The sequence below is a fragment of the Corvus kubaryi genome, unplaced genomic scaffold (assembly GCF_017639235.1).
Source record: "Corvus kubaryi isolate FWS band 111438036 unplaced genomic scaffold, C.kubaryi_AGA036_p1.0 split1-65, whole genome shotgun sequence".
In the NCBI taxonomy this organism is placed as follows: domain Eukaryota; kingdom Metazoa; phylum Chordata; class Aves; order Passeriformes; family Corvidae; genus Corvus; species Corvus kubaryi.
Genome location: NW_024582080.1, coordinates 20,664 through 87,949, shown reverse-complemented (window position 1 = coordinate 87,949; position 67,286 = coordinate 20,664). Strand labels below are relative to the sequence as shown.

Genomic DNA, 67,286 nt, shown 5'->3' with positions numbered 1-67,286 from the left:
TGTGGGAAACAACAGGAAGCACCAAGCAAGCCTTTACTGAGCAGTATGGTGGTCAAGGGGCAGCAAATCAGAAGCTGGAGCTCTGATCCCAGTTCTGTTGCAGGCTAACTTCTTCATCAAGGCACTTAGGCAATATGTTTTTATTTGTTTAGGATCTTAGTATTTAGAAAAACATCAGACATTTCAGATTTTCAACTCATTAAAAAATACAGGTGTTCTTCCTATAGTAAACAAAATGTATTTACAAGAAATACCAAGATTAATTTGCAAGACCTTCTATAGCTTGCAAAAATGTTGCAGTTTTGACAAATAGGTCCTATATGCAATTTGTGGTCCAGGAATAGTCTTTTTTTTTTTTTTTTAAAGCAATGAAAAGCCTTATGATGTAAAATGACAGTCCTAGCAGAGAGAAAAAATCTGATCCCATCACTGGAGGAAACACAGGGTCAGCATATAACTTCACTGATTTTACATAGGGCTGAGTTTGCCTTTCATTTTGATTCAACTATATATCCATTGATATGAAACAGACCTTTCAGAGCTGAAAGCACTTATGCCATCACTGCTCCAGCTGAAGCCCAAGTTGTCCAGCAGAATAACATAACATGAGATCTCATATTTCTTAACTATTTTAACCCCTTCATAGTTTCTCTGCTGCAATCCAGATCACTTTTCACAAGGTACAAGAGACAAGACTCAGTCTGAGACATGAGGTTTCTGTAGTATGATGATGAGCAAGCATGGAAACAAAAGGGAAGTCTTCCAAATTTAAGTGTGTTCCTGTAATGTCAGATGAGCCAAAGTCCTGTTCCACACCAAGGTCCATTGCAACAATCACAGACAGTAAAAGAAGAAACTGGGGAAGAAACTGGGTCAAAAACTTTGCTTCATCCTTCTAGGATTATGTACACACACACACAGAGCAGCTCTACCTTGTCACTCACAAATGCAGATTAAAGAAATTATATGGCCTCAAAATGGCTGTGGTTCATCACTAGAGAAGGTGCTTAAACTGAAGCTCTGCTTCAGTGTAGGCCCACACCACTGCAGAGAAGTAATTACTCTGGCCTTAATGCACAGTCTGCATGGCTCCCATGGGGAAGGAGGCAGGCATGTCAAAAATAGAAAAATGTGCTGTACAGTGGAGTGAGGTGGAGAGAGAGAGGAAAAAATGATTCTGCAATTCCCAGAAATGGAGCTGACATAATTTTTTTCTCAGCTGTGAGCTTCAGGTCCATCTCCCTTCTGAACAGACTGGCTTGACACACAGCCACAACATGAAGCTGCAACACACATTTGTCTGGGGGACAGGTGGCAGTGTAAAATCCTAGGAACCTTAGACACAAGGAAATATTTGCATGCCTGATAAATCTCCCTTAAAAGTTGTTTCACTTTCATCCAGCTACACTCAAAATCTGGATTTGAGCAAGCCATGACATACCCCATATTATGTAATAGCTGCCTCAGATCAACATTAATTTCATGTGAAAGAATGGGCCATTTACGAACTTCCACTCTCCTAATACTTGTACAGTTACTGATTGGGGGTCATCTCTGCATATTTCTTGCTCACAATACTCCTTGGGGGAGGCAAGGAAATGGGACATATTTCTGTATTACTCATCCAATAAATTTTTTAATGTTTTCTGTCTTTAGTGTCTAGGTATTTTTCCTTTAGATTCTTTCTGGAGAAGCAAATGGCAGACACATGAGTGAGCTTCTGAGGCTAATTCTGAATATTATCATTCCAGAACAAGAGGTGTATGAAGTTATTTTTTGTTCAGAGGAATTTTAGTGGAAGATTCAAAATCCCAGGTGGCAAAGCAGAGAGCTGGTTCTCTTCAGTGTTGAAACATTCAATTTTAAAGTAACTTGAGGCATCACTAGGCATTTATAGGCTCTTCACACCATATCCAACCTTGTCCGCATTAATGTTGTCCTGATTCCCATTTGGTGAATTAATAAACCGGGCTGGTTACGTACATAAAAAATGTTATGTGTTTCTCATAGTGCACTTTACGTTCTAGACACAATTGTATGTACGGTACTTTTCTAGTGGTAATTAAATACCGGGGTTATCTGGAAAAACAGGAATGTGAGCATCTGAATGTATTAGACGTATGTACAGATTACATCAACATTAAGGTCAGCAAAGAACAACTCAGTCTCATGTATGAATACTTTTTTTTCTACAGGTTCTATTGGGTGGGTCTCCATTTTAATTTTTATCTCACCAACACTTCACACTGCTTAAAAACAACCACACATGGTTTAGAAATACATTTTCTCTATCATACAAATCAAGAGTATGTGAACATGGATGGTTAATTGAGGGAATAATCCTATTTTGCATGGGGATATTTGACTTACAGCTATCATCAAGATTCTTGTAAATAGTGGCTGGCTCTACACTATCCACAGCTGTTTCTGGTGTGCAATTATCGTCTTCTGTTTTTGTTTAAATGAGATTTTCATATAGGACAGGATTTGGGGTGGGGGGGGGAGGGCAGTGAGTCTTTCCAGTGTATTCAGTGGCACAATTAATATCCAAGTATGGTCCAGAGCATTATGATATACAAATCTGTTTTCATTTTCTGTTGTTTACATACCTGAGGTTCTCGATGTCATTAGGAATAAAGTTAATATCATTATAAGCAACATCCAAATACTAGAGGTCTTCTAATAAAAACAACCTACAAAGAAATAAAATAGAATGATGAATTAGAAATTAAAATTAGAAATGACAGAGAATCACAGAGTCAGAAAATATAGGTTGAAGAGGACCTCTGGAAGTCATCTAGTCCTGCTTTGCAGCTCACAAAAGGGGTAGTGAAGGTTTTCAAAAGAGAGGTCTGACTGCTGGAAGCACCTTAATTTAAGTCACTTATCTGACATTTTATGGTCTTATATAATTGGCTGCATAGAGATGATGAGTCAGAAAAGCAGGGAGGATGAGGAAAACATTTTAAAAAGTTTGAAAAAATACTGGATTATTTCCTTAGGTCAAGAGTCCTGTGCTCCTGAGGGAGACATCTAGAGTCTAAACTGGTGCTGCTCTGAGTAGGGTGTGGCCAGAACTCCCTTCCAGCCTGCACCTACAACTCTGTTGTCCACAGACAGCCTTTGCCCAGGCAAAAGCTTTGTATCTAAGTCTACGACTAAACTGTAAAATTTCAGCTTTACATCATTTCAGTGAAGTCATGGAAAATAAGCAGCACGTACCTGTACAGGAAAGAAGAGGAAATTATTGAATGACAGATTAAGGCAAAGATATCCATTAAAGGGGTTAAATCTGGAAGGTGGAACAAAAAGTTAGCCCAAAGAGACATAAAAATTGAATCAGCTTTATAGAGAAATACTCTCTCATGTTGTTCAACTGTGTTAGACTTCCCTCTGTAACTTTCCTAAGGCATACTGGATATATTTACTCAAGAAGCCTAGTCAAGTTCTGGACTATGCTCATCCTCTAGAGAGGATCCAAACCATTCAAACATGCAATCCAAAACATCTCCAGAACCCAGGCAGAGAAACTCTTCTGCAGCTTGTTGCTCTTTTATCAAATTCTTTCTTTAATTTCTAACCTAGGAAGTTTTATACAAACTCTGATAGGAGAGCACTGCTTCTGCATTCTTCTTCTTATCGTTGCATACGCTGTCTCAAACAACATAGATCCTGAGATAATATTTAACTATTGCCTCATATAATTTCAAATACACTTTAATATATATAATCTGGCATCTAGTTCCATGTAAACCAGAACTTAATGTTTCACAACAGATACACAATAAAGTGTATCTATGCAACATACACTACCTATTAATCCCTGTAGTATTATATAATATAAATGTGAGGGTTCCAATAAATATGACAGAATCTAAGGGTTATAGTAAATACATAGATGAATGTAAATAATGACGATTACTATAATGGAAGAGAATTTATATACTGCATTGGAGTTCAGAATTGTCTTAGATCCCTGGCATCTGCTTTGCAAGGAAAACAATGCTTCAGTGCTGAAGATTTCCCAGGGTAGTAACAGATGACTATAGTCACAGTAAGAAAGCATTGCCTATATTTCATTAAAATTAAAAACCTTCTTTAAAATTAAAATCCTTCTTTGTATAAACAAAAAATCTACAACGTAATTGTAAAGATGAAAAACATTTCCAGCAAAAGTGAAAATCCAATGCAGACATTCTCACTGGTAGCTGTGAAACATTCAAGAGATGTAGTATGAACAAGACAGTCTGAGGAAAAACTGATGTCTAGGTCCCAAGTGGAAGTGTTGTGTTGCTTCCTGCAGCAGAAAATTGCTTTTAGCCTTCAGGATATATTCTTTAAAGATGCATTGCTCATGTTGCTGTGTTCAAGAGTCAATAGCAGCTTTCATTTAAAGTGTCTCTTGGAATTGTAACCTCATTGAAAGAAAAGTGATCTTGTATTTCTTACCCTACCACTGCAAGAAAATGAAGTGCTTAGAATGATTTAAAACTAAATATTAGTGATTTAAAACTTATTATTAGAGTAGCTGTGGGGATAACTGATTTACATGGGTTTTTTCTGTAGTACCCTTGCCTTAAATTTTCTATTGTTTATTTCTAATTTCTTTTGTCTCACCCTCTTTTGCCATTTTCTCTGTATCTTTACTGTGTCTCATCTTCTTTCTGATGCATCCTGCATGATTTTCATGGCACTTGCCCAGCACTGCATCTATTGTGAAATTGTAATTCAACCCAAGTTATGTCAGCACCATTCAAAGTGGTTGATTTGGCATTTTGCTGCCTTAGTAGACAGTAATGCTTGAGGCTATGCCTGGCAAAGACCAGCAGGCAGGATTGTTATTCTTATGAACTAGACCTGGGAAGTATCTATCATCATTCTGCTCTGTTGGGAAGCTTGCTTTGGAGGGAATCAAACTTCTCCTTAATTCATGCAAACCTGTAGTTTTGGGCTGCAAGTGTATTTGCCCATGGATATTATCTTGACTAAGGAGATAGGCACATCTTTATTGGAAGCATATTAGACAAGAACAAATGAGGTCAAACAGGCTGTGCATTGCCAGGCTCCAGCTGTGTCTGAAGAAGTGGTCCTTTGAGTTGGATTTGCACTTGACCATGGTAAATCTGATGAACAGACTGACGTGTGTCCTTACGTTGGATTTTGAAGAGATTGTGGAATACATGCTCATTGCTGAGGGAAGCATCTGTTTGCCTGACTAGCCCTTGAGCACTGCCAGACCCTTCTTTTCCATTTTCATTATTTGTGCTCTTTGATGCTCTAGCTAGGTATTTGTCCAAAAAGCCTTCCTGCTGAAGACAAGAGAAAAAAAGACATTTTTAATGAGGAATTGTGCTGGTTTGGACAAATTTGGAGGAAAAATATCCTCTGATAGAAAGCAGGTTACAACCAGCCCTACCCCACCAGGTTTGGAAAAAAAATTTTCCTCAGAGGAAAGTGAAAGAGATAAAAACTATTTATTTAACAAACACACAGGAAAAGGATAGTAATGCTAAATAATAAAACCTCTTGCTGTGGAGAGAAACCTGGGAAAAATTCAGAGTCCTTCCGTAGATCTCTCTCCCCCTCCTTGGAGCTGGGTCGTGGGCCCACCTCCGGGCCTCGGTGGAGAACTCTCTCGAGGTGTTCTGATGTTGAAACAGTCCAGAAAAAAGAAGAAGGGAAAAAACCAAAGTCCCAGGAAAACAAAGTTCAACTCTCTGTCTACCTCCGGAGAAAAGGAGCTGAAAGCTGGCTGAAAAGCAAGCAGGGCACTTCCCTCCGCTCTCGCTGCCGCAGGACCCAGAGAGGAGTCTGTGTATCTCTGTGTCCTTGAACAACTGCTTTGAAAAGTTTTGCTCAGTTTTTTTTTCTCCCCCCTCTCAGGCTCAGTTTAAAGACACAGAAAGGCACAAAATTAATTTCTGGGCATAGGGCAGTGATAGGAGATACACATCATAAAGTCACCCCAAGACAGGGATCCTCTGACATCCTTCGTGACGAAAGGTCACGTGACAAATTCTCCATGCCCTATGTGGATTTTTCTTGTTCAGAGAAAATGCACCAACAATTAAGACCAAGCATCTCAGTGCTGCCGATCACTATATATGTTAGTCTTTTTTTTTTCCAAAACAAATGCAGTTCTCCCACACACTGTGCTGAATGATGTGTTGTATCCAGTAAAAGAGTTGGCTCAGAAGCAGGAAAGAAAGGACAGGTTATCAGATGTACCTTGTGAGTTTAATGAAGAATGAATGAGCAGCGTTTGTTCTCCTGTGTGTGAAATATGGCCATTTGTATCACTGACAAGTCCCTATTTAGGGATCCTGGATCCATTTGCAAATTGCCATGTGCCAATGCAATGAGATCTTTCACCTGAGAAGTAGATGGGGCTCCTTTGGTGAGTGTGCCCCTCCCTGTATGCTCCACAGTGTTCCGTGGATCACCTAAACCTCATGCTAATCCTACTGAATGGGAAAGGCAAATCAGGCAAATACCATATGAAAAAAGCACCATGGAAGGGACGTGTTTAAAGTGTGCTGGCAAAAGTGAGGTCAGTCGTGGTCAAGGAACAGGGAATTGTGAAAGGAACAAGAGAACCAGCTTCTAGAAATTATCTCAACAGTGACTGTAGGATCGGGCACTTCACAGAATTTCAGTCACATTCACTTAATGGAATTTCTTATGCTTTTTATAGGTATTGTTTGTGTGACTATGGTCATGAGGTGAATAATGTGTTACTTTGTCAGACATGCTTTAAGTCTATGAAGATCTGATGAGGCTGGTTCAAGGCTGCCCCTTGCTTATCTAGAGCCTGGGAAAAAGCAAGGGCTGACAATGGAACAATGCCTGGAGTGAGCCAGAGGCTTCACCTTTGACAGAGGTCAGACAGCCTTTACAGCTGCCTCAGCAGGTGGAGTGTTCATTCTACCTCTGGTGGCAACTGAAATTTCTGACTGAAAGTAACCAACACCCTCATTAAGCCCTATTTGCATATAATCTTTTGCTCCCCTAAGAATGAAAATGAAGAGAAAAGTGAACATGCCTTGTATTTATGACCACAGTCACCAAAACCCCACCTACAACATGTGATTCTTCTACCTCACTGGGAAGGGCCAAAAGTTATAGTACAAGCAAGGGGAGTTCCAGGACCAGAAAAGAAAAAAAAAAGAGATGGGGGGGTAAAGACCTCTGCCTGCTTCAGATTGGTGGAGACTGTGTCTTTGCCTCTGAAAGGATGCTTAGGTGAGCTTTGCACCTTCAACTACATTGGAGCAGATATATAGATATAATATATATATATGTCACTGACAGATCTCTGTTACTGTACCTTTGGTAGTGACACACTAACACTGTGGTCAGTGGATTTATCACTGACAATTCTGAACCTGCTTTCCTGTTGCTTCAATAAACTGCACTGTTTTTGAACCTGGATTGAACAAGTTCTTACTTAACTTGACCAGGATGATAGTGCCAAATTTGCTATAATCAGAAATTAAGCCCAGGCACATCCAGCCCCTCTGATCTCTGAGGATCAGCTGGAGTGCAAGGGGCTTTATTTTCTGCCAAATTTCTATATCCTTAATGCAACAGTTGGCACTGAGCCCTAGTGTCCCACACTACTGTGGTGGGTTGACTCTGGCTGGATGCCAGGTACCCACCAAAGCCACTCTGTCATTCCCCTCAGCTGGCCAGGGGGTAGAAAATATAAGAAAACGTTCGTGGGTCGAGGTAAGGACAGGGGGACATGGCTCACCAGTTACCATCAAGGGCAAAACTTGACTTGGAGAAATGAACTGAATTTATTACCAATTGAACCAGGGCAGGATAATGAGAAAAAACTCAAAAATTTAAAGCACCTTGTCCCCATCCTTCCCCTCTTCCTGGGCTTAACTTCATTCCTGATTTTTCTACCTTCTTCCCCTCAGTGGTGCAGGAGGACAGGGAATGGGGGCTGTGGTCAAGTGCTACCACCATCCTGCTGAGCTCAGCCTTGGCCAGCAGTGGGTCCATCCTGGAGCTGGCTGGCGTTGGATCTGTCAGACATGGGGGAAGCTTCTGGCAGCTTCTCATGGAAGACACACCTTTAGCCCCCTCACTACCAAAACTGTGCCACGGAAACCAGATACAAACTCTGTGTCAAAGGTTCATTTCATACACCTTTGTGCTGGAACTGGGCTCAGGACTTTGCCACCAGGGCTATCTCCAAAGACCTCATTCTGGAGGACCATTGGGCCCTGAACTACTCCCTGGTTTCTGAACAACACTGCAGACAGCAGTCATTTAGTTGTGAACATTTTTATCATCAAAGAAATACTTAGTAATTTATCCTTCACTCAGTCTCTTTAGCTCCACAGTGGTGAGGCTCTGTTCCCTTAGCAAGGGAGACTCATTTCTAGGGACCTGCTGAGGGAGAAGTTACTCTTTATATCTCTCTGCTACAGCTTAGCTCTCAAAGAAATCTGGGACCATTGGCTTATCTCCCTGGCTTTCCTGCCCTCGGCCACTGTGTCTGACAGCTTCCAGCCCTCAGGTGGGCACAGTCCACCCCCCATGACATTTCTGCTGTCTTTTCAATCAACGACTTCATTTTGTTATAGTCCCACTTTCTAGATTCCCCTGCGAGGCAAAAGACAGTGACACCACACAACACTGTCTTTTTTCCCAGCCCAGGGCTTCTGCTCTTCAGTCTCAGTCTCACACTTCATGAAGCACAAAACAATTCCATACACCAAGATGATAGAAGTACCTTTGCTGAGGAGTTGCTTGCTGATCAATGGGCAGGCTGCTGTATAAATACCTTCCAGGTGTGATAGTTACATTTGGAGAAATGATCCTTGAACAAACTTTACTGCAAGCTCTTACATTCCTGTCATGTTTACTATATAAATACACAATCTATAAATAGCATTCATCAGTAATATGTACTACTAGAATGAGAGCCAGCACAACAGAACTTTGTTTCCAGGTAAAAGGTTTTTCTATCATTTTTAAAATACCTTAAATCATTGAATCACAGCTCTGATAGTGAGCCAGAAATATTTACATCTGTTTGGGCAGTGCCAGGCTGGAACTGTATCATACCTAAACAGATTTTACCAGACTTTCAAAATAATATTCAGCAGGGCTTAATAATATCAAGGGACCAAGAATTATATTATCTGACTTTTCAACCTTACTTCTTTAGATGAATTTTCTTTACTATTTTTCATACTGTTAGAAAGGTATTGCTTTTAATATATTATTGTTACTCAATTTAATATTACATAATGAGGATAAGTACAGTATGACAGTATTCTAACAAAATGAAAATTCAAATTACTTACCATTTCTCTCAAGCATCATAAAAACTATTTTGATTTATTTTCTTTCTCTTTGACTGCTTCTATGTGAAGATTGAGGAGTTTTAGCTATTTAGGTACTCCTACAGAATTACAGAAGCTAGACGGAAAAACCCCCAAACTTTATTTTGTCTCTTTATCTCAGTCACAGAGACAGCGCTTTTTTTCATGCTACAACTTTATTCTGCTGTGCTGATCTGTGAAGAAAACATTGTAAAATTTCTGTATTCTAATTTTTTACAGCAGATCCTGGGGCTTGATGTTTTTGACAGAAGTCAGTAAACCTGCACAGATGCCAGGGTTCTTCTACACAGATCTGTTTTCAGGAGTTGTGCCTAGTTTCCATCTTATTTATATATTACTTAGGTTAAAAATGTTATAATTATAGATCATGTTATTCTTTTTCACATTTATTTTTAGAGGTTAGTCCTTAAATATTTAATCAATAGCTACTTTATATAAACTGGGAAGAGCTTTCCATTCACATATATAAGAAGCATACAAAATGCCTGGTTATTTCTGGAGCACACTGCACGGCCAGTCCTTTGTTTTAATTAGAATTCCCTGATGCCTGTAAAATAATGTAAGCCAAGATATTTATTTTCACAGGATCGTACATTCTGAGAAGAGCATGACCATCCCCCAAAATGTCATTTTTTATATTTTATCTGAATCCAAGTTGTATCTCACTTCCCCTATGGTCTGACACCATGTGATCTAATTTTATTTTTCTTGACACCAGCAGTTTTTTATGTTATATCTCATATTTTCTGATGAGCTAGGGGGAATGCCTCCATTACCCAGTGGGTAGTATTCAAATCTGATAGGTGGAAGGCTCAACTTCCAGGACCTGCCAAGAAGACTCTTCCCCAATTTACGTGAAGAGCCTCCCAAAGAGATGCAGGTCATGTGGGTCATACTGCAGTCTCATTCACACTGCCTTGCACTAGTAGCTGAACTGCCAATCTATCTTCTTCTGTATTAACTTTAGAGAACATGTGGCACTTGTAACTACGCACCACAGAAACCGTCTTTGTGCAGTTTACCTTTGTCAACATTCTCCCTTGGTGGAGACAGCTTAGACAGCAGCTTAGGAGGCAGAGGTCTATGGAGTGGTTTTGGCTGCTCAACCATTTCCCTCTCAGCCCTTTTTTCTGACAGATAAATGAAGATATTTCAAAAATCAGAAAAATTTCACAATGCAAAACAGAATAAATAATCACCTCTAGTTTAAGGTGCTGAGCTATGAATGTCTGCTTAGATAAAGCAGATGATAAAAGAGTCATAACACATGAGAAGTGGCCAGAAAGGGCATTGGTTCTCTTAGTGACGGCTTTAATAGTTTTTCTAGTAATCATTAGTGTTTCAGGAAATAAATCAGTGATGCTAATTAAAAAAAACGCCAAACCTATTCTATAAGGTTTTCTATGCTTGCATAAAAGAATGTTATTCTGCACTTGGTGTGGTCCTGTGCAAGGCCATGACTTGGACTTTGATGATCTGTGTGTGTCCCTTACAACTCAGGATATTCTATAATTCTATGATTTATAATTCTGTGGTTCTATGACCTCTGTCACAAAAGCTGAGGCAATTAGAGTTTCTAATCTCTGAGCCAAAGGAGGAACAGTAAAATAGAGAAATGCCCCATGACAGCCATTGCGAAAGCTCCCAGAAACAGTTTTCTGCTGGATAAACAGATTTAATAAGAGCAACTATTAACCCTGGGAAAAGGCCGAATCTGCAAGTGGTAATTTTATGCTTCTTTCTAGTTTCCTATTAGTTTATGAATGCATACAATGACACTGATTTCAATCAAAGAATCTCTGATTTGGTTTCAGAAATCCTCTTATTAGTAGCCAGTTTTAGCAAATCTCTGAGTCACTGTAATTTTCAAGATTATCTATATCCTAAATTGCAGAGTTTGTTGGTTATATATTTTTTCCTGTAGGGCTGAAAACATCTTAGACATCATACAGTATAAAGACTCAGTCCTAAACAACTGGAAATCAGAAGGAAAACACAGAAGGGAAAGCACTGATGAAGGTGACTTTGAAGAGAAACTCAAAGTGCCATCAGGAAGCTAATGGCTTATGGAAAGATTTACAAAGATTAAGAAAACTGTCACATACACCTAGAAGCAAGGACACATCTAGGAAATTTTTTTTTCCAGTAATTTGATTTTAAAGCGATAAACTTGAGACTTCAGTGCAATTTTGCACGTGGACAAGATTAATTTAAATCAAATGCAGCATTATATAAAACTGTGATGGAAAGAAAAACAAATACTGTGATGAAAAGCAAAAAGACAGTCTCGAAGCAAATAAGCAGTAGTGATTTCAGCCTTGACACTTAGCTCTTGGAATTGAATGGCACTTAAATAAGGAGCTGGAGAAAGGAAGAAATAGGGGAAGTTTAAAAAGGAAGCCTGGAGTTCAATTATAGCCATGCTGAGTTTGAATAAATGGAAAAACATTGCAACAAGATGAGGTATCAAGACACAAAAATGGTTCCCGATGTTAACCAGGGGCTGGGAACAGTATCCTTGCAATAGACTGGACGAAGAATATATAATATTAAAAAAACCCCTGAACCAACCAACACCAAACAACCCAATAACAACAAGAACTCTCCTCCATCCCCCAGTGGAAGACCTCTTAAACAGCCAAAGAAGTTGAATTTGAGGAACAGGAGCAAACCACTCTCCAACTATGTTTGTACTTGATACACTCCAGCTTACCATTCCAGTCTTTTCAGGCTAACAGTTCTGGCACCTGCCACATGGATATTGCACAGAGAGTAATTCAGCTTGGAAGATACCTCAGGAGGTCTCTAGTCCAAGCTCCTGCTCACAGCAGGGTTCACTCTAAGCTCTGAGCAGATTACTCAGAGCTGTACACAAGGATGGGGACCCCACAACCTTCTGGGCAACCTCTGGGCCTCCTTCCAACACTGACAAAAACCAGGACATAGAGTGCATGCCCGATTAGGGCACATGTCTAAAGATGTGTGCTCATTTTCTCTCATTTGTAGGTAACCTGTGTTGAAACGGGCTGACAGATCAAGGATGGTGAGAAATGGTCGCAGCTGTGCCCTGAGGAGCACTGCCTGCAAAATTCCAGGAGGAAGAACAGACTGGAAAGAAATGAGGGCCTAGGATGGAAGTGGAATGGAAGAATTCCTGGACTAAGTGTACACAGCACATTCAATTGGCTCAGAGGCTGGGATGGAGGTGGAAGCACAAGAGGAAGCCTGTAGTTACAGAGGTTGATGAGAAGAAAAGCAAGAGACTCAGTGAGGGGAGTGGAGCAAATGCAACACAGACAAGAAACCCTAGTGCTCCTGGCAAGGAAGAAAAGTAGAGGTGTTCAAGCTACCAGAGACAGAAAGGATAAAAGCACATCAAAGGGAGAGGGAACATGATTTTCTCATGAGATAAAATCGACCATTATATTTGGTGAGATTTTAGGTAAAAATCAAAATGGAGTCAGAAGAGAATCACAGAACATTCTGAGTTGGAAGGGACCCACAATGATCATCAAGTCCAACTACTTCAGTAAATGGCCCATACAATGATTAAACCCACAACTATGGTGGCAGAAAAACATTCTGTAGTTGCTACTGTCGGTGCAACTTAGTTCAAGGCAGCTGAGCCAGCGAGACTCATCACTGCTGCAGAAGGGAGAGCAGCAAACTGGTAGCGAGGAAATTGAGCATGATGAAGGATGCAAGAGCAAGGGAAGGATGTGTCTGGGATGAACCCCGCCAGGTTTCTCCTTATTGTGGGAGAAGAGCAAAGTCAGGGTCTGAAGAAGGGGTGAAAACATTTCTCAACGATTATGTGTGGATCAAGACAAGCCTGGATACAGCTGTATTCTACTCTAACCATGGACAAGTGCCAGGAACTTTCTGCTGCACAGTATGAAAACCGGGCTAACACTGATGAGGGGAAAGCAGCTGTTCTGTGAATCAGCTTAGAGCAGCACTCGTTACGGAGGTACCCTTGAACAGCATTGCTTTACTGAGCAATGCCGCGACTGCCCACTGCCACACACCCGGCTGGCCTTGGGGACGGTCCCCGCTGAAGGGGCGTGCCCGGGGCGTGTCCGCGGGGGTGGGCGGGGCACGGGCGGCGGCTCCGGTGGGAGCGGGCGGAGGGGCTGTGGCTGCGGGAGCGCGCCCGCCCCCCGGCCCGGCATCGCCTGTTGCTGCGCCGCTCCTCGCTGGTAACTATGCTCTGCAATTGTGGTTCTAGATGGAGGAGGTGGTCATGGTGGTCCTTGGCAGCATTGTTATTATTATTATAATCATTACCGTTATTATTGTTGTTGTTATTGCTATTATATTATATTATTATTATTATTATTATTATTTCCTCCTCGGTGCTCACGAAAAAAAGATTAAAGTTAAAATTACGCGGACTCCCCTGGGAGCAGTTACCGCTCTCTCGGGGTAGGGGGGGCGGTGGGGACCGGGGGAGCGGTGCGGGAGTGCCGGGATGAGCGTGCCGGCTGCGGGGAGCGGGGCGGGAGTGCCGGGATGAGCGTGCCGGCTGCGGGGAGCGGGGCCCGGCCGGGGCTGCGGGGCGGCTGAGGCGGCGGGCGCGGTGCGGAGCGGTGCCCGGGAGCGGGCAGCATCGGAGCGGGGGAAGCGGGGCTGTGCTGTCGGTGTCACACTCTGCCCCAGCACAGCCGTGCCGCTGACTCTGCTGGATGGGGTAGCAGGTGTAAAGCTGGTGCTTCTTCGTGCAAACCGGGTCGAGCTGAGCCAAACCTTTTCCAATTAATCTCGGCAATATAATTACTTTGAGAAATAGGCCCGGCACCGCAGTCCTGATTCAAGTAAGCCCCATTTGATCCAGTGTGATAGAAATTTTATCTGGGTACAAAGTCCTCTGAGAGTGACTTACAAATACGGGGTAGGGCAGAAAGAGAGACTGGAGAGGGCAGGGGTGGGGGTGGGATTCTGAAGTGGAGGCAGTTTTAGCATCTCTGATAGCTGAAAATGTTCTCTTGAGGTTGCATTTAGGGACTGATGACTACTCTGCATCTGTGTTCTGTGAACACTGACCACCCAGCATAGTTTTCTCTGTCAAAAACTGCTTAGCTGATACATTTAATCTTAGTATTTATTTTTTAAATTAGTTTTTGTCCACAGGGTCCCACTAAAGACAACTTGTTTATAGCTGTAATAGTTTTGAAAATTTCTGAAGGGCACTTCCTGTGCCTCACTATGGAAATGAAGAAGCTGGTTTGCATGTTGCAGATGACTCTGCTGTTTGTCTCCTGCCTGCAAGGTTAGCGTTTCCCTACCAGGCTGGCAGCAATCAATTTCCCTCTATTTCTTCTGCTTCTCTTCTTCTTTTGCACTTATTCCACTGAATAAAGTGAGTGGAGTAGGCTGAGGGAAAAATTTGGATGTCTTTCCTCAAAAGAAGCTACATAAATGAAATTAAAGGTATGTCTGCAACATGCATAATAGAGGGATTATTTAACACACCAAAGCATTTATATTTTTCTTTATGTAATCGTCATTCAAGAATCAATACAGTGCCCGAGTGATTTATTTCATCATTGGCTTTTGTGCTTAGTGGTGCAAGATTGAAAACAAAACGTCACCACAAGCAAATACACATTATCTGTGTGCCATGTGGAGCCACGGGCTCTCCCCTGCTGGGCTGTAAGCTCTTTTGGGCAGGAGTAGCAATGGTTGTGTCTGTGCTATGGAGCTGCCCTCCCCTGTGTGCTGCTTGGAGCTGGTGGGACACCTTACTGCCCACCCTGACAGCACTGTCTGTGGGAGGTGGAATGGGGGCGTTCCTGTTTGGCTTTGGGTTTGGAGGTAGGGTACAACCAGGGTGAGCATCCAAACCTGGGAGCCCAGGCACACTCCTGAGTGCCCTGGTCAGATGTAGGTGCATGCACTGAAGATGACAGCTTCAGGAAGGCCAGGAGGATACCCAAAGGATACCAAAATCCTCCTGCTGAAACATTTTGCATGTGTTCCTGCCACTGACAGTGAAATACTGGGTTGCAGACTTCCCTTGGAAGTAAATGTAGAATCGAATACAAGAGTGTGACTTGGGCTTCCTTTCCCTGAGGGACTTTGGCATCCTGTATTTTGCAAGGAGGATGAAATTTTGCTCTTATAGGGATTTCTGGCAAAACATTTCCAGGCTGCAGTGGGATTGGTTTTTTTCTCCTTTCAGATGAGAGCAATAAGGTGGCCTTTGTGTTTGCAAGATCAAAGCCTGTCTTTTTTTGTTTCAGCATAAAAGATAATTACAAGAGCTGTGCTTAAACCACCATTTCAGTCAAAAGCTTGTGTGAGTTTTCCCTGGTGGGGAAGGAGCCCTTTTCCATTTTATCTTCCAGACCCTTCCCACAGTGATGGCAGGGGCCATGACAGCAGCTGGATGATGGCACTGCCATCTGAGCAGGAGTCTGGTGTGACAAGACACATGGGAGAGTCTGTGGCCTGGTTCCCAGCAGTCTCTGTCATTGATCTCCACTGGAGATCTGTCTTGGGTGACTGGTGGGATGATGCTGCTGCCATCAGCTGCTTCCAAAGTGGCTACCTGTATTCCTCTAAGAATTGTTAGGATGTGCTATCTGTGAATGAGAAGATCAGCAATAGTGGCAGTCCAGCAATGGAGTGTGCTATACATGTTATTCTTGAGTTAGATAATGAGAGGAAACTCACATGAGACTTCCTTCACCACACTACTGCATCATGCAGTGCTTCCTGGCCATTAATGCTTTCTCTCTCACATCCCATCACCATCTCCATGATGGACCTGCAATTCCTGAATTTTCCCATGTGCAACGCGCACTTCAGGTAGACCGTGATAAAAAATAAGTCCTCAGAAGATGCTTGCCCTCTGATCATCCATTAAAAATCAGAGAAAGAAGCAGTGCTCTGACAGGGAACATGGACAGGGTTTTGTTGGGAGCACATGCTTGGAGATCAAAGGGAGAAACTCAGAGCAAAATGTCTTTTGTTCCTCTGCAGGCACATGTGTAACTTGTACTACTGCTAAATAACTGGATTTATATATTTATGTATTTATTTATTTTACAGATAACCTGTTTTTCTCAGGAAAATACAATCATTCATCTGAAACTATGGTCTCTTCCTTGTTATTAGAGAACCCACATCTCAGTTTTGAGGGGTGGATGAAATAAGTACCAATTGTAACAGTGTGGGTTACCAAAATGGGATGAATTTCACCCAGAAGCTGGGACCATGCTGCTAGTCCTCCTGCTGACCTTTAGCATTGGCAACATAGGGAGCACACAACTGGAAGATTCACAAATATGTAACAGCATTAGAAGCTGGACTTGAGGGATGGATTTCTAAATTGATTGTGGATGCTGCAAAGAAAACACACTTCTTTTCTCTCGGTATTTTGCTTTTTTCAGGCTCTCCCTGTGCTGCCTGCAGGCAGGCCGCTGACGCAGACAAGAGCTCCAACATTGGTCCCACTGCATTCAGGCTTTAAAGTCTGAGTGGGATGGGGAATATTCCCCATTGAAGCATCTGCTGCCTGTAGGTTTCCTATTTTCCTTTCTCCCTTACCTTGTAACTTGGTGACCCCAGGTATTTACAGTGCATTCATTTCCTTCTCACTTACAGGAAGACCTCTAGTCCATTTATTTCTTACGGGAAGAAAGCAGCCCACTTAATCAGCATTTTAAATAAACCTTAATTTGTATTTTAATCTGCTTTAGTCATATTTAATCTGTTTCTATTGTGAACATCCTTATAGTTTTTCCCCCCTAGGGTTTTTATCTGAATCAATATTTAACATATTTCCCTAGTTTAAAATTGATGTGTCTTTGTTGGTTTTCATTATTGAACCTTCAATACTCTTCCTTTCCTGTTGTGACATTTTAGCACTAGTAGTCCTTTATTAGATTGTGACTGTATGCCCTTGAATACTGCTGTTTCAGGGAGCCACTGAAGTTGTTTGCACGGCTTTTTCTTTAAAGAAAGTCTCAGAAGAACGACACATCTAATTTTGCTCTTGCAAGCCCTTTTCCTGCAGAAAGTGGACCACATTAGCTGGGAACACTCATAGGAATGAGCTAAGTAAGCATGCATTTACATCAGAAAAGTTTCCTTCCTCGTAGCATTGAATTTTAATGTAACCCACTGAGTATGAGGCTTGGGTAGATGAACTCCAAAGTTTCCATCCCACCTACATATACACAGTCTTTTCTTCTCAGCGTATTTCAACTGTGCACCACAAGATGGAAAAGCATAGTTAAAACTCTAGTGTCAAAATATTTGGGGGAGTTACGTGGCACCACATTTAACATTTGCATCACATTTTAATTGGCAAGTCCAAAAGCTTTTGGAAAAGGAGGTCAGCATTGTTCTGGAATTGATTTTCCCAAAGATAAAGCAGTGTAAATGCAGTGGTAAAAATACTTGTTTCAGAGACCTGAGTACTTCACAAAATGTGTTTGTTCCTCTAGACAGAAATAGCCATATTTCTTATAACAGTGGAATTTCTTTCCTCATTATAGTTCCTGTCACCGTGCTGTTATGTTGCCTAACCTTGAAATGAAAGCAGTTTTGTTAACTTTTTACAAATGTTCATTACCATGTTGGGATTGAATTGCCTATCCCTCTCAGGGCAGATAAAAACCCCCCAAAAGTTTCATTTTCTTGTGTGTACTGGTAAAAGGGAGCCAGTGTGCTGGGTAGAAGAGGAGTTGAGTGGGAAAAAAATAAACCTGAAAAAGAAGGCAGCTACTGCCTTTTTAAAAAAAATTATTTAAAAAGTTTTATATGGTCATCATTTTAGATAACAAGGAAACAAAACCCAGTGTCTGCTCTTAAGCAGAAGTTTCAAGTTGAATCACTAAAAACATACCTTAAAATAGTATCTTTAGAAGCAACTTCTTTGTTTCATGATTATGTGAAGAAACATGAGAACATTCTTTGATTTTTATATAGAAAAGGTCCTGAATGATTGACTTTAGGAAGTTGTCAATGTAATTTTTCTTTTGCTTATGGGAAAAACTCCAAAGATGAGATTTCTGTCTATATTACAGACAAATTCTTCTTTGCATTTACAAGAAAACAAATAATTTATGTCATAAATCAAAATCTCCTAATAAACTATACATCTTTTACCCTACTTTTAAATTCAAAAGCATCTGTATTAAGCATCAGCAAACTCTTCTAGCATTTTTGCCGTGTTGTTTTCTATCCAGTCCTGGTTTGCATGACATTGTGTAAAGGGATGATTTTTCTCCTCTTTCCCTCCCCATACATTTGCCATCTTTTTGTACAGGTGGGTGTCATGACTTCACTCTTCCATTTCTTCATCTGTGTATCCAGGTCAGAGTTTTCACAGTAAAACTTAGATTTCAGATTACCCAGTTTAAGACATGCAGGCATTCCAGAATCTCAGAGTGCAGCCTGGGTTAGAGAAGACAGCAAAGGAGCACAGCATAAGTGGAAATAGCTTGGATTACATTTTGCAGGCACAGTGAGGCCATTTGCCATGTTAGTGGCTTGATCAGCTTGGCTCTAATGAACAAAGTCAGAACTGTGATTAACACAGGAAGTGTGAGCAGGGACACACAACGAGCAGCAACATCAGTTCATTTTTTTTGCCTATGCATCAAAATGAAGTAGTTTGTGCAATCTTAGTTTCCCCAAACAGCTCTTTTCTTAGACCCAGCCCATCAGGAGCGGTCCTCACTGACTGCTCTGTTGGAAGACTAGGCAGAATAACTCCTGGCTCCTCTTGCCAAAAAGACCAAGAATCAGAGCAAAGTATCCCCCTCACCAGACACCCAAAGTCAAATGCCTTGTCAAGGTGTCTGGTGGGGTTGTCCCTCTAAAGAAGCCATCTCTGACTGTGGGAACAGGCTCCCCTGTACCCGGTGGGGGTACCCGAGGTGCCATCAATTGATAATCCTGGGGCCATCTGCTGCCTAGGAAGTGGTACAGTAATAACATGGAATCACATGGATAGATGATGCCAGGGGGAAATGGGACAGAAAAAGAACCACCATGCTGCTTCCTCCCTGATGAGGTGAGGTTGATGGCCACTGAATGTCTCATGCTCATGAAAGAGTGTGTCTCAGAACCATCATCAACCTTTAAAAAACTTTTCTTTGAAAAGAAACTGTCTTTGAATATGCGTGTCAGTAGGAAGCCTGGGGTTTGGGTAGTATTGGAGGTGTCAGTATGCACAGAGCATTTGGGACAAATAATTCAAAAAGTCCTGCAAGAGAAAAATACTATTTTGCACAGTTTGCTTCTTGATAATGGTAAATGTTTTACCCAATGAGGCAGTAATCAGTTTCTTTATTCTTATATTGCGAACACAGTTCTTGTATTGTCTGTTTGCCTCAGAGAGATTGCTAGGTCATAAAAGTGATACCAAAGGAGAGATACTTCCCAGAAAATGAGGAAGAGATTTATAGTCAATTAGAGAGAGAAAATGTCCTTATCAGAGCTGCCTTAGACCCACCTTCAGTCTCCTGTAAGTAACAGATAGATGACACGTTTTACTTCTGGTTTCTATCAGAAGAACGCAAAATATTTGTTAATATTAATCACATTTTTTTAAACAAAGAGTATCCTTGTCCTTCCTTCTTTTTATTTTGGGCATTCATTCAGTTCAAAAGGCAGTACAGTCTTAATGCTGTGATATACCAGTGACCCCCAGTAATTTTGTGTGAATGCTACACACATAGGTGAGAAAATAATTTTTCAAGCAAATTCAAAAGTAGCCCTTAGATGAAGACTGTCATTTTACACTGGTTTTCAGATAACCCCTGCTGCCTGCCATTGCTGCAAAGCTGTGAGTACCCAAGTATTTGCCTGTGTCTGCAGTTCTTATCTGAATCCCAGTGTCCAGACTTTATGAACATCCACTTTTGGAATTATGTGCCCAAGACAGACAAGTAGAAGGTCAGAAGAGGAACAACCATTTCAGTATTTCAAACAGTGAATCAGTATTTCAAACAGTGAGAGGTCTCTTTTGGACAAATGTTTTAGAAATATGTTTTTTGTTTTTTGTTTTTTTTTTTTTTTATGGGAGAAGTAGAATAGATAAGTCAGCAGCAGCTCAGTTGAGCTAGCTTCTTTAAGCAGACTCAAATATTTCTCAGTATCTCAGAATTTCTGCCCTACTGTGCCTTCATTGTCTACAATGCACATGTTTAAATGGGATTGTGCAACCAATGGTAACCAGAAATCCTAGTAGCTGCCAAGAGAGTTACCCCCTTAAGCTGTGACCACCATGTATCTGGCATGTATTTATCCTCTCATCCTTCCTCTCAGAGACTTTCTTGTGGTGGGATTTGAGGGCTCTCTTGTGTTGGCCCAGGTGCACAGAATCTATGCAGTGGCATTGTCCCAGAAATTTCAGACAGATTTGTGGACTAGTTTGGGTTGGAAAGGACATTTAGATATCATCTTGTTCCAACTCCCCCTGCCATGGGCGGGAACACCTTCCCCTAAACCAGGTTGCTCAAAGCCCCTCCAGCCTCACCTGGAACACTTCCAGGGGTGGGGCATTCACAGTTTCTATGGGCAACTCGTGCCAGGGCCACACCACCTTTACAGTAATTAATTTCTTCCTAATATCTACTCTAAACCCATCTTTTTTCATCTTAAAGCATACCCTCGTGAAAATTCCCTCTCCAGTTGTCTTGTAAGCCCCTTTAAGTGCTGGAAGGCTGCTAGAAAGTCTCCCTGGAGCCTTCTCTTCTCCAGGCTGAACAACCCCAATTCTTTCAGCCTGCCTTCAGGGAGAGGTGCTCCAGTCCTCCTTTGTGGCTCACCTCTGGATTTGTTCCTGCAGGTTCATGTCCTAATGTAGGGTCCCAGCTCCAGAGACGAAGTAGCACTTCAGGTGGGGTCTCATAACAGTGGAGTAGAGGGGGAGTATCACCTCCATTGATGCTTCTTTGATGCAAACCAGAAGCCTTTGCTTAAATGCCGACTTTTTTTGCAGGGCCAGGTGGGAAGACCTGTTGAAAATACGTCCTTTGCTAAAAGCTGGGGTTTGAAAGGTACCTGTGTGCTGGGAAGGGGGGCCATGAAATTTTGATGCCAGGCTGCAGAGCAGCTGGTACATGGGATCTTAGTAAATGCACAGTAATTTCTGTTTCATTCATGAGTCTACATCTCTTGCATTCACTGAAGAAACATTCCCTTGGGCATAGAGTAGCTGTAGCATCATGGTTCTCGTGCCTGCTGTCCTTACAATGCTGTGTCCAGAAATTAACTTGGCAAAGGTGTCCCTGGGCTTTAAGCAGAGAAAGCCCACAGTGCTGAAATCCTCCTGGGATATGGAAGTATGCTTACTTTTACAATTAAAGGCAACAGCTCTTCAGCAATGGAGGAAATGGAGATTGCAACATACAGCTGAGACTACTGTGCAAATGTAAACAAAAACTAAATCTAGTCCTTGCAAAGGCATCTGCAAACCCTCTTGTTTAAATGGGATTTGCAAGCCAGAGTGTGCCTGTGGAGCTGGGGATGCATTACAGTATCAGTGAGCTGCACAGGAGCATGGTGAGTCTTACTTCTCTGAGAAGGGAGTCAGGAAGAGATGGGTTTGTGGGGGATTGTTGCAAGCCATCAGAGCCAGACCCCAGTTTTTCTTCCTCTTCCTGTTGCAGTTGCAGGAACAGCTCATGTGCAAAGGAGAGAGTGGAACCAGGCAAATTGGTGGTGTTTTCTTCAGTGTGAGGTCTTTGCCTGGCTCTGCTATAGTTCAGTGTTTCTGTCCAGTGTTTCTGACAGCTAAAATGGATATTTCATTACACAACTACTCAGTCATGTAAAATATAGTGCTGTATATAATGCTGTGAAGAGCTGAAGAACATATCTAGTTAAACCTTAGATACTTTCCAGAATAATGCTTAGAAAAGGATTTAGAGTTCCTCTCCTGTCAGAAACTCATTGCTGCTTGTGTGAAGCTCATAATTCACCAGGTGGCCAAAGACACACAAGTGCCTGAAGGAGCATTAAACAAGCAAAAGCAAGTTTAACCAGCAGGCAGACTGCTCCTGCCACTTTTGGCACTGAACCCTCCTTCTCTTAAGCTATTAGATGATTTGTGCTAATCTTTTATCTCATTTTACCTCTCCTGTCTGCCTGACCTTTAGCCCTGGCTAGCAAAGTGGATTGAAATAAAAACTAAGGATGCTCCTTTCTTCTCCCCCACCCTTTGCAACACTCTGAATGATGGTGGTAGAGCAAACCATTCTTGTGTCTGTCTGTTATATCTTACCTCCCTCTCTCTGTCATCTGGCAGAGTGCAAGGTCTTTGGGGAATCTGTCTTCCTTCTCCTCTGTCTTTCTTCAGTTCCTGGAACCACAGTGCCTGTAGGCTCCTGGAGCTTTTGTAGAAATCAGCTATAGGAAAAAAGAAGACACAAAGATATGAAGGAAAAGCTGAGCACCCACGAGCATTCTGGAAAAAAAAATTCTCAGCTGCATTGCACATTCCTCTAAGCTTGATGTGCCAGGGAGGGTGGCCAGCACTTCACAGTGGCTGAGGCCATTTTCGTCTTTGAGCAGCATGTGGCTTCCTGTACCTGCTCCCAAGTTTTGAGGTGGACTCCTTAGCCAGTCTGTACATATTGCACATGGCAGCACTTGCCAGGTGCTTCAGTGGGAGCATGGCCAGCAGAATGGGACTGGGGCAATCGCAGCCCCAGTCTCCCTGCATGCCCATGTCTTGTCTTTGACACAACTTCAGCTGCCTGGCCAGGGACAGGGGTAGTGGGGCTGCTGGCCATGCCTCAGTTGCCCATATGGGCCAGTTATCCACTTACAGGTCACAACACAAGCTGGCCAGTGGTATCATCTGCAGAGATTTCCTTCATCTTCAGTGTTTCTAGGGGTCTATGTCCCTGTTGTTTTGGAACAGCTGAGCTCAGAGTTGGTGGAGTTTGCCATTCATTGCATGAGGCATGGATAAATATCCAGGAAGGGGCTAAACAGAGTTGCCTGAGATCATCTCCAAAGCCCTTGCTCAGCTGTACAATGAGGGATGGAAACTGGGTAGCAAAGCCACGTGGGACTAGTGACACTGTCCCTTTTGGGGTTTTGGTTTAGGGGATGGGTTGTGTGCACCTGCTCCCTACAGGTCAGGGAGTGCTTGTGAAAATGGACCTCACTGATGACTTGAGGATGACCTGCAAAGATGCCATGGTCTGTGCCTTTATTTAGTGGGATGCAGAGATGGATAAGGCCGAACACTTGCTCCTTGTGCTATTTATATGGGGGATTTTTGAGCAGCTCTCTGGAAAAGTTTGGGTTTTTTCCATGATTTGTGACAGCAAAGAGGGCAAAGTGATCACTGTGTGTGTCACTTGGATAGCACAGGACTTTTCTCCTGGAAGGCCCTGGTTTCTAAATTCCTGACACCACTGACAAACACACACACACACATATGATCAATACAGTTTGGAGTTTGTGTTTGCTACTGAATTGTTTAACATTCCAGTTTCCCCTGTGCCTCTTGAATGCTTTGTCAAAAGAGCAATTAATGTTTGTTTCAGGTTTGTCTTTTAGATGACACTCCAGCTAAAGTTCTGTTCTCTTTTTCAAGAACAGTAGTTTAGGGGCTCTTCTGAGCCTTCTGACATTTGAACACACTTGATGTCTGTGCCTCATTAGCTTTCAGTGTGCATTGGCCACAGCAGCACAGAAAATGGAGCAGCTAAGTGAGGATGCAGAAATGAGGAACTCCTCTGCGTGTCTGTGGGTGTGCTCTGCCTGTTCCCTTGTGGTGCAGGCAGCTCCTGGATGATACCCAAAGGGAGCAACACAAGCAGCATCCCTGGGATCAAACTCATGCCACCTGACACGTGTCTGACACTTTACTGTGGTACTTGCTTTTGAGTGGTGGATCTTCCATTTCTCTGTGCTCCCTCAAAAATCTTCCACTACTAGCAGTGAGCAAAATTAAAGTCTGGTTTTCTCTTTTAAAACATGTGCCTTCTGTAGGATTTCTAACTTAATTATTATCCCAATATTGAGGATCTTCCTGACTATATTCTTAGTCAGGTGCTAAATATGTTGTTTGCTAAAACTTGTCCAGGCTGCCTCAAACTTTCGTTCAGGTGTGTCTTGGCCACCATTACTGTCAAAGCCTGGCTACTGCTCTGTAGAGGGAGACTTTCAGAAGAGGAGCATGCCTTTGGGTGGATACCTTTCAGTTTCTTTGCAGGGTGTACTCACGTATTTTCTAGCCTTATCTCAGCAGATCTTCCAAGAAATATCAACACTGGCCAGTAGGGAAGGAAGGTGTTTGACCAGAAAGATGAATTAAAAAAAAAGCAAACCAAAAAATCAAGGAAAATCTTATTTTTTCTTACTTGAGATAAGCAACGCTGGTACTGAAAATATGAAGGAATCATAACTGGTTTTTTGTTGTGCCAGCTATAATCAGTGTATAATCAGTCATTGCTAGAGGGGGCAATGTTTCCTCTTTCCAACGCTTTTTTCTCTCGTATTTTTAAGTTATATATATCATGGAAGTGATTAATCTCAAATACAAGCTTGACTCAGAAGTCTAGTTAATCACTATGTAAAAACATTATGAGGACTAGATTTGTTCACATTCCTTTATAAAAATAGAGATGTGACACGTAAGAGTTTGTTGGATTCAGGACCTTTGCGAAAAGCTTGACCTCAGATCACAGAGTAATAGAATAATAGAATCACAGAATCACTTGGATTGGAAAAGACCCTTAAGATAATGTTAAGTTCACTGGTAAACCAAGCACTGTCAAGTTAACCACTGAACCATGTCCCTGAGTGCCACATCTACACATCTTTTAAATATCTCCAGGGATGGTGACTCAACCAACCACTTCTCTTGGCAGCCTGCTCCTGCCTAGGGAAGAAATTTTTCCTAATAACCAATATAAACCTCCCCTGGCACAACCTGAGGCTTACTCTTGTCCTGTCACTTGTTACTTGGGAGAAGAGATTGATCCCAGCCTGGCTACAGCCTCCTTTCATTCAGTTGTGGAGAGATCCCTCCTGTGTTTGATTTCCATATGATGCCTCCACCAGAGAAAACTCACGCAATCTTTTTTTGTCTTCCTTCAGCTTCAGTAGATGCAGGACACATTCCTTCTGAGTGAAAGGCTGAAACCCAGCACAGGGCATGGACAACCTAATGCTGGCTTTCACCCTACACCTGCAGTGTAGGGGGAAATACTTTTTTTTAGGATGTGCTGTAGAAACCCAGCAAGTTCATTCTGTGTTACGCAAAATTTCCCCTTCTGACAGGGAACTAATAACTGCTTGTAAGTGTTTCTGAGCAGCAGTTCCAGTGCAAAACTTGGGGCCAGGCTTGTATGTGAGAGGCTGCAAACCAGAAGTGGAGATTCTGATCTGAACACCCTTGCTAATTCTATGAGGAATGCTGGCAGAAACTGCTAGGGTAGGAGTGAGGAAATGACAAGAGGTAGATGGAAAAGCAGGAAAAAAAGAGAAAATATGCAAATGGAAAATGAGATAATAAAGGGAAACATTCCAAAGACAAAGGAAGATCTACAAGAATATAGCTTTTTAAAAAGCTGAGAAGAAAAAGAAGAAAAACTGAGCTAAACAGGGCAAACAGCCTAGGATGTAACATTTCTAACATTTAAAAAGCTATAAACTCAGACCCTATGAAGTCAGACTGTTCAAGAAGGCACGTATGTGAGTGAACCCATGTGCACATGACATTTTGTTCAGTCCTACAGGTATTTGTGTGCAAATTTCCATCTGGATCCAAAGGAAATTGAATTACTCTTTTCTTGGCAAAAAGCTGCCTGCTGTTCAGGAGAGCAGTGTAATTTATAATCGTGGGGGTTTTTTTCCTGCTGTGGTTTGCAGCAGAGGACAGACAGGTACTTGAAATTCTGGCAGTGGGCTGGCAGTGCCTGAGCTTGCAGCAAAACAGCTTTATCTTGGGTGTGACAGCCACCCTGGGGATGCTGCAGAGCTCTGCACCCACATTCTGGGCAGGGCAGGGGCCCTGGGGAAGCCCATTCTGCTACCATGTCAAAGCCAACTATGGTTCACTCACCAGAAACTGAGTGAGATTGAGACTGAAAGTACATGAGAAGGTTGGTTAACCGTGAGTCAGCTTCTGCCAGATCCAGATTCTCAAAAATCATTACTTTGTTTCCTCACAGTTTTGCAAAAGTAACTGGCATATTAAGTATAATTAAAAAAATTTTTTTTCATTTGTTTCTCCATGCTTTTTACTTCTGTAAGCCTCTGGCCAGCTGACCCAGCAACGTGATGTTTTCTTGTATTTCCTCCCATCACAAAGTCGAATTATTTCCTGAAAGAAAACCAGGAAAACTAGGAAACACATTGGACTGAGTTAGGGTCTAACCAAGACTCTGGCTTTCTTTTGTAGGACTACCAAAACAGGATAGACAGTATTGTTGCAACAGCCCCCATGAACGACACTTCTAGACCCATATCCATCTGGGAATGGGTTTATCAGGTGGGAGAGTCACTGCCAGTCTCTGCTGGAAATGTGGGACTTGCACACTGTCCTGGGAGAGCCTTGGAGGTGTGCCCTTCTCCCACTGCAGCCAGACCTGGGAGCTAACAGGGGCCAGGCTTCTCCAACCTCTTCTTGTCACTCTCCCATCAAGTAAAACCTAAGATTAGCTCATGCACTGTTATTAATATTTCACTAGTACTCCCCATTGCAGCAAATGGATGGTTTTGATCAATAATTCATGGTTGGGCGTAGCCTATTAAATTTGAAGTGGGGTGTACACTTTCCTGTTATTTATTTATCATTGCTTTTATTTTACAGGGTGTTTTTTCCCTGCTATTTCATTTTTCACTTGCTTAAATGCCTCTCCTTCAAAGTTCAGACTGCTAGCAGGAAATTTATCTTGTGCCCTATGACTTTTAAGTAAGGCTAAGCTCTCTGCGAGGGCCCGAGATTGAACCATAAGGAAAACTTTCAGATCCACTCAGTCACTTCAGTGCAGGAGATCTCTTTGAAACAAATGGTTTGGGGAATTTGGTAACAAATCTAACTGCTCAAAGCTCATCCATGGCCTCAGAGCTGTCTGCTTTTTGCTTCACAGGGATATTTGGCTACTTCTACTGAGGGAACAACCAGCTCCAAGACCAGCGATCAGTCATTGCCCTCTCCCCTCCTTTGCCAGTGGGGGCTGTTCTATTGAAACCCTCCTGCACACAGGTTTTGGGGAGTGTAAATCTTTCTGGGTTGGTTGCAGGTTGTATCCCCTTGTTAGATGTGGCCTTTTGCTTTGTTTTGTGGAAACAGTCTACTCATAGCTTATTTGATTTTTGTGGCTCATCTTGATTCACGAGTAAGTGGGGTTATAGTAAAACTGAAAAAAAAGATTTCCTTAGAAGACTCTAAGAGAGGTTTCAGAGTTTAGGGCTTAGGAACTGAAAGCTGCACAAGCATGTGAAATCATAGACCAGTCTCCCATCCTAGCTTTAACAGGCCATTATTCTCCTGGTTGTTCCTGTGCCCAGATCCAGGGAAAAGGGTGAGGTTTGGAGAGCTGCTGATCTGCGAATTACCCCACCAAAATCATGCTTTTCAGTATGACAGAACTTCTTTCTACATTCCTCTTTCTCCAGCCTTGCCAGTATGCAAGCCTGGGTGTCCCTCCCTGACCAAGAGTAAATGTCTTGTTGCTGATGGGCACTGGAGGCTGCCATATTTGCTGTGTGGCACAGGTTTCCCTTCATTCACACCTGTGTGCATGGCATGGCCCATCACCCTCTGCCCTGCCTGCCTTCCTCCTCTCCATGCAGCAGCTGTGCCGGGTGCCACTGGGAATGCCCACACAAGAGGCCCATGGGCGTTGGTGACGCCCGCCATGGAGTGTGGTGGTTGAATGGGGGTTGGAGACCAGGTTTCTCAGGGAGGGAGGGCACGGTGGCAGACTCCAGCTGAAGACAAAGCTCTGGCAGGGGTAGGTCTGCCCCACTCCTTCCTGCATGAACAGATTTAGACAAAGAGTGAGATGCTCTTCTTGCACCAAGATATATTTCATGATACCATAATTCCACCCCCAACAGACCCCAGTACCCATGTTGTGACAGGTTCAGTGGGATCATCCAGCATTGCTTTGCATTCTCAAGGCTTTTCCTGGCATATATAATGCAGGAAGAACACAGTGTAAAAGGTCTGAGTTTCACATGCATTCTGCAAAGCCCCCAGTCCGTAGTATTCTCTCTCCTGCAGAGATCACAGGTGGCATTTCAGGGTACACTGGTAACACAGACCCAGCAGTGGGTCAAATTACCAACTTGCACCTGAGCACATGCCATCACAGTAATGACTCCTGCTTCACAAAGACTCATTTACCTTTCAACAGTATTGAAGTTCTCAGGGTCCATATTCAGAGGCAGTTCAGTGCCTATATCACTAGTGGTTTCAGGAAGTGTCACTGACTTCAACAGGAACAAGGACAGGGTCACACAAAATAAAGGTGCAATTCAGATAGCATCAAACTGTAGTGGGAATTAGATCAGGTCCTCTGAGCAAGATATTATTTGTTCAAGGGAGATAATTTTTAAATAATTTCCATTATTTTGATTTGCCCTAGTTTTTCATGGACCAGGGTGTTCCCCTTAAAGGGCTCATTTAAAATTGTGCTGTCATTAAATCAAAGACATTTTGCAAGGTCCACAAGAAGATCTCATTCAGCTTGGAAGATCTGTGCTGCAGTCCCCACTCTGCTCCCTACCACACTCTTCCCATCCTGTGGATGTTCTTGGATAGAGGGCATGTCTACAACCTGTGACCATATCAGCTGTGGCAAGGAAGACGTTGCATTATATGAGTGTGATTTTGCAAAGTAATGGCTTTTGGAGAAAGCAATTTCCTGAAGCAGAAGCAGCCTGCAGGAAGGCAAAGGTCTTGGGAGATTGCAGTGGGCAGTTAAAAACGCAAGAGCCAAGAGGTGGGTGTGCCTGGAAAGGCCACCACAGGAATTCGCTTCCCTGGTGCCCATAAGGAAACTACTCATCTACAGCAGACCCCAGGTCCCTCCTCAGTCAGGGACCCCTGCAAACCCCCTGCTGTCTGCCAGAACACAGTACTGCCAAGTCAGATGAAGCTGCTGGGCCTCTTCTTAGGCAGATGCCCCAGATCCTTCAAATGTAATTCCCATTCATTGGTGGAAGTGGGATTACTGGTTCCTGCATGCTTTTTGAGTTGTCACTTACTTTGCTAAGAAACATCCAAGCCTCATGGCAGGAGAGCACAGGCTGTTGCTGCCCTTCCCAAGGCTCCCCAAGGCACGTGGGGGTGAAGGGGAGGAAGGTGAGAGCCCATCGGCAGGTGAGGAGGTTGAAGTGAAAGTGCTCTGTCACTCAGAGCTGTGGGGCTGACTCAGGGGCAGAGGAGAGGAGGAGAAAAGTCATGGAAGGGTTTGAAGCCTGTGGTGACACAGTCTGGTGGATCTGCAGTGAAGTGTGACTGCACTACACAGGCAGCAGGATGAGTGTCAGCACTGCAAAAGGTACATGGAAAGGAAGCTCCTTCAGGCACAGGGACAATAATGGGCAAGACTTTTGAAGTGTCGTAGTGGTGACAACAAGGGGGAAAAGATTGGTTTTGACCTTTTCATCTGTGTCTCAGGGGCATGGTTTGTTTATAATTATAGTCCTCCCTCTGTGAGTGATTGGACACAGTGCATGCTAATTTATGGTACTTAATTTATAGACAAACATCTTTGATATTTTCTAATGTCTTTTCCTGTAATTGGAGGACCACCTCTCCTTTAACTCTTTTACCTTTCATGCATGTAAATCTCAAAGCAGCTGCACTGATATTTTGGCCCTAAGACTGAAGCTGTAGGTCAAGTGTATTGTTTTTCTGAGGTGGGGCAGTAATGGACATTTAACTCAGTGCCACAGTACAGCCTGTCCTAACAGCAGCTGGCCTGTTCCTAGCCATAAGTGTAATTTGTGGCGAAATACAAGCTATTTGTGTTGAAGAGTTAAATTCAATACCCTTCTAGGATACCAGTGCTATAGTGACATCTTGCAGTGTCCTACCCTGTTTAAGAAATTACTTTAGAGAGATCATTCTCATGGAATCATACATTGTCAGCAATACCACAGACAACCACCACGCAGGTACAAGTTAACCAGGTACAGGTGGGAGATAATTATCGCACCATCCCACTTAAATGTGTTTCAGTGCTGACCAATAAAATTGTTATTTGGGTGATGCTTCAAGGATGCACAGTGCAGGGTTTAAACAGTGTGTCATGACAGGGCTTCAGCTGGGGTTGTGTCTAAAGACTACTTAAGTTTAATAATATTTGGTGAGACAGCATTATCAGGTATACATAGTGACATTCCAGCAGGTCTTGAAATGAGGCAGAAAAAGGGATTCATGATCCACATGGCAAATATATATTTTGTTTATGTGTGCCTCAGAAATCCATCATGCTTTAAATTTCATCCTTGCTGCCCTTGTATTTCCAAGCTTGTTTGAACACTTCTTTAACACAGCTGGTGCCTGTGGAATGTGCTTGTGTTGAATCAGTGCTGAGGACACAGTATTGAGCTCAGTCTAGGTCATGTGAATATAACATACCATACAGCAGGGTGGAAACTCTGAGTCCCTCTCCTCCCCTCTTCTGTGTTATAGCATAAGGTGTAACAACTCAAGAGAGGGTGCTAAGAGTGTTAAGCAAACGTATCTGGTGAGGAAACACCCACCCCAGTTTTCCTGTGCAAGTAAGATGTTAGATTTAGAGCACACATCCCTTTGGTGCCCTCTTCTTTCTCTCAGAAAAGGCATTACAGCATTTAATGGGATGTCATGGAGACCGACAAAAGTAATTAAGGATTTGGAAAAGGTCTGTAAGAAAAAAGCTGGGGCAAACCATCAGGCTGGTGTAAAATATCCTAGAAAACAAGGAAGAGGAGCTGTGGCACAGCCCATCAAATAATCAAATACCATAGAGGAAGTATTTTTTAAATAGAAGTAAGTAATCAAAAATGTCTGGGACATTTTTCAATGTACTTCTGAATAGAGCAAATGTATGTGTGCTTCAAGGATGGATCTTAATTACGGAGATTTGTTCATGAGAGGGCTTTCTTGAAGCTCTTTGCAGTAGTATACAGCTGATGGTCTAACTGGCCTGGTGAATTGTGAATGACAGCTTTTTCATTAAAGACATACAATTTGGTAATTTTTTTCACCTGCCTGTTTTCAGAGGAAAAAGTCTTCTGCAATGCTGCATCGTCAGAGTTTGAAAGATAGTTTATATTTGCATCCATCAAGCACTTTTACATATGACCCTCAGTGCACTGGGAAACGTGTCCTTGAAATCTGTGTCAGTTGTGAGGTGGTGTGAGGAGCACTGTGTCCTTTTCCAGGCTCCCCTGTTCAATAAAGGCTTGGACAAACTGTAGGGAGACACCAGGATGGTGTCTGGGATGGAGCACAACAGATCAGAGAGCAGGGAGAAAGAGCTCAGCTCATTTAGCCAGGAGAGGAGAAGGCTGAGAGGGATCTTGGTATGTACACCAACCTAATCAGAGCTTATAGAGAAGATGGAGCCAGCCTTTTGTCAGTGGTGAGCACTGAGAATGAAAAGGTCACAAGTTGCATCAAAGGAAATTCCAGCCACTTGCATGGAAAAAACTTTCACAGGCAGGGCAGTCAAGCGTTGGCAGAGTTTGTGCGGAGATGCTGAGGAGTTTCCATGCCTGGTGATTTTGCTGCCCCAGCCTGGCTTGGCAGCCAGCCCTGCCTGGTGTCTGAGGTGGCACTGCAGACCTTGTGGTTCCATGCCTCAAACGTGGCTGCCCTTACCAGCAAAGAGAGGAGGCGTTTTGGTGTGCGTGTGCTCCGTGAGCGAGAGCGGAAGCGAGAGAAAGCGGCGCAAAGCAGGGGACCTATTGGAGGAGTACTGAGTTCAAGAGCAGAGAATGCTTCATTTCCTTATAAAGACAAAATCTATTCATCTATGGTGTTTGTCATGCTGTGGTGTCACTACTCACTTCCTTCTCTGGGCTCAGTCGTGGGCTTGCACTCTTGGGCTTGCCTAGTTGCGCTGCAGAAGAGTTTCCGTGTCACGCAGTGACAGCTGCTTTGCAGTTCCTCCACCCTACAAGACGTTTGGTTTGTTGAAGAAGTTCTGCCCTTTCTGTTGAATTTGCAGCTGCTGAGCTGTTTGTTGCTCTGACGGTTTGGACCCACTGCTTGAGCCCAGGAGGTAAGATCACAGCATCTGGTGTTTTTTTGGCAAGCTGCTCTCACTGAGCATACCAGCAGTTTAACTGCACAGGAAATTGTGGTTGCCGTGAAAAAATAGAGCAGGTTCTGTGTTAGTGTGAAGCATTTTCCAGTAGTCTTGTGCATGGCATTTCTACTGACCTTCAGGAAAGTGTTTGATGGATTTAATTGGGCAGAGTGGTTTTTGGCTGAGTAGAATGGTAGTCTTGGGGTTGGCATTGGCTTGGAAGGGCATGGTAAAGTAAGAAGCCATTATTTAAATTGCAGACTGGATCCATGTAAGAAGGTAATTTTAATTCCAGTGATGAAAAACACTGATTCATAAAGATGATGTATTTTGGCTCATAGTGCTTACAATGTAATCTGTTGCCTGTTAGAACATTTATATCAGGCTTTTAGAAATGTAACTTTACTTTCCAGTGGATAAATAAAACTGATTCATGGTGGAGCCTGACTGTAGTAGGGACTTCCGCTTTAAAAATAGTGACATGGGGTGTCCCTAACGTTATATTTGCCTTTTCAGATCTTGACTGATGAATCTGGCCAGGCTTGTCCCATGTCTTCTTTGGGATTTCAGCTCAGGCTTTAGATGACTTGTGACTTGTGAATATCTACAGATATTTTAGGTAGGAGCATTGTGAACAGGAGTCTCCAGGCTTAACTGTCTTCTCTGTGACAGCAGTAGCTTTGCTGGTTTTGTCATATAGCGATTTTCTTGGCACATGGATTTGGTTTGAACACTGACCCAATGGAACCTCGGGTCTTTGTTATCACAACCAAAGTCATGGACCAGGTTGGCTGACTGATCTCGTACTGCTACAGGTGTCTGGTGAAGATGATCTCTAGCAAATGCAGCTGGCTGTTCAGCAGATGGGGTTTGATTGTCTTGCTAAAAGCAGATCACACCCTGAAACCCCTCCTGTAGAGGAACTCCAGCATGTTTCACCTGCCTCCCCTCCTGCCTGTCACACAGGAGCAGTCTGGCCTCATGAGCTGGGGAAGCTCTCATGAGTAGACAGGAGGTGTGGAAACCCCCTCTGTCGTGGGAAACTCCATTGAGAAGTGATGCTAGAGCCAGGAGGGACTGGGAAGTACCTGTCTGCTTGCTGGTAACATGAGCGGGGGTTTCTGCTTCAATCTTGACCTTAAGGTCCAGGTTTACTTGGCCCAGAAGCTGAAGCTGTGTTCACTCTATATGTCAATAAAGGGATGTATTGTATTACTGGGTTTGAATCTGCTTCCTCAACTGAAACTAACTAACTGCTGGGACCAAATATTATTATGGTCATAAATTGTTTGTAATTAAACAAATCTAGTGGTGTTGCTTCTCTCCTCATGCTCACAGAACCTGCCACAGACTCCATTGTCTTGTATTTTGCTATCAATTTTTTGACCCTGTTTCTTTCTGATTTCAGTCATGAGCAGCTTAAAATGCAGCTGGGTAGCTTGGAGCAGAGTTATCTTGATAGAGAACCTACTGTAAAATATCACCATATGTTTTTTATAAAGCATGAAAGAACGAAGAAGAGATTGAGTAAAGGGGAAAGAAGAAGACAGGGGAGATGAGGGGAGTACAGTGCATTCAGAAATGTAGCTCATTTGCATGGTCGGCCCCTTCATGCAAAACAGCAGACTCCAGTGAAATGCTGATACAAAATGTAAAATATTTATCAAAATGAAGAATACTTAGGAAAAAATCCGAAACAGTATTTAGGTGCTGCAGGATGGAGTACGGGAGGTTCTGTTGGACACTCTGTGCATTTTTGCAGTTATCCAAGGGGAAAGCTGTAGGATGGGAAATAAATTCCTGTCCCTTGGTGAAACAAGTAGGGTGTCCTGGACATGGAGGCTGTGCCCACAGGCAGGAGAGTGGCATGTGAGAGGCATGAGAGAGATGCCCAGTGACAGGGCTTGGGGACTATGCCATAAAGTCAAATCATTCTTCAGAGGAAAGGGGAGTGGGAGGACTGAGCTTTCTGCTGCTCCAGGTCCTGCTTGGGTTCCCCACTGCACACTACAGCTCCCAGCACAGCACCATTGCAGGATGGGGGTCCAAGCAGCAGCACAGCTGATAAGGAGGGCTATGTTAAGGTGTGCTCTCCTTTTTCTGGTCTGATTTTGTGGGTGGAAGGGCCTGATCACTGCTGAAGTCACTGAGGTGTCCTGCAAAACTGAGGACAGAATCCAGCTCCTGGCATAGGAGTGACAGCAGCAGATCTGTAAATCCTTGTGGAACCAGTCAAATGCAAATATGTGTTTGTATCTAAAAACCTCCTTTTTTACAGCTGGAACATGTTTTTAATATTTGCCATGCACAGAGGAAGTGTTTTCCTGCAAAGGAGCTGGAAGCACAGGCCGTCTTCTCCTTTTCTTGCATCAGTTACCAGGCTTCCACAGGACATTTGGGACTGAGGCAGTACTTTGTGACCTGACCTCTTGCTGTCAGGCTGAAGTACACAGGAATAAGAGGAGAAGATTTATCTGTCTGTCCAGGGTTTTATGCCCATCCACCACCTGAGTCGTGATGGGGCAGAGTTGGGATAGCTTCTCATACCTATATCCAAAGCACCCCCTGCAGATGCTCTCCTCTTCCCCCACCTTTGTTAGTGAAGATGGAACTGGGTGGGACAGGGCTTTGCATGCCAAATGGAACATCTGTTGAATGACTGAAGCTGTTTGTCAGTTTGAGAATCAAAATGTTCCTTTATCTATGGAAAAATGTTTTCACTTTAAAGCTAGCCAGCCTGTGTTGATGAAGAGATGGGAAAGATAAGTGACCCAACAAGAAATGTAGTGTACTGGATCTATTTTTTTTTATTTTTTTAAAGAAGAATTCTACAGACTCTGATTGAAAAATAATATGCACATACATGCTGTCTCCCTAGTAGGATGTGTCTGACAGATAAAAGACACATAAGGAGAGTATTTATAGGTTCAGAGCTCTGCTTTTTCAACGTCTTAATTTCCTTGAAGGATTAGCCCTCCCTGCCACTGAGTGGTATATTGGAAAGAGATCTCCATCTCTTTCCAGACCCTGTGGATTTTCTCTTCCTAAGCCCCATTGACCAGTATTTGATTTAGGACTCAGGCATCACATTGACAAATAAGATCCTTTATAAAATGGAACATTAAGAAAATAACTCATGGGCATTCCTGTATTCTTTCTGAACAGTGATAAATGTCTTTTCGCTGGATTTTTTTTCAAATTGTGTAAGAAAAAAAACAGGTGAAGTGCAACACCCTAATAATCCCAGTGCCTGCATACATGGTGAGATTTGCTGTTGCAGACACCAGTCTTTTAAAAAGCCTTTGAGGCAAAGATTGTCATTTATTGTGAGCTAAATCATGAATCTTTATAATGTACCAGGGAGGAAGTATTTGCCATAACTCCAGACAGATTCCTCTCGTTGTTGTGAATGCTGATTTAAACAGCAAGATCCCACCCAAACTGAAGGTACTGTGATCCAAGTTACCCATTGCTAACAGAGCCAAGTGAGTTTCTGCTACTTTGGGATTTAAAATTTCGCTCAGCATCTTTGATGAAATGAAAAAAATACTCTTATTCATCTATAGTTATTTCAGTAGGGAGAGTGTCATACCCCTACGTGCACAACATGGAAAATGAACTTTTTTTTAATAAACCACCTCATGTGTTTGAAAATGTTGCAGTTTGTGCTTCTTAAATGATTTGCAAAGTTGTTGTGTAAAAATTGTGTCTAATTGGCATGCAGTTCCAAACCTGTTTGTGTTTGCTGACATTGTCAGCCATGGTGAGTAGCTGTCTGAGTAGCTCACCAGCACGGAAGAGATATATGGACTCTAGTTTTTATCTTACATCCTGTGCAGAGAAAAAAGCTGTTACAAAAAAATATCCACTCAATCTGCCTGGAAGCTGTGACACCAAACAAGAATAAAGGACATTGATGGGATTGTTTGTTTGTCTAAGAAGGCTGGATACCCCAGAGCTACCACTGCAAATAATCACAGGCAGCTCACTTGAATTTAGCATTAAAGCTACTACCCTATTTTGCTGTGGGTGCAGTATGGATCACCCTGCTGGTGCAGGGATATAAGCACATTATTTTGATCAGAACTGTAAGAGAAACAACAGCTAAAAATAGATATATGAGAGAGAAGCATGATAGTAGCAAATAAGCTGAGACTGTGAAGTTTAATTGAGAGATACACTTTTCTGGATTATGCAAAAGAGCATGTTTGGCTGATTGTCAACAAGACGGCTTTGCCTGCTACATTTTAGTTGAAGGTTTTTGCTGATGAGCTCAAGATGAAACTTTCAAGCTGAGGAACTTCTAGGCCACACTGCTGTAGTTTTGTAGCATTGATTCTTCTTTCAACATGAGATCTACTGTGTAATTTCTCTTTTTCTCACCCTTTAGTGACATTGAAAATGGCAAAAACTTGTCTCCGGAAGGAAAGTATCATAACTTAACTCAAAAATCTTCTTCTCTTGTCTCCTCCTCAGCCCTTCCACACTGTAGGAAATCAGCTGTGACAAATTATTAGAAGAGATATGCATGTGGATATATGGACTTTTGTGAGAAAGGTAGAGGGAAGTATTTCTGGGGAGGAATATCCTATCAGGGATATTCTGATGAGTGACCAGAAATGGGCAGGTATGCAAAGGTGCAATAAATGCAGGACAAAGATTGAATATGTCTGAGATACTCTTGTTTTCCCTTGTATTTTTCTGGCCTTCAAGATGCTTCAGATCTATCACAAGAGTTTTTGCACAATTCTAAGGCCCTTTCTCTTAATTCTGCCAGCTGGTGGCATGATTCAGGGCAGGCTGTCCCTTTGTCGCGGGTTCGGTTTGTAACCGGGCAGAAACACCAATTTAGTGTAGTGGTTTGGTCCAAAATACTCATTACTGTTTATCTGCTGTGAGATAAGAATTAGGAGAAATGCAAAACAGGCACCAAACTTGAAAGAATATGAAGAAGTTTATTAACAGACCTAAAAGAAGAAAAAAATTATACCACCTTCAGAACTCTCCTCCTCCCCCCACCTTCCTCCCTTCTCCCACTGACAATGTGAAAAGACAACCCTTAAGATGTTCAGTCTGTTTACCACTTCCATAATAACCTTGTTCAGTCCATTTAGAAAGAGAAGTCTCTTCTTGCTCATGCTATGAAAACATTATCACAACGAGACAGCCGCCCACTTCCAAATATTGTTCAGTCCATTTAGGAAGAGGAGTCTCTGCCTGCGTGTGAGTCCTTTCCCCCGACTTGCAGCTTTTCCCGCAACTGCTTTCGAGGGTCCACTCTTGAAGATTTTTGGGGTACAATTTTAAGGTTGAGCCGTTCAGAAACAAAAACAGAGGCTCTTCTCCTTCCCTGGGAGCAAAGGGTCTTCATCATCTTCATCGTTAGGACTATCTCTGGGAGCATCTCTAGGAACTGAGGTTTTCTCCTTTCCCATTTGGAGCAAAAGTCCTCATCTGGTTCATCTCTACGGACTGAGGTTTTCTCCTTTCCCGTTTGGAGCAAAAGTCCTCATCTGGTTCATCTCTCCCTGTCCAAACTTCTCATGAAATTACAGCTGTGTCAGCATCTGCCTATCTCAGCGCAGGTGCTTTTGCTCACGAGTTGAACACTCCACCCCCCATATCTTCATGAAATTACAACAGGATACTCTGATATATCATAGCTTCACAACAGAATTTCAGCTTTAAGCATCTCCTCTCTCTCTTCCCTCAGGGTTTCAGCTCTTCACAGCAATAAAAGGGTTACTCTCACCTCGGCCTTGCAGCTTTGCAGCTGGAATGTTGAATTTTTCTTATCGCAGTGGAGAGGGGGGGGGAGAGCCGAGCCGCTCCGGCTGCCCACAGCAAGGCAGTGGGGGGGGGGGGTTCCAACGGCTGGAACAGGTCCATGGCTCCAGGATGGCCGTGGCCCGGCCCGGCCTGGCCCAGGCAGGGCCTGGCCGGGCCCGCTGGCCCCCACACGGGGCCTGCAGCCACCTGTGCCAGCGCCGGAAACGAGAGAGAGCTTGGAGGGGGAGTTTGCCTATTCTTAAATGTGGATCACAGAGGTGGTCACAACTTTAAGTGGCTTAGAGAATTGTCCATATTCAAACTGGCCACTGATAGGTTCTATCAGTTCCCAGAGGAAACTGTAAGCACCCCTTAGCAAGGACGTCCCTTCCGGGACTATGCTTGCTAACCTATGACACCCTTGGGGGAAGATTGCTGGGGGTTCATCTTTGATGTTAGCTGGGAGGGAAAGTCTAATGCAGACGAGAGCTGGGGAAGTATTCCCCAACCCTTACAGAAAGCTGGACTTTGGAAACTGAATTTGTGAGTGAGATGGGAAAGAGAAAAGGAGCTAGAGCTATGAGCTCTGGTAAAGTAAAAGGCAGAGTTTTGTGTGTGTAAGGGGACAGTCTCACACTGCCCCATGCAACTTTAACAGCTGTGTTTTGCAACAGCGAGTGCCTCTTACTTCATCACTTTCAGAAAAAAAAAAGTTTGAAGAGAAGATAGCAGGAAATTTGTATTTGCCAGGGAACATGTGCCATGTCCCTCTCCAACAACTAGACAAGTTACATTATTAGCAAAGTACTAGTGCATTAACAAAGCGAAGCCCTGACGGTAGAAAGTGAGTAAATGTTAGTAGTTTCTTTGGCTTTCTTGACACCAAATCACAGTTAAATTGTTCCTGACTAAATATGTTTGTGAAAGGTAATGTTGTCCCATGAAATTTACTTTTTTGTTTTGGGGAAAGGTACAACTTTATGTCTATCTATAAAGTTCCATTTCACATCTTCAGGGTTTTCATTGCCTTGCTTGCAACAAAGCTTAGACACTGAAGCAGTGAAGAAAAGTATGAAACAAGATAACCATTTAATAAAAGTCTTGGAAACCTTGAGGTTTTAATGGCTTTGTCATTTATTATTTATCTTGCATGGTGGGTGTACACTTCGCCAAGCAATGCATAACAAGGCAGCTCCTCTGACTATGGCTTCAAAATCGAAAAGGAATGAAAGAACGTCAATATCACCATGTTTCAATTTAGCAATAATGTTCAGGTTTAAGATTATTTTAGTTCTTCCTTTATATTCCAGTCTGAAAATAGTTTGCTATTAGATTTCTTAAAACATCAGTGTGGTCATAGGTTCTTCTGAGGATAAGGTCAAATAAAAGGAGGCTTTAGGGCACGGCTGTAACATACTGGTTTGGAAATGATGGCAGGGAAGGGAGTGCTTTGTTAGGGGCTCTTTTGATATCAGTTTGCTTCAATTCTCAGCAGCTTAGGTGAGAACCTCTTCCCTTTTTTACACTAACCTGTAACTCAGATGTCTTCTGAGGAGAAAATAGTGTACTTGCACAATTTCATGTTTTGCTTTTGCAATAGTGGGTTTATGCTGCTTAGCAAACAAAAATGAAGTGTCACTGCCAGGCAATGTTGTAATCTGGATGTCCTGAAGCTATCTGAGTCTCGGACTGTCTCAGGGAGTGCTTTATCTTCCTTCTGAATGTTTATTACCTTGTTGGCAGTTCCACTGCCTTTCTTGCTCTGACCCGGGGAGCTGTCTTTCCCTCCCTCCTCAGTATCCTGTCTCAGCATCTAAGCATGGACCTCATTCTCCCTAAGACACTTCAGTTCTTTCACTGATCTTCCATCACACCATGTTCAAGGTCCTTCCTCCCAGCTGCTCCTGATCTTCAGTATCTCCTTTGTGCTGACAGCTAAGCTGTTTGCACTCAGTCTATACCAAGCTCCCCTCTGTCCTGCCAAACCTCTCCCGTGCCCAGCTTTTCTCTTTGCTTCTGGCCATACATCGCTTTGCTCAAAGCCATTGCCTGGTTCTCACCAGCTGATTTTCCCTTTGCTCCTCCCTCAGATGACTCCTCAACAAATGTTCCCTTCAAAGGAGCTCTTTCTACTTGTTCACACTGCTCATCATCATCGCTCATCCACATATTCTCCTTTGCTCTTATATCATCCTCTGCGTTTTTTCCTCTTCATCTGCCTGGTCATACTGATTTTGCAAACAGTTTGGAATAGAGCAGTGCACTGTGTGCTTACAGTGCCTTGTGAGTTACCAGTAATTGGACTATTCACCCAGGATTGTTGGATGCCCTCTTGATGGGATGCCCAAAGTGTTTTCAGTTTGCGTTGGGGATAGTGAAGTGCTGAAAGTGGTTGACCCCTAGAAGCAAATGGCTCTGCTCTTGGCAGGTTAAACCAGATGAAAATATTGGGCCTGACCTCTCCCACTACTATCCAGAAGCATTGTACACATCTGTGTGCCTAAATATTACCTTTTAATGATCTAAGCAAAATAAGCATTTTATATACTGAAAGGTGGCTTTTTGGAAGGGGATTCTCTCCTTCTTTGCTGTGTGTTGCTAAAGCTTTGGACTTTTACTCACTTGATTTCCTTATGTGACACTGAACCATGCCATAAATCAAGTCTCTCCTGATGGGAGAGAATTTTCTAAAAGTCCTTGCAAGGAGTTTCAAAGATAAACTGAGACTTTTCCTTGAGTTTCAATGCTGCTGGATAGTTGTTTATTAAGTCTTATCAGAGGAACAGAGCCACTAGTGTGACCCAGGTACAGCATAGAGCACAGAAAGCAGGAGCGAAGTCTCTAATTATCAAGATTTACACAGCCTTTTAAAGATAATTTAACCAATGGTTACTAAAAATGTACATTATTTTCACTTTCCTACCACTTATTCAGTAACACAGCCAGGAACTGCGGAATTCCCTATCCAATCATTCCAAACTACTTTTACTGCAGAACTTGGAGTAGTAGAAGAAGGAGAAGGAGGTTTAGAGAACAACAATAATCCTCCATTTTGGTATTTTTCACTCTTATCTATTTACTACAAAGAGAAGCCCAAAACCTCTAAAATTTTTCACCCTGTGACAATCTTACATAGTAGTCTATCACCTAATTCACACCACTGTGTTTTCTAGTTCCTGTCTGACCACTGGTAATTTTTTCCAAGGTTTGAGGCTAAAACAGTGCTGTTCAGGGGGGTAAGAACCCTTAAAAACAGGCAGAGAAATATTCTCGGCGCTCCGGGTTCCTACACTTATGCTTTGTTTTCCCTACTTGAACAACTTAAAAAACAGCAGTGATCTTTCGTTGGGAATAACTCTGAAGCCTTTAATCTAAAAATTCTGGTTTTCTTTAATTAGGGCTGGCTGACAGAGGGTGCCTGTCCGAGTCTCACCATTGTGAAACCACAGTGGGGTATTAGTCAGCAACACCCAGTGGTGTTCGATACTGGAACTGACAGGCTGAAATCAAGAGGTGCTATGGGGGTGAAAATGTAGGAGAAACTCAGTTGTGTGTTGGAGCAGGCAGTGACCATCCTTCTGTCACCTGAGGACAGCCACCCCTCAGGTGATGGAGGACCAGTCCTCGTTCTCGGTGTGCACCTGAGATGCGTCTGGTTGCTCAGCTAAGTGTAGTTACCCTCACAGCAGAGTGGATAATACTGACCTAAAGGAGATGTCAAAAGGGATCGTTACAGCAAAGCCCTTCATCCTATTATGAATTATTAGTATAAATGTGTACATATGTAAACATATGTACTACTAATAGGATTCTCTGTATTTAACGGATTACTTAGTGACATATCAGAGGTCATAACTTCTTATGCCATCAAGAAGGGGCCATTTTATGTTGATACTTTTTTCTCAAGGTTACTTTGCAAAAGTAATGTTATAGGCAACAACCTGTGGTGTTTCCTACCTTTTATGCCTAGAACAGTCTTCATGCTATTAAAAGTTATGTTGCAAGTTATATTGCTTGATCAAGTGAGTGGACTAGAATGAATGATCTTGCAGTGAAATATGGATTTTCTGGCTGATAGTGTAAGATTTTCATGTGTCCAGGTGCATCTTAGTTAACCCACAGTTTGTAAAAACATGGAGCAGGCAACAGAAAAAAGTGGCAGTGAGGAATCAGAGGCAGGAAAGATACCAGGACAGACTGGGGGAAGACTGTGGATCTAATTTTACCCTAATATATGTAACCCACATTGCTGGTGGATCATGGGGGTTTTTAAAGGTAATCCTTGAAAGTATGATGGTTAGAACCAACTGCAAGAGCAATGGCTTTATGGATTCTGCTGCATTTCTCTATTCATGAAGCTTGGAGTGAATGAACAGATCTTTTATTGCTGTCCTCATCCTAAAACCACAGTGTTTAGGCAAAAAAAGGGTGCATGATAGTACTGGGAGACAGTAGACAAGAAATTACCATATGAGATTGCTTTTGGGCTATTTCAAAGCCATGTCCACTGTGGTTTCCACAGCCTCAAGGAATCAATGCATGAGTTGAGGAGAGCATTGAATCTGAAGCCCAGACAGGCTGTACATAACTCTGTGTTTTTACAGAGAGCTATAGCAACTTTTTTGTTTGTTTTTTAAATTATGATGTGTTAATTTTAGTTTGGGAACGGCATATTTCTGATTTTTTTTTTCCTCGTTTGAACACTGTAGCTACAGCAACCACTTCCCAGGATCAACTCGAGTTTCCATTCTATTCTATTTAAATAGTTATTTGGTTAATTAATACTTAAAGAGACATAGGACACTAGAGTCATTCTCTACAAATATAGAATAATAGATTGTCTCCTGAACAGTTTCCTCATGAATAGATGCAAGGGACAGTAGGTGCATGAAAAAGCAGATGGGTATAATGTACATCTTCTGGCAGTGTGTTTAATGATGTGATAAAAGGAAGTGAACTTTCTGGTTATTAAGAAAAGTGCCTATAAAGTGAAAGTCTAACCCTTCCTCCTGTTTTGTATCTTTGATGAGAGGAAAGACAGGAAAACTCTTTCTGGCCACACATTCCTAAAGCCACCCAACCTCAGGCACTGACTTAGACCTTGGGAGGAAAATCCTTAAACTCCCCACATATCCAGGGAGAGAAGTAGCTGACTTTTGGGAAACCAGACCTTCACAAGGTCTGAACACCTTGTGAAGGAGCTTCTCTCCATCCCTCCACCTTATCAGGGTGAGCAGCCTCCTCATTAGGTACCCAAAGGTAAGTGGTGCAAATGTCCCCAGGGGCTCTGGCTCCAGCCCAGAGCCCTGGGAAGCACCCAGGGCTGCTGCTTCTCTGCCAGCACTGCTGAAGAATTGGCTGGTGAATTGCATTTCCAAGGGGGAATAACAAGAACCAGCACAATTTAGTCTATTTTCTCCATGAGAAACAAGAGTTAGCAGAGGTAGGATTTAATTCCAGTTAAATTAGTGTAAATAAAACTGTTGGAATTTTGAGCAGGGCCTGGCAAAACGACAGGAGGGACACAGAATTGCATCTCATCTACACAGAATTGCATCTCTTCACTTGATTTCAGGATACAGAGAGGAGCCGCCTTTTCAGCTATGGCGAGCTGCTCCAGGACTTTGAAAACCCAAGTAAAAACCTCTCTGTTTCTTCACAATTGCAAGCCCAAAAAGCACCAAATGAAAACAAGTGTCTTCTTCTTGCAGACCTGCCACTCAGAGAATTAAGAAATGGCATCGACAGCGCACTTCTCCGAGGAGGAGATGGCAGAGCTCCGCGAGGCTTTCAGCAAAGTTGGTGAGTGCCGCCAACAGGAAAGGCCCTGCTGAAGTGTGAACCTGTGGCAAGCTCTTTCTCATGTTCTGACTGACCAGGCATGATGAGATGGAGTTTGCTCCAGCAGTGATCTGTTGTGTTGCAGCAACCACAGAAAAACCTTTTCCTGCCACTGCAGGCCTCCCAGACGAAACCACATCAGCTCACTGCAGAGCACTGGCCTCTTACAGAGGGGGATGTTGGGGCTCCAGCAGGGTTTACAAAAAAACCTCAAAAGCTTACAGCAAACTCTGTTGGAAATATTCTCAAGTGTTTTCCCAAGAATATTGTTTATTCATGACGAATTATTTGGAAGGCATAAAGGTTTTATTTTCATGTAAATTGAGTATTCCCTATGAGAAGGAAGAGTGTGGAGAGGACAAATGTGCAAATTGATAAAAAATTTGTAATCCCTTCACAATGACCTTTCAAGTCCCATATTCCTACTGTCTGTTTTCTTTCCAAACCTTTAAACATCTAATCTGATTTGTCTCCTTTAAAGTCACACAGACCCATCACTGTCTACCCAAATTCTAAGAAAAGGTCTTTGTGCTTCTCACAGCTCACTTAACTTCTGTCAGCAGATCTATCGGCCTCTCTGGATTATGCACGAATCAGTTGTCCTTGCTGATTCAGGTGATGGTTGTTGGATTTCTGATCACACAGTAGTCTAGGCTGGCAATCTTAAAAATCTGGTCTCTCTGAGTGTCCTGTACACCCAACGCACTGACAAGGCAAATCAGAGCATGTTAGCATGGTTTGGCTTGGAAGGGACCTTAAAGACGATCTAGATCTTGCCCCACTACCATGGGGAGGGACTCCTTCCACTAGGTCTGGTTGCTTCCCCAAATGCTGGAAGGAAGTTCTCATTCCTCCCCCAGACATTTCCCTCTCCAAGTCCAGATCCTTTTGTTGTATGACCTGGTGAAATGGATAGGATGCTCTTTGCAATCTGTATGAATCTGTGCTAGTGATGCTGAGAGCTGAGTGCCTTTTTTGCAGCATGCAACAAGTGATTCAAATTGCAACTTACTGTGCAGGAAATCAGCACACACTGCTTTGAAATCACCTCAGCCTCCAGGATGGGGAAAAGGAGCCTGCAGAAAAAGAAAGATACAGACACTTAGAAGCCAAATGTAAATAACCATATATAACTATATATACATTTATCTATGTCATAACCATAGTGTTTTAACAGAAGCTCTCCGTGTGATAAATTCAGTTTTCTTTTCTATCTGTGGAGTTTTTCCTTAAGTGGAGAATAAAGGACTATGAACCTGTATTGGTGATCTTCTCATCAAATACTACCCTGGATCTTGCAGGAAGCTCAGCAGGACTATTCATGTTAGCACCATCTCAGAGGAACACAGAAGTTTTTATTTTGAGCATGACTGTATGCAGTTCCAGCCTATTTCTGATGTTATTAGATGCAGAAAACAGGCCAAAATCACAAATTATGTCTCTGGATAAGTGCACGTGTATTGTGTCAACTTTATTTTCCATTAGCTGTTCTGTAGACAGGATGCTTCCTCTATAGATCACATTTGTCAGTGTGTAAACCTTGAAATGGCAATTATATCCATTTAAACCTAGCTTTGTTAAGGTCTAAAATTTATATGTCTAAAAATATAAATTCATCACTATGAGTGTTTGTTAAAAGGTGATTGTAATTTTTTCTTGGGTGTAAATAACACCAAAGCAATTTAAAACACCAGATTTCAAGACAACAAATCTTTGTGTATAATGTACCTTTGCTTGGGTAAAATAAAAACAGCCTTTATGTGCAGAAAATGTCATTGGGCTGATATAGAATGTAAAAGTTTGCTTTAATCTTTGCAGATATCAGCGGGAATGGCTTCATCGATGCCAATGATTTAACAGAAGTGTTGAAGGCTGCCAATCTCCCTCTCCCAGGATATAAAGCCAGAGAGCTCATTCAGAGTCTGACAACCACGGGGAATGGCAGGATCAGTTTTGATGAATTTATTTCAGTAAGTAAGATGTTATTTATTTCAGTCACTCAAGGTGATCCCCAGGGCACAGCAGAGGCACAAGCACAGGGTCTCTTGGGCACCACATTAATCCAATGAATCACCTCACTGGAAAAGTTGAAAGCAGAAGGTAACCAAACTAGAAATCCTGCAGTTAACTGGGACAAGTGATATGAATACAGCTGCTTACTGCATAGATGTCATATCTTTCAGTCTGGTTGATGCAGCAAGATAGTTTTTCAGTTATACGCTGCAAAAAGATGACGTTCTGGCTAGATGATTACAAAAAGTTTAAGCAGATTGAAACAGAAAACTTAATGGGGCATTTTTTTTATCAAAAAACTTCTTCTTTTTCTGGTCTGAACTGAGTCAAGTGCAAATGGTAAAATAGTGGGATTTCCCTCAGGATGGAGAAGTAGGTTTCTATTTGCTCTTTCTTCAAACCCAAACTGCTCTGCTCCAAAGTAACATTTTTGTTACTTAGCTGATCTTTGTTCCCTGTTTTGAAAGCATAAAAGCTGAGTATAGTCCTGTTGTACCTCAGCAGATACACTGATTGTACACAGAAACCCACTGAAAATAGTCAAGCCCTTTTTATGAAGCAGAGAGAATGTGTCTCCCGGCCCAAGAGCTCACTGTTTTAGCTTGGTTTAGTTCTCCAAAATTCTAAAATCCACTCTCATGCTTGAAAGATTTTCCAAGACCTGAAGAGTGATGATGTTGCTAAGTCATTCCGAAAGCAAATCAACAAGAAGGAGGGGATCTGTGCTATCGGGGGGACGTCGGAGCAGTCCAGTGCTGGCACCCAACACTCGTACTCAGGTAGGTGCAGCTGTCCCACACTGATAGCAGCAAGTGAGCCATGGCTGCAGCAGCACAAACACCTGCCCACTGCTTGCCAGGGAGGCAAGGCACAGGTTCCCCGCTGCTGATAGCCCATTTCCTTGTACTTTACTAGGCACTCATTCAGTAAACTCCCCTTGCAAACAGATGGTTCCTGACTTTTTCTCATGGAGAGCACAACCCCATCAGGGCTCTTCTCCCTGCCTGTTTCTCCAAGGTGAAAGTTGGTTGCTTTTGTTGCCTTGTGGGCACAGCCCACCCTGAAGCAGTTCCATGGGGAGGAGGTCTTACCCATGGCTGTCTTCTCCAAGGGCAAGGGCAGGGCAATGACTCTCTCTGGCAAGGGAGAACAGAGGATGCTTTCAAGCACTTCATCCACCTTCATCCCAGAGGGCACCTCCTCTGAGCTACTGGAGCCTGTGTGAGCTGCTGCTGCTACAGGATAGCTATGCTACAGCCCTGTTGAACTGCAGGCAGCAGTTGCCCATTACCCTCTGAATGCTCTTTGTCAGAGTCCTGGCCAGGCTTTTCTAGATATTCCACATGAAGAGGGTGTAATGTACAATACAGAATTATTTGAAGTTATGTGGGATTTCTATTTAGCAGGGTGGTACAGCAATGCTTTCAAATTATGGTGAAAGCACAAATTACTTGCAGAGCTTAGCATCTGCACCATACGTGTGAATCACATGAACTTCGTTACCAGTCTCTGCAATTTGCCTGCCCTCATGACCCAGGCAACCCCAGTGAGTGGGAAGGAGTACTGAAGGAGTATTAACCAGCTCAAGCCCATTGCTGTCCTGAGCTCATTTGCTTGTCTCCTGAGAGCCTCTTCCATGTAGGGTTTTGTTGATCAGTCACACTGGTGGGAAAGGCTCCCCCAGGAGTTCTGCCTTTGTAAGTAAAATGGTGGAAGAGGTACTGCACAGCAAACTGATGGATTTGACATTGGGTCCACAGAGGAAGAAAAATATGCCTTTGTCAACTGGATTAACAAAGCCCTTGAGAAGGACCCTGACTGCAAGCACGTGGTGCCAATGAATCCGGAAACAGACGACCTCTTCCAGGCGGTCGGTGATGGCATAGTGCTTTGGTAAATAATGCCTTTCTTTCTCACAAATGGGAACCGTGAGTCTGCAAAAACTCACATTTCTGTTTAAACAGAAGCTGCTGAATTTACATTAAGCTCAGGAGCTTTTGCAGACTCAGGGCCTTAATAATACTAGGGTTTTTTGCTTCTTTTATCTTCAAAAATATAAAGCGTATTTCACGTTTAATGAGAATTTTTCCTTGCCTCCAGACACTTACAATTAGATGAAGTCAGTGAAATTTGAGGAGCTGCTTGGTTTTATTTTTGGCCAAGGACTTTTGATGTTTCACACAAAGTGGCACAAAATAGTGAGTGCTTCCACAGACATTAGCTGCACAGTAAACTTTTCACACAACTTCACCTTGTGGCATTCTCGGCCTCACACCTACAGTACAGTCTGTATGTAGCCCAAAATAATTGCTCAAATATTGGGTGTGTGCCTCTGTGTGTATATGTAGAAGCAGAGGGTGATTATCTGTATTCATTAAGCAACTCTCCAGCTCTTAGACTTGCTCTTCAATGTAGAGACAAAAGCTATACCTGTATTTTGTGCATATGTAGCTTAGTGTATTTCTTGTTTTTTTTTTTTTCTTTTATTTCCAGTAAGATGATCAACTTTTCAGTGCCAGATACCATTGATGAGAGAACAATCAACAAAAAGAAACTCACACCCTTCACAATACAGGTACTAAACCACAGCAAAATTCTTTGCTTTTCCCCTTAGGATGCTTTTGTGTAATCACTTAGAGGAAAGGCTGGTTCTGCCCAACACAATCAGACAAAGTGTTCTGTGGCACAGTGTGATGCTCAGGTCCATGTCATAAAAACACGAAGACTTATATTTATATTTCTTTCCAAATATATGAGCAACCTGACTAACCAAACACAATGAGTAATGTTTACCGGATCAGAGCTTTAGATACTTTTGTGGTAGATGCCATATGAATGCAAGAGCACAGAGATAATACAGTGACCAGTTATAGTTGGAGTAGCTCTCAGAAGGCTGAATCCCTCTTTTAAGGCATGACAATGGGCTTGAACGCACAACTGATGTTGTTGTAGTCTGATGTCCTCACCAAAATACTGACTCTGACCCTGGCAAGTACCATGGAGTGCAAGAGGCCTGAAATGGGACCACAGTCTTTGCCTGCCTTTTACAAGACAGTATTTCACCTTGAATACTGAATCCCTCCTTTATTTCTATCACATGCACATGCATATGATTTAAAAAATTGACAAAAAGGGTATTAATTTTCACCTACTTAAAGTTTATTGTGTTTCTCACACAGCAGTATGTAGAGAGATATTTTTATATGAACAACATCTATGTATCTGGTACAGAATATAAATAGATATATGGAATAGATATGAACCTAACCCAGTTTAGCCCTCAGCTACTCTGATTTGATGGAACATTAGCCAGACTCAAGTGAGCTCAGAAGCCATTAAATTGGATTTTTATGCTGTATACCACATTTTTCAGTTCTAATCGTTTTGGTCAGCAGCATAACTTAATGATGCAGCTCAGATCAATCCCTGCCACACATAGACATGATTTGATCAATATAGCTTCCACTTTAACTTAACCCTTTTTCAGCTGTCTGCTGGAGAAAAGGTAATTAATTTGAAATGGTGCAATTTTTCTAGCTTATGTGAATTTACACTGTGTCTCTCTCTGCATTTTGTATCTAATCAGATCTCCCTGTCATGCCAGCAGTGCTGAAATTCATGTGCAAAATTGCAAATCTGTGTGATAAATCGTATTTTCCAGGCTTCTTTGCCTACTTTACTTGTCCTCTGTTAACCATGCCACCTTTTTGCATAGTGTAGACCTGAGGATCAGATTTTCTTATTCCCTTTATTTTAAATGGTCAGGAAACGGCAAAGGAACATAATGTTCATGAAATATCACTTGGTTTATGCCTGTCACAGTGAATCACTGAATCCCTCAGCTTCCTCTGCACACTCCCAGACCAGGAGTCCATACTCCAAAGTTCAAAAAGAAAATATCCAGATTTTACCAGTTCCAACCTTGGCTGAACTGCAAGGCTAAAAACTCATCACGTTTATTCATACTGATTCCTGGGACAGTGTGCTCCTTGTAAACACTACCAGCTAGCAACTTACTTGTGTCTTAGGTGTCAGGGCTTTTGCAGAGTGCTTAGGGAGAGCCAAACGTGGAATATCTACCAGTTGGTTGGGTTGTAGCTCTTTTCTCCCTCCATGTGTGCAGGACTGAGCAGAGGAGAGTTTGCCCCATGCCAAAGCTACATCTGTACTTGAGCATGAGCTTGAGCATTAGCTCTAGGGAGAGCCTGGCTTTGGTAACCAGGATTGAGCCAGGACATCACTGTGAATGTAGATGTATGCTCTAGGCTCCAGTGCCTTGTGACATGACATTTGCCACCTCTGCCAAAAAGACGTCCTTTCTGTCTTTGTGTTGAGACCCAGAATCTACTTGTAATCTCGAGGAGAGTCTGCATTCCCCTGCTCCCTGTGGCCAGACATGTATCCTGGGCTGCATCAAAAGAACTGTGGCCAGCAGGTCAAGGGAGGTGGTTCTGTCCCTTTACTCCACTCTGGTGAGACCCCACCTGGAGCACTGCCTCAGGAAAGACATAGTTCTGTGTACGTAAATGCATTCACAGTGAAGCTGCCTGCAGATTTCACTTGTTTTGGCTATGCCCCCTTCCTGTAGCCTCAGCTCTCAAGTTCTGCATCACTCAAAAGTTCTCATCTTTCCCTAGGAAAATCTGAACCTGGCCCTGAACTCTGCTTCAGCCATTGGGTGCCATGTTGTTAACATTGGAGCTGAAGACTTAAAAGAAGGGAAACCTTACCTGGTTCTGGGTCTTTTATGGCAAGTCATCAAAATTGGACTCTTTGCTGACATAGAGATCAGCAGGAATGAAGGTACGTATGGCTCTTCCTTTCAGTGCTCCACTGTTATCACTGCACAGTCTTTAGGGTAAAGCTCTTTAAAGAAAAAAAAAAAAATCTTGTTTTTAATTTTTTTCTTCAAGAATTTGTTGTCTGTTCTCTTGGCTGGTCTAACTTTCCTTGCTTTTCACAAGCTGCAGCATTCAAAAGTCCAAGGCTTTCTGTAGACTTGTGTGTTCAGAGCCTTTTCATGCCCATTGGGTCAGGAATGGTGGTCTACCTCCAAGTATATTGGTGTTTTAGCACTAAATGTGGGATAAGGAAATCTACATTCAGGAAGTGTGGCTCTTTCTTGCTCTTGATTGCCAAACATCTGCTCGCTCTTTGTGAAATCATAATTATAGAATCACAGAATAATTTTAGACCCTGGAGATCTGACTCTGCCATGCAGCTACCTGCTTTCAGCAGTACAACATCTTAAGGTCAGATGAGGTTGCTCAGAGCCTTTTCCAGTGTTTTCTGGGCAGCCTGTTCCAGAGCCCAACCACTCTTACTCTGAATTTTTTTTCTTATGTCTAGCTGGAATTTCCCTTCTGGCACCTTGTGTCCACAGCTCCTCATCCTTTTGCGGTGCACACTGGAGAAATGCAGATCTGGCCCCTCTAAAATGGTTGAAGACAATACTTGCTCCCCTCTCCAACCTCTCTTCAGGCTAAACAAACCCAGTTTTATCATGCTCTTCTCTTATGTCACAAACTCCTATCCAAACATTTTCTTGTCCTTCCATTAAACTCTCTTCAGTTTGTCAATGTCTCTCCTGTATTGGGGAGCCAGAAACTGGACACAGCATTCCAGATGTGTCTCACCAATGCCAAAATTCTCCATGAAGTAGCTTCAGCATGAAGGCTGTGGGTGTACATGCAGTCCATACAGCACCTCATCTTGCTGCTTTGTTCCCCATGCCTCTGGATAGTCCCTCACCCAACAGTGACACTTCTTTCCTCCAGTTTCTGTGCAGATGTTGCTTCACTCCTGTCACATTTCTATCCCTTTTGTTGCCAGGGCCCCCAATTCCCATTGCTTTGTAGGTAGCCTTGCCCTGCTTATTTGCTATTTTTTTCCCTTCTGGTATTTATTCCTTCACTTCTCATCTAAGACTTCATCTAAGACTAGACAAGCCAAGAAAATTCTGATTTCTTTTCAGGTTCTCTCTTTCCCTCATAGCCCTTCTCTGCAGCTGTTTCAGGTAAAATTTCCCTTTGTTGAACATGGGACCCTGTATTTCCAATGAACTTTCATAAGCATGTGATATCAAATGCAGTCATACATCCCAACTTCTATGAGAGGGAATTACCTGGAATGCACTTAATATCATGTTGGATTTTCCCCTGGTCATATCAAATGGTGGCTCAGAGTAGCTTAGAAGACACCTAATACACTCAAGTTCTCCTCCTTGGTTGGTGTAAGCTTTTAGCTAATAGCAGTTATTCATATTAACTCCCCAGTGAACATCTTCAAACATGGCACTATTAAATTGCATTCCGTTTTTATTACTGTCATCTAGTTCATTCTGTCTGATTTCCTGATCATCCTCTGTATTGACTATGCCACCTAGTGAATATCATCTTCACATTTTTAGCACAAGTATTTGTGCCAAGATAATTGATGCAAAAAAAAGGAGTAAACATTAATCCAAAAATCAATCCACGATCAACTCCACAAGAATGCTTCTTCCAGCCTTCTCTCAGTGTTAACACTGTTCCCTTCATAAAATCCTCTGTCTACTTTAAAATATTTAAAAATGCTTCTGTTATCCCCCTCTGGTGAAGTTTAACCCCATTGCACCCTATATCAAATTATCTATGTAACTCCAGTTATGGTATGTGTCCACTGTTTCCTTTATGTAGCCAATCCATAATTCTTTCAAGGATTGACAAAAGAATTGGAAGAAGATCAGAGCAGTGCAACACCCTCTCCCTTTTTACCACATTAATAATTAGTCTCCATGTTAGTTCTTCTTTTCAAAACTTGTTCTAAAGCCTTTCATCCTCCAGAGATCACTGAACACACTGCATTTGCAAGGGTCAGTCCTCCCATCCTGCCTGTTCCTCCTCTTATGAGCATAAAATCAATTTTTCTATATAAATAGGGTATGTCCTCAACTGACAGATGAGTTAACCCTACTGGCCCACAAGCCCATGAGGTCATGTGCAAATATTCCAGAATGCCTGTGTGAATCCAGCTTCAGTGTGAAGGTCACTGAGATTTCTTTCGTTGAAGCTGCAGAAAGCCTGTGTTCATATTCATTCCAGGCTTGCCCCTGTGCTCAGCATCACTGCATCCAACTCTGGACTTCTCAGCACAGGAAAGACTTGGAGCTCTTGGAGTGGGTCTAGAGAAAGGCTACAGAAAGGCTCAGAGTTCTGGGGCACTCCTACGAAGACAGGCTGAGAGAGCTGGGATTGTTCAGCCTGGAGAAGAGAAGGTTGCAGGGAGACCTTATTGCACCCTTCCCGTACCTAAAGGGACTTATGAGAAAGATGATGACAAACTTTTTAGCAGGGCCTGTTGCAAGAGCAAAAAGGATAACGGTTTTAAACAAAAGAGGGTAATCTAGCTTGAATTTTGGCAACATTTTGGCCACTCACACTTAGAAACTAGGGTAGGAAAATGTAAAAGAGAGAAAACAGTTATACATTTTCCTCAAAAAGTATTCACATCATTATTTTAATTTTTTTTTTCCTGCGTAGCCTTGATTGCCCTTCTGAGAGAAGGAGAGAGCCTGGAGGACCTGATGAAGTTGTCTCCAGAGGACCTGCTGCTGAGATGGGCAAACTATCACCTGGAAAATGCAGGATGCAACAAAGTCAACAATTTCAGCTCAGACATCAAGGTATGAGCAATACTGACCAACAAAAGCAAAACAGCAGCTCTACACCCAAATTCCTGTCCTCCACACAGGGATTGTGCACTGAAACAATCCAAGCATGTGGAGCTGGGTACATAAAATGCTTTTACTGGGGTTTGCCTTTGCACTCAGTAATATTCCTCCTCTTCCTGATCTCCCAGTCATCACTGCCAGCCCCAGCACATGAATTGCCAGAGAAAGGAATGGCTGCTGGCTCTGGACAGGGCATATGGACACTATTATCAGTTCCTTGCCTCTCCTCCTTTCCAAATGTCCTTAAATAACTCTTGACCTGACTTTGGTTTGGAAAAGCCTGGACCTTACTCAAACATGTAGAGAAAGATGATTGGGCATTTCCAATTCCCCGACTTGATCTTTCCCTCACCTGGGCTATGTGCTCCTCTGTCCCAGCCTTTGCTATAGCCCTGTATGCACTTTTCTGCGAGTTTTAATTCAGTGGGACTATTCAAAATACTACAGCTAGACTGGGAGACACTTGCAAGGGTGGGTTTGGAGTCTGTGTAGCATTATTTCATGTACTTGGGACCTCATGTGCTTGTAGGTGCAGTTTTCAGCAGAGCTTTCTCTGTAGGACCTTTGTTGTTCCCAGACAGATGTATGTGAACCTCAGTGGTGCCTGCTGATGAATTTCAGACCCTAAAACCCAGTGTGAGGCCCAGCTAGCATCCCAGAGACGCAGGGGGTGTATAAGGGAGGGTATCTGAGCTAGCTTACGAGAAAGCCAGGGGCTGGCCAGAACACCAACCTCACCAGCCACGACCTGACTTGCCTGCTCCCAGAACAGCATGGGAAAAGTCCGGCTCCAGAGGTACCTGGTCATAGGCTTCACTAGGGACTGAAGCATAAGCACAAGCATCAATTGCAATACAGAAAAAAAAACCACCAGGAAAGGCAACAGGAGGGGTAGAGAGTCACATTTAACAGTAAAATTTTTATTGTAACAGATTTTTGGTTCACTGGGTGGAGGTGACTGGAGAATATCCATGGGAAGGGAATGGAGTCTTTCCCATCTTTCTGTGGGCTGGCCAAAAAGACTATGGTGCAACTGATTAAATCCTATCTACAACTGAAAGCTAAATTGCAATTCTGGTGTTTACAGTTGGAAAATAAGGCACACATTAACAAGATTTCAGTGTTTACAGACATTCTCTAGCTAAGCCTGTCTCCCCACCTCACTTCTGTTGTAAATAACCACTTTCTAGATATGATGCATAGTAATGCACATGTAAAATATTTAAAATAATTCAGGTAGTCTGCTTTATATTTTGAAGATCATCAGTTGGGTTAGTTAGTCAAGTCCGTAGACATTAACATGTAGCTTTATTTTCAGTTCTTTGAGCTATTTTTGAAGTGAGTTAATATTTTCCACATATGGAAGCAGCATTGTATTTCACAAAAGATTAAAGACACAACACGTGAAATCCTTTTCTCGTTCCTGCCCTTTTGCCTGAAGAATGCTGATACTGTTGTCAGTTTTTACTTTTGTCCTTGAAAACTGTGCTTTCTCTTCCACAACTGTTCCAGCCTTGCTTTGAAATCCACTTTAAACATCTGCTTTCTCCTTCTGCGTTTTCTTTTATTAAATGCTCAGCAGCCTGACTTCTACAACATTATAAAGGTATGCATTTTCTTACCTCTGATTTTATGTTCAGATTAAGTAAATTCTGGTATCTTTTTGTTGTTGCTGTCCTTTCTTTAAGTGCAACACACAGCATTTTTGTCTCTTGTGTTGGGCGTTCAGCAGCACATATATATTGGCTCAGGGAAGAAATAGATCTGGCAAACGCAGCATAAGGTAGAAATTGCTAAGTGCTTCCAGCTTAATTAATTTAATTATGTAGCCCAATGATCGATGTAATAAAAATGAAGCATGCAGGCACATTGTTCAGGGGAGCACTGGCATGCAAAGGCTGAGCTTTAGATGTAATTTTTCTTCCCTTTAATTTCTCTGTCTGTCACAGGACTCAAGAGCTTATTACCATTTGCTGGACCAGGTCGCCCCCAAGGGAGATGAAGAAGGCATTCCAGCTATTACTATTGATATGTCAGGATTAAGGGTAAGATAAATTTGGAGTAAATGCCGATGTTTTCTGTCTGTTACTTGCATTGCTGGCCAACACAGGGCTGCACTGGGATGTCAGAACCAGCAAATTCTTTCTCGTATTGCAACATGAGCTTGAATTTCAGAAATCAAAGCTTTCAAAGAATTAAATTTTGGGTTTGGATTTTTGTTAGATATTAACTCTGAAACTTCAGCAACCATTTAATCACGCTGATAAAGTACTAGCATGCAACAAGTGTATTTAAATACATTTATCTGTGAATTTCATCAAACCATCACATTTTATATGGAATATGGCTGTAAAAGCAATATGGTGGGATGGTTGAATCGTAGGCAAAGCCCGTTTTTACTAACTTGCCATTAGTAAAAGTGGGAAAGGGAATACCTATAAATCCATCAAGGAGCTGCTTTAGCAGCTAGATCCCCACATGGAGACCCCAAGTGGGTGTGGGTGCAGTGCCAGGGCGGGGTGGGGCTGATGTCCCGTTCTGTGCCGGGCAGGAGAAGGATGACGTGCAGCGAGCCGAGTGCATGCTGCAGCAGGCTGAGCGCCTCGGCTGCCGCCAGTTCGTCACCGCCACCGACGTCGTCCGGGGCAACCCCAAGCTCAATCTGGCCTTCATCGCCAACTTGTTCAACAAATACCCTGCCCTGCATAAGCCAGAGAACCAGGACATCGACTGGAGCTCCATTGAAGGTCAGGAAAATGCAAATATCGCATGGTGCACCATTACTTTCTTATTTCCCATGTCAACCCATGTCTCCTTCTGTTCATGGTTCAGTGTGCTGTAAATTGAGAGTTAGGGTTTCTTCTCAAAACACATTACTGAAGTGTTGTGTTCTGCAGACCTTTGATTGATGTGTCTGTTGTTTTAGGTGAGACAAGGGAAGAAAGGACATTCAGGAACTGGATGAACTCCCTTGGCGTTAATCCACGTGTAAATCATTTGTATAGGTAAGATGAGGTATTACACTTCTTTCAGATGACAAATAGAGCCAGCAAGTTGCTTGCAAGAACATAAAAACTTTTGGGCCCTATAACAATATATGCTGCTTTGTGTTTCCCAAGAAACTAAGTTTACCTCTGCTAACAGTTGAGTTGTATCTCTTTCCTGTGTTCTTTGGACAACACTATATCCTTTTTATTGTTTTCAGTGACCTGTCAGATGCCTTGGTTATCTTCCAACTCTATGAAAAGATTAAAGTGCCAGTAGACTGGAACAGGGTGAACAAACCACCGTATCCTAAACTGGGTGGCAACATGAAGAAGGTACAAAAAGCTGGAATAGCTCCAGCAGTGATGCCTTATCCTCAGTGAATGCCTGTATCATTTCAAACAGCAATGTGGGTACTCATATTGCTCTCCAGTCCCAAGAACAGCACCTTAAATGATTTTTTTGCTTAGTCAGTGGATAATTTTTCATCCTGAAAAAGAAATATACATTAGACTCACTTGCTCTCTTGACAGGTGAAAAACATTTGTTAAGTAAAAAGACTTGACAACTCTTGCATCAGGATCTAAAAATGTATTTGCAGATCCCTTTTGCTACTGCTTTAGGCACTGATTATAATGCATCTGGACCGTGAGATGCATGGCACCAGCTTAATTGCAGCTGTCTGGATCACTGCCCTCCACATCAAATGAAGACAGTGATGATAAGCATTCTTGATCAGATGCATCAAGAACCGATCATACAGTTGCTGCTAAATACAAAGCTTTCTCCCAGCTATCTGGATGAGTAATTGCATCCAACTAGACCAGAGCGATCAACCAATCTAAAATATTGGCTGGGACACTAATCCTTTGTCTCAGTGCAATGCCATGATGCTGGAGGTACCCCTGAGCCATGTATTTTATTTTCCGGGGTAATCTGCTTTTCAGGCCCTGATAATGAAGTATAGCATTTTCTTCTATGTTAACTGTTTACCATGGTATTTTTGGGATGGATCTGCCTGCTGGTAGTCAATCAGCTGTATTATCACAGAGCCCCAAAGTTCCTGTTTGCCCAGGAGGATCTGGGCTGAGTGATCCAAAGAATTTAAAGTAACAGTGTCTTGTCGTCTTTCTTTTTTTCCTTGTATTTTGGAACCGCACCAATTGACCTTGCCATTAACAGCTTGAAAACTGCAACTATGCAGTGGAGCTGGGAAAGAATCAAGCCAAATTTTCCCTTGTTGGCATTGCTGGGCAAGATCTGAATGAAGGAAACCGTACGCTCACTCTGGCCTTAATCTGGCAGCTGATGAGAAGGTAGGTCAGCCAGCCACGAGCTTCAGAGCATTTTGCTATGCTCAGTTTGCATTGCAATAGTTTCCTGATGCTGTCACTGAGAAGGCTGTACAGCCTACAGCCTTCTCACTCCTCTGTTTGCACTTAAATGCCGAGGCAGAGTGACCTTTCGCTCACTCCTAGTTAAGGATGTGACCAGGGCACATCTTGTGGGCAAGGCCATTACAGTCAGCTCACACAGAAGATTATTATTGTCACTATCTGTATAGCAAGAATAAATGTTTATTGCATGGAAGGGAGGAAAAGAAGTTAAAAGGTGTCTGTATCAGGGAATAGGGACAGTGTCCCAGAAACAAGGAATTGATGTGGAAGTTTTGTCAGCTGCTCCCTGAAGTGGGCATAACTCAGTACCTCTCCCCATTTTAATGTTAGTTCTCCGTGTGTGCATGTTTCTGTGTTTAAGAGCACCATAACTGAGAGTAAAGAGACACAGTAGTTAGGAACTGAATACAGACTAAATTCAGACTATAGACATAGGTATAGGTTTATCAGTAAGGTAGTTAAAATAGGGATGAGGTGATTACTTACCATCAGTTTGGGATATCTTTCCAAGGTGTATGCTGACATCTAAGCAAAATATTCCGGGCTTGTTTTTATGCAGAAGATCAGTCTTAGGTGAGCAGAAGGATTCCTTTCTATCTCTAAAGTCAGTGATTATTTTTTAAGCACTATGAGAATGACTCATTTACAATGAGATACATTAAGAGGGACCTTCCAGGAATTTTAAGTAACCAAAACTTTTAACACTCCCGAAACAGTGATTAAGGAATTGGGTATGAATTAAACGAATTAGATTAATTACTCTGTTATAATATAAATCAAATGCACTGTGAGCATGTGTGAGGCAGAGGAATCATTGGGATGATCTCAGTCAAGCTGTGCACATACAGGACAATTCTGAGGTTACAGCAGACTTTGAGCAAATATCCTGGCTTCCCTCATAAGGTACACCCTGAATATCCTTGAAGACATTGGTGGTGGAGAGAAGGTCAATGATGAAATCATTGTCAGCTGGGTCAATGAAACACTGACTGCGGCTGGGAAGGATTCAACCATCTCCAGTTTCAAGGTACAGGTTTTTTCAGAAGTCTCTGCTTAGGAATCTCTTATTTGGTGTCTTTGTGTGTATGTTATATAGATGTTATGTAGATGTGTGTATGCATATATACACACACACTCTACATTATGATATAACTCACTACATAGATGGATTACTTTTCATTCCCTTTTAAAAGCTTGTTTAAATGCACAGGTTTTATTCCAGGGACTTTATTGTGAAAAAGTAATAGAAATATGATATGAAAACAACAGGAAACATCTTGAATTCCAGTTTGGCATGGGAAATCAAAGTATGGAGACAGGAATGATGACTGGAATTAAGGAAGAACTGCTGTGCTATTGGTTATGAATCAATAGCAATTACAAATGACAGTATTAAAAGGAACAATAGCAATACATTTATAACCTGGTAGTACCATTCAGGGGTACCTTGCCCTATTTTGCAAGGTACCATACAGACACAGAGATGGATGAGTTCTAGAGAGCTTCCAATTCCACTAATGTATCTATGACACTTCCCAAGCTAGGGAACTCAGTGGATATAAATCAGCAGTTTGCACCAGGCGAGAACAGATCCATCAAACTTTGTGTAATGAGTTCAGGAATCACACAGCTGGTCCTCCTCACACCTCCCATCAGTAGATGTCTATCAGTGTCATCTCCCCACATGAAGCAAATGCACTAGCCCTGCCCCCCATCTTTTGCTTTAATGACACTGTATTCTATGAAAAGGTGACTTGCTTAATGGGTGAGGGAAAGGCTGTGGATGTTGTCTACCTGGCTTTTAGTAAAGGCTTTGACACTGTTTACCACAACATTCTCCTGGAGAAACTGGCTGCTTATGGCTTGGACAGGTGCACTGTTTGCTGGGTAAAAACTGGATGGCAAGGCCCAGAGAGTTACATCCAGCTGGTGGCTGGTCACCAGTGGTGTCCCCAGGGCTCATTGTTGGGGCCATTTAACATCTTTATTGCTGGTCTGGACAAGTGTATCAAGTGCACCCCCAGTTTGCAGAGGACACCAAGTTGCGTGGGAATGTTGATCTGCTGGAAGGCAGGAAGGCTCTGCAGAGGGATTTGGACAGGCTGGATAGATGGACCAAGGCCAGTTGTGGGAGGTTCAACAAGACCAAGTGCTGGGTCCTGCACTTGGGTCACAACCCCTGCAGCGCTACAGGCTCGGGGAAGACTGGCTGCAAAGTGACCCAGCAGAAGAGGACCTGGGGGTGCTGGTCAACAGCAGCTGAATGTGAGGCAGAGTGTGCCCAGGTGGCCAAGAAGGCCAATGGCATCCTGGCCTGTATCAGCAATAGAGTGGCCAGCAGGAGCAGGGCAGTGATTGTGCCCCTGTACTCAGCCACACCTTGAATCAATCCCGTGTCCAGTTCTGGGCCCCTCACTGCAAGAAAGACTCCAGCACTGAGATGCTGGAGTGTGTCTAAGGGGCAACAAAGGTGGGAAAGGGTCTGGAGCATAAATCCTGTGAGGAGTGGCTGAGGGAGCTGGAGGTGTTTATCCTGGAGAAAATGAGACTCAAGGAAGACCTTGTCACTCTCTACAACTGCCTGAAAGGAAGGTTGTAGCCAAGTGGGGATCAGTGTCTTCTCCCAGGTAACAAGTGACAGGATAGGAGGAAATGGTCTTGAGTTTGGAAATGGCCACGGGAGGTTTAGATTGGATATTAGGGGAAATCTCTTCCCTTGAAGGGTTGTCACCCTGGAACAGGCTGCCCAGTGAAGTGGGTCACCATCACTGGAGGATTTAAAAAATGTGTAGATGTGGTGCTTAGGAACATGACTTAGTGGTGGACTGGGAAGTGCTAGATTAAGGTTGGACTTGATCATAAAAATCTTTTTCCACCTAAACGATTCTATGATGTTTCATCCCTTGGGTAAAAAATAATCCTTGAAAGAGTTCCTGGTCTGCCATAGATAAAAAATTATTCTGAGCAGCCCTTTGTGAAGTTCTAAATGGTATCTGACTGAACTGTCCATTGCTCTTGAGTCTAGACTCTGGCTTTTTGGGAGTTCTGTCATTCTGTTCTTGCATTAAATTTTATTTTCCCTCTATGCAGGATAGCAAAATCAGCACCAGCATGCCAGTCCTGGATCTCATTGATGCCATTCAACCAGGATCAATCAAGTACGACCTCTTGAAAACAGAGGACCTGAATGATGAGGAGAAACTAAATAATGCTAAGTATGTTTCTGCCAAGTGGCACTTAGCATGAGTTATCTGCTCAGGCTTGCCTAACTCTGCCTTTGAGAACTGCTCTGCTGTCATTCTCATCTCATCAACCTCAAGTGAGAAATACCACCAGAGTTAGAAGCATGAAAGCTGGGAGTTAGGTAGCAAAAAGACTATCAGTGGAAATGGAGTGTGTAATGTTGTAGTTCCTGCTTTATAAATTCCTTGAAAGGATTAAAATCACTTGGCTTCACAAGCTCCTATTTTCTCATATTAAATTTAAAATTCTTTTAGAGATCAGGGAACAATGCCAACAAAGTTAGCCATGGAAAAAAGGGATTAGAGGTCATGATAGCTCTTTAGTCACCTACGGGTGGAACAAGGGCCTATTTAAGAGAGAAAGGGGAGGACAGGATTCATGCCTGAAAATCTGGTTCTGTAGATGTGGATATTGATTTTTTTTTTCCCTGAATGCAAACGATTTCCTAGCAGAGAGTCCGTTCTGGGGGCATCTCCCTCTCTTTTCAGAGTTACACAGATCACCTCCTGGTCTGATCATCAGTTTAACTTCTCCTTTTCTATGCAGTAACTACAAAGGAGAAAAGGATGACTGTAAAGCAATCAGAGCTGCCATTCTTTTTCTAAAAACTTTTCCCACTGTTCTTTTTCCCTTCCATTTCCTACCATCTGTTCTCTTTCTTTTCTTGCAATCCTATGTGTGCTTTTCTCTGTACTTTATTTCTTCATTCCTCTGCTGTTCTTTTCCTCCTTCCCTACTCCCATTCCCCTATGTTCCCAATGTTTCCCTGCATTTTGGGAAAAATTTCACAAATGTGTGTGCTCTGAAGTGGGAAGAACCTGGGATGTTCTAGCTTTTTTAATGAAAAAATAAGAGAGCAGAGACAAACCCACTGGAGAGCAGCCAGTGGCTCTGAGGAGGGAGATGGGAATGTCAACTTGCCCTTTCTGGGTATGACTGAAAAAAGTCCCCAAATGTTGATTTCCAACAGCACTGATCTCCACTGACATCAGCCTTCTGCTTCCATCCTTGCAAGTTTGTTTATGTGCAAAGTCTGAGTCTCAGAGATTGAGGGGGAGAAAGACCAGAATGTCTGGTTGTGAGGATAATCTTTCAGGGGATGGAAGATTAAATGTTTCATACCAAGATCTGACCTGCAGTCTCCCATCCTGCAGGTAATCAGTGCTCTAACCATCAGGGAATGCACTCTGCCTTTTATTAGAAATGGAGTTCTTTATGAACCTGTCTCATACATTCCTATAGAAAAGTTTCACTTAGGTGAATCAGTGAAACCCACTCTAGTATTGATCATGTAAAACACTTAACAGGGGGAAAATTAATGCTACTGCACTAATTTCTGTCTTTATTTTTTCCTTTTTTTTTTTCCACCCTGCAATGCAGATATGCCATCTCTATGGCAAGAAAAATTGGAGCAAGAGTCTATGCCCTCCCAGAAGATCTGGTTGAAGTAAAACCCAAAATGGTCATGACAGTGTTTGCTTGCCTTATGGGAAAAGGCATGAAGAAAGTTTAAAGCACAAAAGACTTGCACTGATGCCTGTTATTCACCCTTTAGATTCCTTCAAACTGGATGCTCTTCTCTGTATCTAAGAAATAATGCAGGGTGCTCATGCTTTTAAGGCATGAATATTATACATGGTTCCAGATCATACAGAAGTCGTGTATTCACGTGTATCCAGGAAATACTTTGTTTTGAACAGTAATATGTGCTTGATTTCTTTGCTTTATTTTCCACTTTGCTAGGTATAACCATTTCATATTCCTAAATAAGTTTTTGACACTGAGGCCTAAGCATATCCTTTCATTAATGGATACCAGGGTTTTCTGTGAGAGGTCATCCAGTGACAGACAGCTTTTAGGACTATGAAATGTTATACTCTGCTTTTGCTGAAAATGTCATCATGCTTTTTGCAGCATTTCTGCCATACTTACCTTCAGTTTGCACCTGGGATAACAAAACAGGTTTCCCCAAGCCAATGCAAGTAGTAGTGAGTATATTTTTGAAATGGTAGGATCCTCTGAGGAAATTCTTGCAGAAAGAAAGAAGTGTTTAGTGTCTGTGATGTGTTGCTGGTATGTAAACTGAGCAGCACTTTCCCCTGCAAGTTATGCCTCTGCCATCCATGGCATTGCTCACAGAGTACATTACTGCTCACTGAAAAACACACAGCAGCCTGGTCCTCCAAGAACACCCAAACTCTGGAGCCTTTGCTACAGACATTCTCCAAAGGATAATTCATTTTTACATCGTAATACACTTAAAAAAGATTGCAAAGCATGATAGAAATGAAAACCATGTTAAAGAAACAAAGGGAATTTACTCAGTTAGTAGCAATAAAATAAGAAGTGAACCAAAGGGATGCAGAATGACATATTTATGTAGACGATAAAAATTAAACTCTGGTAACTTCGCAGACTTGCACTCAAGGGTCTGTGGCTCTGATTCAGGAGAGCATTTATACCTGTGCTTGCATAAGAAACACATACTAAAATGCTTCCCTGAGCCCAGGCTGGGATCCTCAACAGAGCTAAATCAGCTTTACTTTGCAGCTAACAAGGCGCTGTCAGTTTGCCTCTGTTGAGGACCTAGCCCTGTCTATGGGTAGTCAGTGGGATATATTTGCACTGAATCTCTTCCTTGGCATGAGACATTTACTGGCCTTTATGTGGATTTTACTGTGGTGAAATGCAGAAGGAGGAAATTTTGCCTTAATGCAATCCCACTGACACAGTCTGAGTTCTCTCCCTCTCCCCCTCCCTTTCCTCCAGCCCTTCAGAATTGCCTTAATAAAGAACCAATATTCAGTGACGTGAAAAGTCTCCAAATAAAATGTTCTATAAAGCCAAATGTGTAGTCCTTTCTCTTAGTAGTGAATGTGCTAGTCGGTGTGTGTCGTAGAGCTGAAATGGGGACAGATGTAAAAATAATCTGTGGGCTCACTGAGAATGTGTCTTCTGTATTGTTATTGAAACCACAGATTGCAGAGAATGGAAAGAATTATTTCCTACACCATTTCTGAAAATGCTACTCTGAGACACTGTCAAAGATAGGACTTGCAGTATGACTTCCCCGTTTGGTGCAATGCTCAGCATCCTCTTCCTTTGCCCAGGTACTCATAAACTTTGCTTCTTTAAGCATTCTGCAATGCAAATATGCTGCTTTGTTTCTGTAGTAATGGCCAGATCCTGTTTCTGATCAGATCTGATTGCCCTGTTCCTCTTATGAACCTTATGGGCATCCTAAGACCCATTCTGTCTGGTCCCAGTATTTCCCAGTGCTGGCAGAGGAGGAGAACATCCCAAGTGTTACACGGTGGAGATGTCACCCCAGCTTACTGCCCAGGAAGGGGGAGTTACGAGACCATGGCCCCTATACCACTCCTTCTCTTTTTAGGCGTAGGACCTGCTGTTGCCAGAGAAGAGGGGTGGCACTGAAAAGGCAGCTGCTCTCCCCTTGTGATTTACTTGGGAATCCTTCAGAGGTAAACCAGAGAGAGGAAACTGTGACTGCAGCACGTCTCTCAGGTGGGATGACCATGTATTGTGTGTTTTGCATGCGTGTGTGTGTTTGCAGAATGAAGGGGCCATTTTTTGTTGGATAAATGGTGTAGACCTGAAAGGACTGGGTAATCCTGCCTGAAGACAGCCCTGCTTCAGGTTCCTTGTTTCAGGGAGGTGGTCTCGCCCAGACTCTGGCAATCATGAAGGATGAAGTAGACGACAGATTGGAAATGGCAGCAGAACCAGGGTGAGAAGGATGGCTTTTCCCTTGATCCCAAATGAATGCAGGCATTTGCCATCCCCAGAGAGTAGGAGGGATTTTCAGACGTTTTCCATTCACCAGCTCTTAGCAACTCAGCTTTTTGCACAGGGGCAGGATTTTTAAGCAGTCTGCTGAGATCGGCAGAGAGAGGAGGCTTCCATACATCAAGCATTTCCACTGGGCAAGACACAGGGCTTCAGGGGCCCTGGAGACTGAAAGCTGCCTCTCCCTCAGGCTCTGGAGAGGAGCCAGGTGATGTGCGGTGTTATTTGAATCATGTTTTGTGGAAGGGGCTGCTTTTCCTCCTCCTCAGCATCCCAGCGCCGGAGCCGGGCACCCTGGCACGCAGCCCTGCCTATTGCCAGTCCTCTGCCCGCAGGCTGCTTTCGGGAACACCACGGCTGAGTGCCAGCCCGCAGCTCTGCAGCAGGGAGAGCTAACCACGAGATGGCACTCACTGCACCCGGAGCTCTAGAGACTGGCGGGCATGAGCGCCAGCAGTGCGGTCCTCTGAGAAACGGAGAAAAAAATGGATACTGAACCCTCAGCACAGCGCCAGCACCCGCCAGTGCGCAAAAGGGAGTGAGTGCTGTTGGCAGGGATACTGTAGGAAATACCTACCAGATCTTCGGCCCTATTCCTGGAATCTCACTTGAAAAACGGATCTGTCATGGCCCCGAAGGCGTGGGAATAGCTGCATTCTGGTACAGGAGTATAATAAATATTTTCACTTTTCAGTGCATTTCTGTTTAACAGAGTATTCTTACTTATTTGATGGACTTGAGGTTTTGCTTTCATGAATGGTAATAGCAGCATGTATTAAAGCTCTCAGCAGGTGCTGAAGGGGTTAAGCCAATGACAAACATCACTAAAAAAACCCCACCAGGATCTGGAATTTTTTTGCTGTTGCTTTCCTCGAACTTTTTCCATCACTCTTCGAGAAAGCAGCTGTCTTTGGGATTCACTCCCAAATCAAGCTGGCTTTGTAAGCACTTCCATTATTGATTTTCATTGCACAATTAATCATAATTTTCAATGCTTCAAAAAGGCTTAGACATTCATACGAATAAAAATAAAGCATCAGCATTTAGACTAACCAGGAGAAGAAACCATGAGGGCAATCAATCCACATGCCTCAGGGTACAGTCTGATCACCAGATGGACTCAGAAGGAAATATCCCCCCACAGTGTAGTAAAGAATAATTAGGTGTATGATGAGGATTTTACACCTTCTTGTAAATCACCTATCCTAGCTAGAAATCATCTGTTCTAGCCTTAGAAAGGGGACAGCAAGCAGTATGACTGGCTGCTGTGCTCTGGTACAGATAAGGTTGTTTCTGTTTCCTCCAGAACTGGAACTGAACCAAAACCCCAACCTGACATCACTCGTCCTTCTAAATGCAGCTTAATTCTGTTCTGAGGCTTAATCAAAAACTTCAGGTCTTGGTGTCCACTGCTGCCTAAATGAGCAGCAGCTTTGATCTGACTTCTGCTTGGAAAATAGGACCCCTCCTCTGTCAGCTGGCTGCAAAAAGCACATGAGCAGCACTGGTCCTACAGCAAGTACTAGCTGCTGCTGCTTTCAGCTTGATGGAGAAATGGATCCTGGTGCCTCTGATCTTGCAAACCCATATGCTGAGTTGATCAGAGTCAGCTCTCTACCTTCTCCCACTTCTGGTAGCCTCCTCCACCATATGAAGAATATACTCATCAAGAATTTGGGAGCATTTTCCTTCAGGCTGCTCAGCCACTTAAGCCTAGTACTTTTCAGGCAAGCAGACAAGGCAATTAGCAGAGAGTAGCACCACTGAATGCCTAACTCTCATTGCCTGCTGTGTGGTGAGCCACTTTGGAGCTAAAACTTATCCACAAACCTAAGAAGCAGTTCATTAAGGAGGACAAAAATCAGGGGAGCACCGTGTGCTGGTAAGGTGGCATCTGTGGACTTTATACAACTTTATGTCA

At 42.8% G+C, this 67,286-nt stretch overlaps 1 protein-coding gene across 3 annotated transcripts; it reads left to right on the top strand.

The window, feature by feature from the left end:
* The first annotated feature begins 13,460 nt into the window (after positions 1 to 13,460).
* Positions 13,461 to 64,406, top strand: LCP1 (lymphocyte cytosolic protein 1). 3 transcript variants are annotated; one of them, XM_042014172.1, is made up of 17 exons: positions 32,368 to 32,572; positions 44,080 to 44,170; positions 46,028 to 46,179; positions 46,872 to 47,001; positions 47,983 to 48,115; positions 48,716 to 48,797; positions 50,860 to 51,025; positions 53,743 to 53,885; positions 55,513 to 55,539; positions 55,883 to 55,978; positions 56,485 to 56,680; positions 56,860 to 56,938; positions 57,139 to 57,253; positions 58,101 to 58,234; positions 59,219 to 59,342; positions 61,406 to 61,530; positions 62,939 to 64,406. In XM_042014172.1, the coding sequence occupies exons 2-17, from the start codon at positions 44,104 to 44,106 to the stop codon at positions 63,069 to 63,071; spliced, it is 1,902 nt and encodes a 633-aa protein (XP_041870106.1). In that variant the 5' UTR covers positions 32,368 to 32,572; positions 44,080 to 44,103; the 3' UTR covers positions 63,072 to 64,406. The 3 variants fall into 3 exon arrangements, with proteins under 3 accessions (XP_041870105.1, XP_041870106.1, XP_041870104.1); XM_042014171.1 differs by lacking the exons at positions 32,368 to 32,572; positions 55,513 to 55,539 and adding an exon at positions 13,461 to 13,561; XM_042014170.1 differs by lacking the exon at positions 55,513 to 55,539 and having other exon boundaries at positions 32,369 to 32,572.
* The last annotated feature ends 2,880 nt before the right edge of the window (positions 64,407 to 67,286 follow it).

Excerpts from the sequence above, each read along its gene's own strand:
- LCP1 (XM_042014172.1), top strand. The coding sequence starts at position 44,104 with ATGGCATCGACAGCGCACTTCTCCGAGGAGGAGATGGCAGAGCTCCGC. Across the intron at positions 46,180-46,871 it reads GTTTTGATGAATTTATTTCA|ATTTTCCAAGACCTGAAGAG; the intron begins GTAAGTAAGATG and ends CATGCTTGAAAG. Across the intron at positions 48,116-48,715 it reads GGTGATGGCATAGTGCTTTG|TAAGATGATCAACTTTTCAG; the intron begins GTAAATAATGCC and ends TTTTATTTCCAG.